This window comes from Suncus etruscus, chromosome 6 (genome assembly GCF_024139225.1).
Source record: "Suncus etruscus isolate mSunEtr1 chromosome 6, mSunEtr1.pri.cur, whole genome shotgun sequence".
Lineage (NCBI taxonomy): Eukaryota > Metazoa > Chordata > Mammalia > Eulipotyphla > Soricidae > Suncus > Suncus etruscus.
This window is the reverse complement of record NC_064853.1, coordinates 44,468,552-44,539,840: the sequence shown is the minus strand read 5'-3', so window position 1 is coordinate 44,539,840 and position 71,289 is coordinate 44,468,552. Positions and strand designations below refer to the sequence as shown.

The 71,289-nt window shown below is 45.8% G+C and overlaps 1 protein-coding gene and 2 non-coding genes across 5 annotated transcripts; all 3 read right to left on the bottom strand.

Moving 5' to 3' along the window:
• Positions 1-21,322: 21,322 nt before the first annotated feature.
• LOC126012408 (U6 spliceosomal RNA) lies at positions 21,323-21,429 on the bottom strand. The gene has a single exon (XR_007496892.1). It is a non-coding gene; the product is annotated as a U6 spliceosomal RNA (small nuclear RNA).
• Positions 21,430-40,488: 19,059 nt separating this feature from the next.
• On the bottom strand, positions 40,489-67,343 carry AK2 (adenylate kinase 2). 3 transcript variants are annotated; one of them, XM_049775022.1, is made up of 7 exons: positions 67,117-67,343; positions 54,803-54,928; positions 50,649-50,759; positions 50,449-50,543; positions 45,356-45,428; positions 43,678-43,873; positions 40,489-41,372 (listed from the first exon to the last, which is right to left on the bottom strand). In XM_049775022.1, exons 1-7 carry the CDS (start codon positions 67,213-67,215, stop codon positions 41,368-41,370), a joined length of 705 nt encoding a protein of 234 aa, XP_049630979.1. In that variant the 5' UTR covers positions 67,216-67,343; the 3' UTR covers positions 40,489-41,367. The 3 variants fall into 3 exon arrangements, with proteins under 3 accessions (XP_049630979.1, XP_049630978.1, XP_049630980.1); XM_049775021.1 differs by lacking the exon at positions 40,489-41,372 and having other exon boundaries at positions 43,509-43,873; XM_049775023.1 differs by lacking the exons at positions 40,489-41,372; positions 50,449-50,543 and having other exon boundaries at positions 43,736-43,873.
• LOC126012488 (small nucleolar RNA SNORA42/SNORA80 family) lies at positions 44,489-44,621 on the bottom strand. The gene has a single exon (XR_007496951.1). It is a non-coding gene; the product is annotated as a small nucleolar RNA SNORA42/SNORA80 family (small nucleolar RNA).
• Positions 67,344-71,289: the final 3,946 nt, after the last annotated feature.

Sequence of the window (71,289 nt, the reverse complement as noted above, 5' to 3'; positions counted from 1 at the left end):
GTGCTCAGGGCTTACTACTGATTGACTCTGTCTCAAGGATCAGTCCTGGCTGGGTTTAGAGTATCACAAGTTGTACCTGGGATCAAACCTGGGTTGGCTACATACAAGGCAAGTGCTCTAGCCATTGTACTATCTGGTCCCATAATTTTATTTTATTACTTAAAAAATATTTTGGAGTCACACCTAGTAGTGCTCATGGTTTACTTTTGGCTCTGCACTCAGGAAATATTTCTGAATAATAATAGTGCTGAAGGACTATCTGGGATATCAGAGATTAGACTGGGGTTGACTGTGAGCAATGCATGCACCCTACCCCACTGTATGATCACTCTGGTCCCTGACCTCTGACTCTTTTTTTGCCACAAAGCTGACTTTTGTCCCCAGTATCTATCCAAGGGCTGTGATCTTCCCATTGCATATACAGGCTCCTAGGGACAGCGGTACTGTCCTTAATTCCTGTTAACTATCTTTTTCTTTTTCTTTTTTTTTTTTGTTAATCTTTTTTTTAAATTAATATCTTTATTTAAGCACCATGATTACAAACATGTTTGTAGTTGGATTTCAGTTATGGAAATGAACACTCCCCTTCATGAAGAGGAAAACGGGGAGCATTAGTGGTGGGAATATTGCACTGGCAGCCTCTGACTCTTAAACCTCCACCCACACCCCCAAATGCAACACACAGACACACACATACAAACTCCACACACACCACACTCACATGTCTTTCTTGTCCACCTCTCCTGGGGTTCTGTGTTGTCCAACTCCTGCTTTGCTTAGGACAAAGCTCTTTCTGAAATGGTTTCTCCCACGTCTGTGGGGTCACACATAATTATTCAAATAGAAGTCAATTGTATTTATAGTTTTGCTAATTAGAAAAGTAGTGAGTTGGTGGTAGAAAAAAATTTAAGTAAGTAAAAAGAAAATAGAAATTACACAAACTTCGCCATGCAGAGATAATCACTGTTGACAGTAGATGACTTTCCTTCTGGATTTTTCCTTAATGCCTGTTTCACAGGATGATAAGTCCAAGTTTCCTGTTAGTATGGCTTTGGGGCAAGGTACTGAATGCCAAGGACCACCCTGGCAGAAAAAGGATGGAGAAACCGGTTCTACTAGTTGTAGCCCAAGGCCTAACATTGGTTGTAGAGAGTGGTTTTAGGAGCAGAATTGGGGGGGGGGGCAGAAGAGAGGAGGAGCTTATTGGCTTGGGGTAGTCTCATCCTTGGTGCGCCAGCTCTATATATTGAGGGATGGTGAGGGAGTGGGAGTCCTTCATACACCACTTAATACAGTTCATGAATTACTCCTGGCAGGCTCAGGGAACCCATAGGATGCTGGGGACTATTACCCAGTTAGCTGTGTGCAAGGCAAACAGCAGATCTACTGTACTATCACTCCAGCCCCATTTTTCTTTTTCTTTTGTCAGATCTTATTCTTGGCTTTAGGCTCAGAAAAACACTTGGTGGTACTCAGGGGAATATATGGACTGATAGAGGGACTCTAACTTGGGTCAACTGTATGCAAGAGAAATGCCCTACCTGCTGTACAATTTTTCAGCCCCCCCCACTCCATTTCCACCTTTTATTCCACAGCTTTTGTTTTCCCTTCATTTACCAGAATATTCATAAAAGCTTTTTATAGGGAGAGTACATACATGACCCAAGCTGTGTAAAAGATGTTTCTAGTCAATAGGGAGAGAAAGGTATCTCAGTGTTGCTCATGTGCAATTTAGCATGGTAAGATCTCTGAGGGAGTGTGAGTAGGGGGTGACAGGAAAATGGAATATTATTCTTACATTTGCCCTTCTTGGTCCTTGAATCCTTGAGGCACTTGGAAAACTCCCTTTTTTGTTTGTTTTGGGGCCACACCTAGTGGTGCTCAGGGGTTACTCCTGGCTCTGTGCTCAGAAATAGTTCTTGGTATACTCAGGGGACCATATAGAATGCCCCGGATTAAAGTCATTGTCTTGGGTTGGTCACATGCAAGGTATGTGGCCCTACCCGCTGTGCTATTGCTTCAGCCCAAGATTTTTTTTTTTATGGTGGAAAACTCTCTAAGCAGTTCTTTTTCAAGCCCCACACCCCAAATTAAGGAACACATACACCCACAGTGGTATATTAAAGACTAAACCCTCCCCCCTCTGCCACTTTCTGTTAATCCTTTCCCTGTGGAAGTCATATCATCTCTCTAATCTGTATCTATTCTACAAAATTTTGAAACTTTATTGATTGATTGATTGGTTTCTGGGCCACACCCCGTGGCTCTCAGGGGTTACTCCTGGCTCTGTACTCAGAAATCACTCCTTAGGGGGCCGACGAGGTGGCGCTAGAGGTAAGGTGTTTGCCTTGCAAGCGTTAGCCAAGGAAAAATCACGACCGCGGTACAATCCCCCGGTGTCCTGTATGGTCCCACCAAGCCAGGGGCAATTTCTGAGCACTTAGCCAGGAGTAACCCCTGAGCACCAAATGGGTGTGGTCCGAAAAACAAAACAAAACAAAAAAAAAAAAAAGAAAGAAATCTCTCCTGGTAGGCTGGGGGACCATATGGGATGCTGGGAACTGAATTGGGTCCCTCCCGAGTCAGCTGCTTGCCAGGCAAATGCCCTACTGCTGTGCTAACTTTATCTATTTTTAAAATTTAAGTTAATAGTGCTTGGGAACTGCTCCTGGTTCTGTGCTTAGGGGTTACTCTAGGTGTTCTTCAGGTTATCATATGGGCAGGTGCCAGATTGAACCTGGGATGACTATATGCAAAGCTAATGCTTTAACTTCTGTATTATTTCTCTGGCTCCTGTTCAAAAATTTTTTCTTTTTGGGGGAGGTTTTGGAGCCATACCCAGCAGCACTCTGGCTACTTCTGGCTCTGCACTCAGAAATCGCCCCTGGTAGACTGGGGGACCATATGGGATGCTGGGAACCAAACTGGGTCCCTCCCAGGTTGGCTGCATACAAGGCAAATGCCCTACTGCTTTACTATCTCTCCGGCCCCAGTTCTACAAAGTTTTTAATTAAATGAGATCAGGCACTAGCTCATAACTATTCCAGTAGTACATGAATGAAGACTTAAATTACACACAGTCTCAACTCAGATAGGGAATTCTCAGAGGTCCAGTCATTTTGCAGTTTCCAGGTCCTGGTTTTCTTCTCTACTCCTTTCTCAGTCCTTATTATCATCATTGAAAGGTGGCTGAATGGTGGCAGAATAGAAGATGAAGAGGCAGAGATAGTTTTGACTAACTGATGTCTATTTTGAGTGTGTGGGGTGCACTTTAAAATGAGGTCTGACAGGGGCCGGGCGGTGGCGCTAAAGGTAAGGTGCCTGCCTTGCCTGAGCTAGCCTTGGACGGACCGAGGTTCGATCCCCCGGTGTCCCATATGGTCCCCCAAGCCAGGAGCAACTTCTGAGCACATAGCCAGGAGTAACCCCTGAGCGTTACTGGGTGTGGCCCAAAAACCAAAAAAAAAAAAATGAGGTCTGACAGTCTCTTCAGAGTAGGGTTATATGGCTTATATCTGGTGGGGGAAAAAGCAAGTCAAGAAGTATATGATGACACATTCTTAATTAATTTAAAATTTTATATCTTGGGGCTGGAGAGATAGCACAGTGGTGGGGTGTTTGCCTTGCATGCGGCCAACCCAGGAGATGGTGGTTCAATTCCTGGCATCCCATATGGTCCCCTGAGCCTGCCAGCCCCTAAGCACAGAGCCAGGAGTAACCCCTGAGAGCCACTGAGTGTAATCCAAAAACCAAATTCAATCAATAAAATTTTGTATCGTCCCTACAAGCAGGTCAGGTGGGTTTCATGGCACTTATTGTATTACTTATGGTAGGAGCTGACATTCTGTTTTTCCCTTGCAGTCTATCCTCATGACTTATGATACGCATTGGCATCTGATGTCTTCAGATCTATCCAGCCCTTCTCCTGGTAGGGGTAGGGGCTGCCTAATATTTTTCTTCAGCAAACCTTACAGTCATCATCATTACCATCATGATCAAATAGATGACTCAAAGAGATAGATGATGTACATGTTTTTCATGTGGGAGCCACAATTTTGATCCCCAATACCATGCTAGGAGTGGTTCCTGAGCACTGCCATGTGTGCCTCCCAAATAAAGAAAGAAAAAAAATCCTCATCATTATAACAGAAACATCAATTTCTGAAATTTACACATATTTTATGATCTTGACTTATTAAAGGTGATTTTTTTCCTTGCAGGTGACTTACATGAAGTGGAGATCAAAAGAGATAGTACCCTGGAGGTGGGAGTTGTTAACCATTTTCCTCCCGCTCAATCCACTTTACTTGGGTCATCTGGGAGAGCCAGGAAAATCTGAAATATCCTTTTTTTTTTTTTTTTTGGTTTTTAGGTCACACCTGGCTCAGGGGTTACTCGTGGCTCTACACTCAGAAATTGCTCCTGGCAGGCTCGGGGGACCATATAGGATGCTGGGATTCGAACCACCATCCTTCTGCATACAAGGTCATGGTTCTGCAAGCATGGTCACACCTCCATGCTATCTCTCCAGCCCCATACTGAAAGATCCTATATAGCATAAACACTAATGTTTCACCAGCTAGACTGGACAGTCATCAGATAGTTTCTGTCATTCACCTCATCTACATGGCGAGGGAACTTGTCCCACCCCACCACTCATTTCTTGGGGAGCCAGGAAACTCAGGTTGAAGTGAGGATTTGTTCTTTGCATGAAAGAACATGTCACTCCTGACCTCTGTCCAGGCTTTTCAGGTCCATTATTTACTCATGTAGGAAAGAATTCCAGTTAGTAAAGTAAGATAAACATCTGCTGGAGGAATCTGAGGGGAGGGAAAGAATGAGGAATATGTTGAGAAGAGAGAGAGAGTGTAGAGTATGCTTCCCAGAGATGTGGGCAAATCCCCAAGATGAAACATGTGTCCACCTTGTCTCTATAAAGTTACTTTTAGAGGGTTTGCCAAGCTAGCCCTCAAAATCTGTTGCTAGGGTATTGTCTAGGGAAAGAGCTTGGAACTCTTGATGGTCTTTGATATTCTTGCCTTAGTATCAATCTTCTGATATTCTTGCCTTTGTTCCTTGCAGTAGACTCTCCTCCCACAGAGCCTGGCAAATCTCTGGACCTGGAATTCTTCCTCTCAGAGGGTCTCACGTTTTCTTTGCGTTTCTTTTTTTTTTTCTTCCTTTTTTTCTTTTTGGGCCACACCCGGCACTGCTCAGGGGTTACTCCTGGCTCTCTGCTCAGAAATAGCTCCTGGCAGGCACGGGGGACCATATGGGACACCGGGATTTGAACCAACCACCTTTTGGTCCTGGATCGGCTGCTTGCAAGGCAAACGCCGCTGTGCTATCTCTCCGGGCCCTTCTTTGCGTTTCTGTACTTGAAAGGCTTCCATGACTTTGGGATGGATTGATTTTTAGACATGGTGATTATTTTCTCATCCACATCCCCAGGAATTTACTTGACTACTAACACAGTCTTACTGAAACCTCATAATAATCTCATGAGGCTTATAATCTCTTGCTATAAGATAGGGAAACTGAGGTCTAGGGAAGATAAATGACTGTCCAAGGGCACAAAGATCTGAGATTTGAAGATACCACATTTGGTCCTCCTGAAATGAACTGATTTAATATGTGCTTAGCACCCAGTATGTGCCAAGCACTAGAAATTAGTGACCCAGCTCTGACCTCCAAGCTGTAAATATACAGTACATGCCATTCCAGAAAAACCCAGACCGTATGATAACTTCTTCTGGTGGAGCAGTCGGGTGGAGAAAAGGTCCAGTTCATATCTCAGTGGCTTGGAGGCAAGCCAGTTCCTCTCTCTGGGCCATAATTTCTTCATCTGTAGAGTGGGGATTATGACAAAAGTAGCTCTTCTTGTATAATTACTGTGGGGATAACCAAGCAAATAAATATCCACAATATCTGGCACAAGCAAGCACTTAGTAAATTGCAACTAGCTCTTCATTATTATAACCTAGAAGTCAGCCAGGGGCCTCCTGATCCCTTGAGAGCTTTATGGAATGAGGGGTAATCAAACCATATGGGATGCTGGGAATCAAACCTAGACTGACTTCATGCAAGGTAAGCATCTTACTCACATACTATCACTCTGCTCCTCCTCATGTGTTTTTTTCCTTTGTTTTTGTTTGTGGACCACACCTGGAGGTTGGCTTCCAGAAAATCACTGGTCCATGATGCCATATCTGTGCCAGATTCAAGTAGTTGAAAGCCTCAGGGATTCTCCTGTAGCAGCATCAGGGGCTGTTGGTACTGGTTGGCCAGTCAGGTAGACTGATTAACTACCCTTTTCTAATGGACTGTGGCTGTTCAAAGGCTGCTGATGGTCCCAGATCTTCATCCTGCTTCTGTACCTGGGCCCAGACATTATTTCATGTGCTTCATCCTCAGGCCTGGGACAGGCACTATTAAGCCCATGTTTTAGGCCAGGGAATCAGCACAGAAGGTGAAGTGAATTGAAGTTCACATAGTCATTTAGTGGCAGAGCTAGGGTTGGTTCAGTTGTGACTCCATTGTTTCTCAGGTGCTTCCCTATGAAGAGTAGAAGGCCCTGCAGGATTTCCCCCCTTTTTTCCTTGCTGTTGGAGAGAAGAAATCCTGGAGCAGCACCCCAAGGCAGAGAGACACCCTTGGACTGCCTGGAAGTGAGTCTGGGGCTGTGGAAGGGACAGCATGTACTTTTCCCTGTTCAGTGCAGACACAGAAGTCTTCCTCGTCCGCTCTAGTCCATCTCCTCCTCCTCACCAGCCCTCCATCCAGACACATTTTCTCTCTGAGGTCTGAGCCTGAGGTTGAGTGCTTGGGTGGCCTGGTTCCCATGGAATTGTGCAGATAGGAAACATCTGGGGTTGCTGCCGTTGCCAGGCAACATACAGCTCTTCACTCCACACCACTAAGCAGGCTGATACTGACTGAGATTCTTGGATTGGGAGACTCCACTCTGGTTCTGCTGTGCTGTGTGATATTGTGCACGTCTCCAGTCACAAGCTCTAAGACTCAGTTTCTCATGCCTTGTGTGACAAGTTTTTAGACTCTCTAAAGTGCACTAAGAGAAGGAACCAGATGGCCGCAATCAGAGTGATAATGGGGGCCAATCAGAGCCCAGCAGCTGGCCATGGTGCGAAAGATTCATAACTACCCCTGTGTTTCCTGCCCTAGCCTGTCCTGAACTCCCCCCACTCACGTCTCCAGCTGAGGGTAAGGGGTTGTTTCCTTTCCTGCCCTGAGCTAATTCAGGCCACCCAGATTCCATCCTGAGCCCACTATTGCCTTCTGTCTGGGAATCTTCTCCCACAGCCACAAGTTAGTGCAGCCGCCACCCACCCAGCAGACTTTTCCCCAAAGGGAGTTTCCTCAGCTTCTGCCAAAATGAAGCTCCCAGTTCTGGGTGTTTTCCTGAACACCCATGCAAGGACCTTCTGACGCTGTTTACAGAGAATGCACTGCCGGTAAAGCCTGAGGGTGGTATATTCTGCAGCAATCAGCAGACTTGACATGTTTAATTTCATCACCAGGACAAAACAGTGACAGCAGATGCCATTTACCAGCTTGGCACACAACCAATATTTTATCCCTGAGATCATTTAAGATCATTTAAGCCTCATTCAATCCAGAGGGATGGGAACAAAGGTCCTATTTTAAAGATGAGGAAATAGAGCCTCAGAAAGGTGAAATGCCTTGCCTAAGGTCCCAGTAAATGGGATTGTGTGTTTGAAAGCAATATAAGGCATTAATTTTTCACCATTCCCTGGGAAGACTAGTTTTATTAAGATCTCAGATTAAGACCCAGAGAGTCACATAGCAAGGTGTCAGAGCAGATTGTAGGCCCACCATATTATGAGTGTGGTGAGCCAGATTAAAAGCCTCAGCACATCATTTTAGAAAATAAAATGTGTCCTCTAGAAATGTGAAATCTCATTCCTAGGAATTCACTGTGTCCTCACTCCTAGTAGATGGCTCAGGGGTTAATAATCCTCCTGCCTTAGTGCCAGACTGATTTTGACCCTCACTGCTGCCCACCCACATGTACTGAATGAGATATTAGCAGCTCTTCTCTTAGAGCCTACCTGTACAGGTAACTTTGGTTCATGGCAGGGAAAAGGATGGACACTTTATTTAGCACCTAGAAAGGAGGGACTAGGGGTTTAATAGAATAGAGTTTATGCTTGGGGGACCATGTGGTACAGAATATGAGCTCCAGGGGCCAGATCAATAGTACAAGGCCAGCTGGGTTAAATCTTCAGCACTCCATAAAGTCTTCCAAGCCCTGCCAGGAGTGACCCTTGAGCTCAGAGCCAGGAACAAGCCCTGAGCTCATATTCTGTACTTCATGATCCCCCAAACACCATCAGTTGTAATCCCTGAGGACTGGATTGGGAGTAGCCTCTAGAACTGCTGGGTGTGGCCCAAACAAAAAATATTCCACCCCCTCTAAAATTCCAAGAAATAAAAAGAGGTGTATGGATCACAGAGATGGCTCAAAGTGCTGGACTATAGACTTTGCATACTGGAGCCTTGGATTGGATCCCCTCTACCACACGAGGAACAACCTCCAAGTCATGAGCTGAAAAGTATTTCCTGAGCACTTTCCCCAATCAAGAAGTAAAAGAAAACAAGATGTGTTGTCATAACCAAGAGAGTGACCCCGGGTGAGTATTGCTTTGTGAGCCCCACAACAATAGTGTGGAACTCCTGGTGAGTATCAGGACCAGTGTGTGAGCAGGCAACTGTTGGTGTATAACCCATTCATCACAGCATCAACAGAGGGAAGAAAAATGGGGAAGAGAAATCCCACAGCATTTCTGAGGAAAGACCATTTCTGGGTGTCTACTGTCATAAACTAGAAACTCTGAGGGGTGAAGGGCCCAGAGAGGAGGCCTCAGTTTCTGTCATTTGTGAGAGTGGTTTGTGTCTAGAAGTTTCTCCCTTCACCTTCCCCTGGTCCCTTAGTCACCTTGCCTGGTCAATGTCCACCTGGTCTTCAGGTGTTGGTTCAGTGGAATGTCCCTTGTGAAAGTTTCTGGGAGCCCTGTGTTCTCCCACCCATTTGATTCCCATGAATCTGTCTTTTTTTGGGAGGGTCACACCCAGCAGCGCTCAGGGGTTACTCCTGGCTCCACACTCAGAAATTGCTTCTGGCAGGCTTGGGGGACCATATGGGATACCAGGGTTCGAACCACAGTCCTTCTGCATGAAAGGCATGCTCCATGCTATCTCTCCAGCCCTGAATCTGTCTTTTCCATAGCAGAACTGAAGGAAACATACTCTATGGACACAACAGCTGAGGAACGATTTAACTCATATCAACTCCATTTCTTAATTGTTTTTTTAATGGCCACACCCAGCAGTGCGCAGGGACCAGGCAATGCCAGGGGAACTAAGACCTCCCACATGTGAAGCATGTGCTCCAGTCCTTTGAGACAGCTCCTCAGCCCTTAATATTAGATGTTAGAACTTCTCCTCCCACTGATTTCCAAAGCTGTAACTCCAGAGTCCTCACAAAAAAACAAACATATATTCACGGGTTTTGTGTGCTAATATAAAGGAAAATGGAATCGCTCCTGTAGCAGCAATATGCCCACCCTCTCTATATTCCTCTCTAGAGAGTCTTTATTTTTTTTTTAAAGAAGTGGAGTACAACAAAACAAAACAACAAAAAAGGGCCCAAGTGGTAGCACAGCTGTAAAGCGTTTGCCTTGCACACAGCTGACTCAAGACAGACTAGGGTTCGATCTATCCCTGGTATCCCATATGGTTCCTCAAGCCAGGAGTGATATCTGAGCACAGAGCCAACAGTAACCACTGAGCACTGCTGGGTGTGGCTCAAAAACCCCCAAACCAAAAACCAAACAAACAAAAAAAGAAGTGGAGTAGGGATTGGGCTTTACCAGCAGTGCTCAGGACCTTACTCCTGGCTCTGTGTTCAGGGATCACTCCTGGCAGGACCAGGAAACTGTGCGTGACTCTAGGGTTCAAAATGGGGTCAGCCTCATGCTAGGCAAATGCCTTAACTCTGTACTGTTTCTCCAACCAAGAAATGGGTGTTGTTTTTTGTTTTTTTTTTTTTTTTTTAAGAGAAAGAGTGACTTCAGTGTCTAGGTAAAGAAAAGCAGCCTTGCCTTTAGTTAAGACTCAGAACTAAGAGGTCAGAGCAATATTACAGTAGCTAGGGGGCTTTCCTTGCTCTCAGCTGACTTGGATTTAATTCCTTGCATCCCATATGTTTCCCCAAATATCTCTAATACTTGAGTTCACAACCAGGAGTAACCCCTGAGTGCTGCTGAGTGTGGTGTAAACAATTAAAAACAAAACAAAACAAAAAAAAGACTAAGGATACCCAAGGACACAAAAGCACTCTTGAGCATTCTAGGTAATCTAAAGGCTTTCAGATGTAATTTCAAGTGATTGCCCTTTTTGCCTAAATGCTGATTGTAGAGCAGAAGCCCTTTCCTTGCTCCAATGATGTGTGTGAAAGCATACTTTCTTCCACACCCTTCCTTCCTTCACCAGAAGCCTCACAAGGATATCTTTGACTCATCTCTGCTACACCAGCCTGTGCTGGTCAAGCAAATCACACTTGTAAGCTTACCTGTGGAAACAAGACTGCCAGTGGTCTGGGTGACTATGGGTGCTCTTCAATTGCCAGGTGGAAGTCACCTATGTCTCTGGAAACCTGCTCTCTGCATGTACAAAGACAACACTGCATGAATGTATGAATGTGTATTTCTCTCCTCACACACTTGGGTGGAAACCAGAGGTAGTTTCATATTTTTCCCAATTCAAATCAAATTACCATCAAAATAGTGGCTTTATAAAGAACTTTTTGTTTTGTTTTGTTTTTATTTTTGGGTCATACTCGGCAGAGCTGCCAGGGGCTACTCCTGGCTCTGCACTCAGAAATCCCTCCTGGCAGGCACCGGGGACAATATGGGATGCCGGGATTCAAACCACCGTCTGTCCTAGATTAGCTGCATGCAAGGCAAATGACCTAACGCTGTGCTATCTCTCTGACCCCTATAAAGAACAATTTTAAGAGACTGGAGAGATAGTACAGGAAAGGCACTGTCCTGAGTTTAATCCTTGACATCTCATATGGTCCCCTGAGCTCTAGCAGGGAGTGACCTCTGAGTGCAGATCCAGGAGTAAGCCCTGAGCACTGCTATGTGTAGTCCAAATACAATAAAACAAAGGACAGTTTAAATTTTTATTATTTTACAATTGGAGGACAAGAGTTCAGAATGAGTCTTTTGGGTTTAAAATCAAGGTGTGGCAGGTGTTAGCACATCTCTGAGAGCATCCTCCAGAGATTCAAATTCTATCTTAAAAAGACAATTTGCAAAATGTGCTACCAAACCTAATTTTGGATTATATCCAGTAACTCCTAAATGTTTTTGGTTTGGGCCACACCTGACTATGCTCAGGACTTACTCCTGGCTTTACATATTTAAATCACTTTAAGTAATGCTTTGGGGGGATCATTCATGGTGGCAAGGAGCAAACTAAAGTTAGCTGTGTACAAGACAAGGACCTACCTCTCTGACCTAATATATCCAGTAATTTAAAAAAAGAATCGATTGTTTGGAGTAGGCATGTATTCAGGGTCCATGGCCATAGTGAAGAAGATATGGCATTTGCCTTATACATAGCCAATTAGAGTTCAAGTTTACCTGTGAGGAGCCTGCTCAGGTAAGGGATTATATTCTATGTAGTTTAAATCTATAAAACAGGGAGCCAAAGATAGCCTCTATAATAAGATGGTTGTGACAAATAGGATAGTGTAGTGGTTCTCAGATTTCCAGATCTGTCCTATTTATATCTGTAAACTTGGCTGGAATGATAGTATAGAGGACTGAGTGCAGACTTTGCATTCAAGAGATGTAGATTCAAGCCCTAGACCAAATGTTTCCTGAGTATAGCTGGGTGTGACCCACAAATACAGAACCAGGAATAGCCACTGACCACAGCCTGATGTGGCCCCAAATTAACCCCCACCCTACAAGAAACACACAAAAGTAGCCCACCTCTGATTTAGTGAATCTGAGAAGCTTACTCGGAATCCAGAAGTCTACTCTGGAACAAGGATGCTAATGTAGTTTTAATTTGAAAACTTTATGCCTATATGTTTTCTATCTATTTCCAATGTAATATATAACGTATTAGGCATAGGGGCCAGTGAGGTGGCGCTAGAGGTAAGGTGTCTGTCTGCCTTGCAAGCGCTAGCCAAGGAAAGATCGCGACCACGTCCCATATGGTCCCCCCAAGCCAGGGGCAATTTCTGAGTGCTTAGCCAGGAGTAACCCCTGAGCATCAAACGGGTGTGGCTGAAAAAACAAAAAAAAATGTATTAGGCATAAAAAGACAGAATAAGCACTCTACAAATAGATCCTCATTATTATCACTCTTGCCATAGAAAGTTCTAGCATGGGGAGGGAAAAAAAAAAGAAAAGAAAGTTCTAGCACATTCTTTGTGAGATGCTGTGTACATTGGGGATTTCCTAATTCAGTGTGTCTTCCTTGACTCGAGGTGATCTCAGCCTCTCCTCACTCATTGTTTCCCCAATTGGGTCATGATCCCTGGTTCAGCCCTGCCCATCCCTGTGTGCCCACTGGAGCTGTTTTGTACAAACCTTTATTTTGTACAGTCTTTATCTAAAGAGTCCTCAGTGGCAGAACCTCTGAGTTTGTCAGGCATCCCAGGCTTTTGTGACATTTGACTAGCCTTGGAGGTACAGGAGGTTTCCTTCTCTCTGAGACCCTGTTTCTACTTGTCTGCTGGCACATTGGCAGCACCCTCACCCAGTTGACTCATTCTGGTCTGAGCTCAACCAAAAGCCTCAGATCTTTTTCTCAGGAACTGTCTAAGCTCTAGTTGATGGGCTCACCCCAGTCCATGACGTGGATGATCATTTTTTAAAAATAACACTTTCGAATTACAAAAGTAATGCAATGCTTGATGCAATCAGGGGGGAAAATCACAGCTAATTATTTTTAAAATGGTCTGATTTCCATAAAAGGATTCTCTATTTTTATGAGCAAGAAGAAAAAAAAATCTCATACTTAAGCACTTTTCATTTCTAGAAAAAGGAAAAAATGGGAAGAAAACAAAACTGGGCTGAAGATATATAGTATAGCAGGCAAGGTTGTTTGCCTTGCACATGGCTGACCAGTGTTCAATCCCTAACACCCCAGTATGGTCCCCCTGAGACCTACCAGCGGTGGTTCCTGAGTCAGGAAGAGCCAGGAGTAAACCCCGAGAACTGCTGAGTATGACTTCAATTGCCTCCCCGAAAGAGAAAAACAAAATTAATGTGTCATAAGTTTGACTGTGAATTTTAACACATGTAGATATTTTTGTCTCATAATCAAATAATGTCACTGTATAATAGTGTAAAATGTTTCCTAGAAACTACTATGGCTGATATTTTTGGTATAACTCAGGTCTTTATCATTAACATCTTAATTTTTTTTAATTATTTTGTTTTTGAGCCACACCAATAGAGCTATGGGGCCACTCCAGGCTTCTATTTCACTCCTGATTGTGTTGAGAATCAGGCAAGCACTCTACCTGCTGTACTATCATTCTGGCTCCGCATGCTGGATTACAAAACTTACCACATTGATACTGCACTGTAATTTGTATTAATTCACATTCTAGAGTGAGCTCCTGATAACACAAGTGACTGTCAACATGTTAACAATGGGGTTAGACATAGCAATGGCTCACACGTATCTATACTTAGTTTCCTCATCTGTAAAATGGGGCTGATAAATGTCTATTTCCTAGGATTATAATGAAAATGATGAATAAAAGTATATGGGCCGGAGAGATAGCATGGAGGTAAAACATTTGCCTTGCATGCAGAAGTTAAGTGGTTCTAACCCCAGCATCCCATATGGTCCCCCGAGCCTGTCAGGAGCAATTTCTGAGCATAGAGCCAGGAGTAACCCCTGAGCGCTGCTGGGTGTGATCCCCGCCCCTCCCCCAAATAAATATAACAAGTGCCTGAAGACTTTATATTGGGGTTACTCGGAACATTTATTTGCTCTGTTTTATTTTTTATTTATTTTTTTTGGGGGGGTCACACCCGGCGATGCTCAGGGGTTACTCCTGGCTCTACTCTCAGAAATTGCTCCTGACAGGCTCGGGGGACCATATGGGATGCCGGGATTCGAGCCACAGTTCTTCAGCAAGCAAGGTAAATGCCTTACTTCCATGCTATCTCTCCGGCCCCTGCTCTGTTTTATTTTTGTGGTCACATCTCAGATGCATCTCAGTGATGCTCAGGCATCACTCCTGGCTCTGTGTTCAGGGATCACTCCTGGGGGACACACAAGACCATATACTGTTCCGGGGATCAAACACAGGTTGGCTATGTACTATACTAGCTCTCAGGCCCAGTTCTTATCAGCCCAATTCTTCACCTGGTCAGCTGCTGCTCCCTTTTTGATTCTGGTGAGAAGTTCACTTCCCTTGAAGCAATTTCTGGCGAACCCCACATTCCATTCCGTCTGCCTCACTGCTCTCCTGGATTCATTCTTCCATGTACCGCTTGGAATGAGTGAGTAGGTGTGTCCCTGGGTGTTCAGGATGTGTCCCTGAGAGAATTTAAAAGTGCTATTGGAATGAGTGTGTGCACACTGGAGACATGCAGGACATGGGAGAGGAGGACCCGCCCGTAGAGGCTGTGCCTGCGGGCGGGGCCTCAGATGACCTGTGAGTCCTGGGCGTGTCGGGAGGGGCTGGCACTCAGGTTGGGGAGCTGCCGGTGCCAGCGGAAACCCATCGGAAGCGATGCCTCCTCTCAGCCAAACTGGTTTCCCCTGGAAGCTGCGTCAACACCGATCTCGCAGTCTGTAGCCCCACCCAGAGATGTGGGCCTTGGCTGGGACCCAGGCCCGGGATAAAGAAAGGATGCCTGCAGGGCAGGAGGAGGAAGAAGCCGGTTGTGGGTTTGCAAACACTTTCTTTCGGGTGCTTTCTGCCCATCGGACCCCAGCCAGTCGGTTCCCTTGCTCAGCTGGGCCTAATGTCCTCCCGGTGTCACGCACTTTTCCCCCTGGAGTTCGCAGAATGGAATGTGGGTGCACCCTGAGGCCCACCCAAGTACTGAACCTGAAAGAGGGCTCCCTCCCCGCCTTTGCTGGGGAGCCAGGCTGTCCACTGCCAGCTTGGGAACTCAGAACCTCCCTCCAGACTCCAGAGGCTGTACCCACCAGCTAAGCTAAGGGGTCTGCTCTGAGATTGCAGGAGTTGCCTGAGTCCCTGAAGGGAGGCCTCTCTCTTTTTTTCTTTTGTGGGGCACACCCAACCCTTTACACTTGGCTCTGAGCCCCTGGCGGTGCTCTGGGAACTTTAGGGGATGCTGGAGATGGAATTTTAGTGGCCACAGGCAAGACAGGCTTCCATACCTGCTCTACTATGGCTCTGACCCCAAGGGGCTACCCTCTTTGGCAAGATGGAAAGTTTTAAGTCTTTCTCAGGTAACCTTCAAAGCAAAAACAAAACCTGAGACTCCACCCTTTCCTGGAGACAAAGAGGAATGTGCTCAGAGCCAAACCAGCCATTACCCCACTCCTTTTTAGCCTTCACTTTCTATTCCAGGCCCGGACGCTGCCCATTCCCGCCAATCCGGGCACAGGGCCAGCGTGGAGTGGAGGCCTGTATGTCTCCACACTGATTCCCAGCCCCGCAAGCCTCTTGTCTGGTGAAAAAAAAAAAGGAGGGGGGGGCCCCGGAGAGATAGCACAGCAGTGTTTGCCTTGCAAGCAGCTGATCCAGGACCAAAGGTGGTTGGTTCGAATCCCGGTGTCCCATATGGTCCCCCGTGCCTACCAGGAGCTATTTCTGAGCAGACAGCCAGGAGTAACCTCTGAGCACCGCCAGGTGTGGCCCCAAAACTAAAAAAGAACCTGGCCACCCCCAGCGTGTGTGTGTCCAGAAAACTGTGTATCGGGGCCAGGGGCCCTCAGAAAGGGAGTTTTTAGAGAAGGAAATGGTTGTGGTGAGACAGAATGACGGAGCAACTTCTGGGGATCTGTGGAATGCCCCGCTTCCTCCCCCCCCACCATTGTCCTCATGGTGGTGGGTGTCCTGAGCCCTCTTGCTGGCGAAACTAGAGCTTGGTGTGGGTGGTGGGATGGAGGATGACGACACTCAGAAACTGCTCCCATCAGCCCAGGGGAGCCTGGTGGGGATTAGCTCCTGAGCTTTGGGTGGCATGTGACACTCTTTCTGGATTGCAGTAGGAGTGTGTGTGTGTGTGTGTGTGTGTGTGTGTGTGTGTGTGTCTGTCTGTCTGTCTGTCTGTCTGTCTGTCTGTCTGTGTAAGGCTAACAGGCCCTCATAGATAATCTGGTTTTTGCCAACTCTGCACATGGGGGCTATAGAACCCATGCCTGGTTTGAGATATAAAAGCAAACCAGGGCAAGACTACGCTTCCACTTCCTGGGAGCAGTGTGGGATTTCCCCTTTGAACCTCCCTTTCCTTCTCTGTCATACAGATGCTGCAGGAAGCCTGGGAGTCCAAGATGCTGTTTGGTGTCACCTTTGGAGTTGTCTCTTCATCATTGCTCCAGCAGGCTCAGAGATGAAGTTTGCATTTATTGAGACTCTTATCAGGATGAGGGATATGGCTCAGTTGCAGAGTTCATGCCTGGGTTAGATCCCTGGCTCTGCAAATATACATTAATAAGAGGCTGGAGCAATAGTATGGAGGGTAGGGTGACTGCCTTTCATGTGGCCTACCTGGGTTCAATCCCTGGCATTCTGTATGGCCCCATGGAGCCCGGCCAGAAGTGATCTCTGAGCACAGGGCCAGGAGTTAAGTCCTGAACACTACTGCATGTGGCCCAAAAACAAACAAAAGATTAATGAATGGGCCGGAGAGATAGCATGGAGGTAAGGCGTTTACCTTGCATGCAGGAGGCCGGTGGTTCGAATCCCAGCATCCCATATGGTCCCCTGAGCATAGAGCCAGGAGTAACCCCTGAGAGCAACCAAGTGTAACCCAAAATCAAAAACAAAAACAAAAAAATTAACGAATAAACAAAATAATCCTCTGTCAGTTTTTCCAAACTCTACTCTCCCAGGCATAGCAATGACTGTCCTCAAACAAGCTTTGTGACTTTCCTCCTCAGGAGGAAAAGTGTCATATCCCAAGGTGCTCAGGGCTTACTTCTGGCAGGGATGGGGTTCATGAGTTCCAAGTCGTGATGGCTCTGTTCCCTTAAAATATAACCTCTATGCCCTAATATGGCCCCCAGCACCTTACAGAACATGTGGTGATGTTGCCGAGGGATTACATCCCTACGTGAGGCCATGAGTTGACCATTGGAGACTCAAATCTGGGTCCGTTCCTGTGGGGCCCCAGACTGATGTGGACAAGTTTACAAAAGTGACTAAAAGCTAGGAAGAATAGTACCAGGGAAGGTGCTTTTTGCCTTGCATGCGACTAATTCAGGTTTGCTCAAGGAGCAAACTACTAGGGACACTGTTGGAAGTGGTTTGCCACCTCCCCAAACAAACAAATAAAACCATGCTAAATAACAGTAAAAAGCTCTCTTACGGGGCCGGGCGGTGGCGCTGGAGCTAAGGTGCCTGCCTTGCCTGCGCTAGCCTAGGACGGACCGCAGTTCGATCCCCTGGCGTCCCATATGGTCCCCCAAGAAGCCAGGAGCAACTTCTGAGCGCATAGCCAGGAGTAACCCCTGAGCGTCACAGGGTGTGGCCCAAAAACCAAAAAAAAAAAAAAAAAAAGCTCTCTTACTCTGCTTTGTTTTCTGTGTCATGATGTGGAATCAATTTCTTTTTTTTTTTGGTTTTTGGGCCACACCCGGTGACGCTCAGGGGTTACTCCTGCTTATGCGCTCAGAAGTCGCTCCTGGCTTGGGGGACCATATGGGACGCCGGGGGATCGAACCGTGGTCCGTCCTAGGGTAGCGCAGGTAAGGCAGGCACCTTACCTTTAGCGCCACCGCCCGGCCCCCTGGAATCAATTTCAAGAAGGGAAGTCAGGCCTATTCCAATTGCAAGCATTCTGGAAGCAGTGACCCTCCAGGGAGAGAAGGGAGAGGCAGGCTATTTGGCCTGAAGAGGAGGTGCCATTTCTGCTGACCCACTGGACCAGTTGGTTCCCTTGAGAGTCCAACAGCCTTGCCCTGGCCCCAGGAGAGGTGTAAAGCCACTTGCAAAGCTCTCCTGAAACTGAGAGGACAGCCTGCTGGCTCACTCCTTCCCAGCCCTGCTGTTTATCTTACTGTCCTGCTGCCACCTGGTTGGTGACTGGCTGCTGCTTCCCAGCTGCCAGAGTGTTGAATCCGGGTAGGAAAGAGGAGCCCTGGAGCTCTGCCCACTGACTGCAGTACTAAGGATTCTCTGGATTCAGAGAAGCCTGGGCATGAACACCAGTTCTGCCACTTTTTAAAGGTAAGCCTCTGATAGTTTTGTGTCTATGTCACTGACCCTAGGGGGTTCAGATACCTTTGCTTCTGGATCAGAACTAACCCATTGGCTCTCCTGGGTCTGCAACTTGCATTTTCCCTCTTTCAATATTAAAACTTACTGAGTCAACTTCATTTTTTTTTTTTTTGAGGGTTGGGTCATACCTAGCAGTGCTCACTCCTGGTGATGCTTAGGGGACCATATGTGGTGCCAGAATTTGAACTTGATTTGGTTATATGAAGGCAAGTGCCTTAACCTCTGTACTGTCTCTCTTATCCTTAAATTAATTAGTTAATTAATCAATTTCTTAAATTATTATTATTTTTTTGGTTTATGGGTCAACCGGTGGCACTCAGGGGTTACTCCTGGCTCTACACTCAGAAATTGCTCCTGGCAAGCATGGGGGACCATATGGATGCCAGAATTTGAACCACCATCGGTCCTAGGTTGGCCGCTTGCAAGACAAATGCCCTACCGCTATTATCTCTCCAGCCTCTTAAATGAATTTCTTACATATATTAGGTATACAGCAGTTTAGGCGATTTGCTTGCTCACTCTGAGTATCCATGTAGAAATTGATTAAAATAAAATAGATAGGGGCCGGAGCAGAGGTGCTAGCCATAAGGTGTCTGCCTTGCGTGTGCTAGCCTAGGGAAAGATTGTGATTCCATCCCCCCTCCACGTTCCGTATGGTCCCCCAAGCCAGGAGCAATTTCTGAGTGCATAGTCAGGAGTAACCCTTAAACATCACCAGGTGTGGCCCAAAACCCAAAACCCCAAAATAAATAAAAATAGATAAAACAAAGGAAACAATAATCCTTGAACAAGTACTATTTTCTTTCTTTAGGACTTCCATTGTTGGTGCTAGAGAAGTTGTAGTATAATGAGCAAAGCGCTTGCCTTTCATACAATTGACCAGGGTTCAATCCCCAGCACCCCATATGTTAACTGTATTATGCCCCCTCCAGAACTAACTAGTTTCCATTGTTTATGGAAATGAAATGTGAATCTTCTTTGCAAGAATTTCATGACTCTCCCCAATTTTAAACTGTATTACAAAGCAATTGTTATCAAAACAGCATGGGTATTGGAATAAAGGCAGACTCTTAGATTAGTGGAATAGGCTTGAGTACTCAGAGAATGTTCTCTAGACATACAATCACCTAGTTTTTGATAAAGGAGCAAGAAATTCTAAATGGAGCAAGAAAAGCCTCTTCAACAAGTGGTGTTGGCACAACTGGGGTAGGAGTAATAGAACAGTAATAGTACAGTAGGCAAGGGGTTTGCCTGGTTTTGATACCTAGGTTTGATCTCAGGAATCCCATATGGTCCACTAAGCTCTGCTAAGAATAATGCCTGAAAGCAGAATCAGGAGTAATCCCTTAACACCACCAGGTATGATCCCAAAACCACAAAAACAAACAAACAACAACTAAAAACAATTGAAGGGAAGAAATCAACCTAGGAGTCAAGTACCACCCCCCTGCCACAACTTTGTTTATCCAACTCCCTTGATAGGACTTTTCCAGAAAGGGCATACAGTGGGTTCTTTGACCGTAAAGGCCTGCAGATAAGCAGAAACTAGAAATCAAAACCAGATTGGGTCAGGGAGGCAGGCCCAGGATGATAAGGGTACAAGGGCAATGAGAGACTACATTGGGGGATCAGGTCTGATTTAAAAGGTGCCTCTCTCTATGCATCTTGGGCTGTTCTCTTGATTTCTCTCCATCCTTGACTTTTCAACTCAACAAGGGAAAGGTCTTTTTTTTTGTTTTTTGTTTTTGGGCCACAACCGGCAACACTCAGGAGTTACTCCTGGCTCTATGCTCTGAAATAGCACCTGGCAGGCTCAGGGGACCATATGGGATGCCAGGATTTGAACCACAGTCCTTCTGCATGCAAGGCAAACTTCTTACTGCCATGCTATCTCTATGGCCTCATATAAGGGGAAGCTTTGAGGGACAGTGTGGAACTATTTTTTTGTTTTTGTTTTTTGGGCCACACCCAGAGGCACTCAGGGGTTATTCCTGGCTCTGTGCTCAAAAATAACTTCTGGCAGGCTCAGGGGACCATATGGGATACTGGGAATCAAACCCGGGTCCCTTCTGGGTTGGCCGTGTGCAAGGCAAACACCCTACTACTGTGCTATTTCTCTGGCCCTTGGAACTATTTTTTTTGGGGGGGGGTTTGGGTCACACCTGGTGGTGCTCAGGGGTTACTCCTGGCTGTCTGCTCAGAAATAGCTCCTGGCAGGCACGGGGGACCATATGGGACACCGGGATTTGAACCAACCACCTTTGGTCCTGGATCGGCTGCTTGCAAGGCAAATACCGCTGTGCTATCTCTCCGGGCCCATGAACTATTAATAATATAATCAAATTGGTTTGAGAGAAAGTACAGGGTTAGTAAATACCTCAAGTTACTAAGTACCTCAAGACCCTCTTAGTAGAACTTAGAGGCTTCTGAACAGAATCAAGACCTCAGTTAGGATTAAAAAGACCATCCTAAAATAGTTCTGAGTGGCCAGTAGTGTGGGACTTCCTCTAGTGTCCAGGTCTCTTTGTGACCCTGTCTCAAAATGAGTCCCTAGCCCTTTTGTGTTACTGAGGATCTATTTAATTTAATAATAATAATAATAGTTATTATTATTATTATTATTATTATTATTTTGATTTTTGGGCCACACCCGGCATTGCTCAAGGGTTTACTCCTGGCTGTCTGCTCAGAAATAGCTCTTGGCAGGCATGGGGGACCATATGGGATACCGGGATTCGAACCAACCACCTTTGGTCCTGGATCGTTTGCTTGTAAGGCAAACGCCACTGTGCTATCTCTCCGGGCCCCTAATAATTATTTTTTAAAATGACGGAAAACTTCGTGAATTTGCTTCACATTTTTGTGCTGGGGTCATGCTTATTTTCTCTGTATTTTTCCAGTTGAAGTATGCAAGCTTGGGAAGGAAATTTAATTTCACTTAAAAGCAGTCTAGTGCCAGAGTGACAGTGCTCAGGAATTATTCCTGGTGCAACTTGGGGAACCATATGATGTGCCTGGGATTGAACCCAGGTCAGCTGTATGCAAGGCACTTGAGCACTGACTGGTGTAAAAGAAAAATAAATCAAACAACCAACCAACCACCACCAACAACAAAGCCTAGCAACCTCAAAGGCAGGAAAAACCATAGTCCAGACATACTCTGGGCTGCCAAACCAAGAAGCTGCACTGAGTTCATGGGCTTGTCCCCAAGCAAAAAATATCCCTTGGCAGCTCTCATGTCCCTCCAGGAAGTTGTTTTCCAGGAAAGTCCCTTGGGTGTCTGTCATCCTAGGAATGACCTAGCCCAATGCAAAGCTGACATAGATAGTCTCTTTTCCTCTGTGACTCAGGGGGTCTTAGAACTCTGGGACACCAGTTCTTTTCCTAGTTCTAATTTGTTGTGTAGATATTGGTGAGCCATTTAAACAACCTTTTGTTTGTTTGATTGGTTTTTGGGTCACAACCGGCAGTGCTCAGGGGTTACTTCTAGCTCTATGCTCAGAAGACCATATGAGATGCCAGGATTCAAAACACCCTCCTTCTGCATGCAAGGTAAATGCCCTACCTCCATGCTATCTCTCCAGCCCCTAAACAACCTTGTTTTTTAACATATTGTGTGTATGTGTGTGTGTGTGTGTGTGTGTGTATGGTGTATGAGACAGAGAGAAAGTGTGTGTGTGTGTGAGAGAGAGACAGACAGAGACAGAGAGACAGAGAGAGACAGAGACAGAGAGAGAGAGAGAGAGAGAGAGAGAGAGAGAGAGAGAGAGAGAGAGAGAGAGAGAGAGAGAGAGAGAGAGAGAGAGTACACAGTGCTGGGGATCAAAACTAGTACAGTACTGGATCACTGAACTCCACCCCACCTTCATAAATGGGGAGCACGGGCTGTGCTGACAGGAGAATCCAGCCAGATGAGAGGAATGACAATCCTTTCCCTCCATTTGCATGAAGGGAGTGGACTCTGAGACATAGGCCTGGATCCTGCCACCCAGTGTGGCCAGCTGACCTGGCACAATTCACCCTCCACAAGCAACCTTCTTCCACTTCTGCTCCATTTAGTCACTGACTGTGTGGTCTTCATTATACTTGTAGAGTCACCTCCTCAGGTAACATATCTATCTACTCTGTCTGCTCAGAGGTCAGCATCAGGAGGTAAAGATCTCCAGCTACCTGCATTTTTCAAACAACCAAAACAATGGTAGGCGGTTATATACTGGCATGACCACATCCGTCTTCCCAGCCAGACCTGGGTCCCTGCAGGAATCCTGTCAGGCCTGTTCTCCAGGTAAATATTCAGTTACTTTTTCTTTTCCCTGGCATGTTCGCCAAGTCTCAGTGGTGTCACCCTTATGGGGCTGTTTGGAGAAACCAGGAGAGAGCATGGCCCAGTGTATGAGACACTTGTGATGACTGGTGCTCTGTGCAGGTTTTTTTTTTAAATATAAAGTTGTTTTTTCATTTGTTTTGGGGATACATTCAGCAGTGCTCAGGGGTTACTTCTTGCTCTGCACTCAGGGATCACTACTGACAGAACTGAGGGACCTTGTGTTGCTGAGGATTGTTCACGAGTTGGCAGCATGCAAAACAAATGCCCTATCCATTGTATGTAGTATCTCCAGCCCCAGACATTCATTTTTTTTGTTTTGTTTTTTTTTGTTTTTTGTTTTGGTTTTGGGCCACACCCGGTGGTGCTAAGGGTTACTCCTGGCTGTCTGCTCAGAAATAGCTCCTGGCAGGCATGGGGGACCATATGGGACACCGGGATTCGAACCAACCACCTTTGGTCCTGGATCGGCTGCTTGCAAGGCAAACGCCGCTGTGCTATTTCTCCGGGCCCCCAGACATTCATTTTAGGTTGGAGGAAGAGAGTGTGTCTTGAGCAGGAAGGCAGTATGGTCTTTGATAGGCTGATCTTTGGCCTGAGAAGGAGGGAAGAAGGAGTACAGCCAAGCTGGGACTTAGAGGCCTGTGCCTGGGGCCTGTTCTCCTAGTCTGGAGCATTCCCCAGTGGCTCTGCATTTCCAATGTCCTTGTATTAACATATATTCTCCAGCCTTGTGGCCCTCAGACCTCACCTTTCCTCCTACCCCCCTACTCTTCTTTACTCTGCCTAGAAAATGCCACATGGAACGCAGCTATATGTTGAGGCTGAGGCACTCATCAGGCCCTTGCAGGCAGGCAGCTACTCCTGCATGCTCCTAGCATCTTCCTGATGTCCTCTCAGTGTAATATGATTCTGAGCACTGAGCTATAATGGGTTTTTCTATTAGTGCTCTGACTTCCCAATTGATAGGTACAAGCTTGTTGTAGGGGTCAGCTTGTCTCTCCTCTGTGGTTTAAGTACATGCAATCAGGACTTTCCTGGCAGGAGAGACTGCTTTGTATGCACAGAGCCTCGCTTGCTATAGGCAGACTGTGCAAGGAAGGTCAAATACAAGGGTAAATCTTATTTATGCTCCAGGAAACTGAGGCTGGTAGGGTTTTGCCCAAGACCTTGGAGCAAGGGTCAGGAGGACAGTAGAATGGATAGGGTACTTGCCTTGCACAAAATCAATCACTGGCACCTCAGATAGAATCCTGAGCTCTGCCAGGAGTGACCCATGAGTGCAGTCAGGAGTTAGCTATAAGCTCTGCTGGATGTGGTTCAAAACAGAACAATTACAAAAACTCCCTAGAACATCAACACAAACCCTGAAGTTCTGATGCTTGGTCCCCAGCTCTGGGCTGGAACAATCTTGAATAGCAAACAAGCATTCAGTCAGGGGGCTTAGAGGCCCCAGGGGCCAGGTCTTAAACTTTCTCACTCCATATTGGCTCAGCCCTTCTGCCTGGGCTCTCAGCCAAATGCAGCACAAGGCTTAAACTGACACTGTCAAAGGTCACTGTCAGCAATTTGGGGAGGTGTCCAGGCCACTTCCCTCTGGTGGTTCAGGCATAACAAGGTCTGAAGAAGCATCTGCACTAGACTGTGGTCTCTGGGGCTGCTGGCCTCACCACCAGGCAGTGTCTTCCTTGCCTACTAATAGAACTTGGTGCAGCTCAAGTTGAAGGCCATGGGGTTGAGCCTGGTAGGGCACATACTCAGTGAATACTCTCCAGCACAGTGTCCTTGTTATGAGAGCCTAAAGCACACTAGCTATATGCAATGCACAGGCCCTCACATGTCCAGCCAGCATGTGCATCCAGGTTCAACCACACACCGCATCAAGCAAACCATTAAACTTCATGCCTCCATTAGAGAATTTTTTAAAATAAAATAATGGGAAAATTAAAGCTGTCTGTGTGTCTGTCACTCAAAGGGGTCTCCTACTTGAGGAATTACTAAGTGATGGCTGTTATTAAGAGGCATGAGCCTGGGGCCGAAGAGATAGCACAGCAGTGTTTGCCTTGCAAGCAGCTGATCTAGGACCTAAAGTGGTTGGTTCGAATCCCGGTGTCCCACATGGTCCCCCGTGCCTGCCAGGAGCTATTTCTGAGCAGATAGCCAGGAGTAACCCCTGAGCATAGTTGGGTGTGGCCCAAAAATCGAAAAAAAAAAAGAAAAAAAAAGAAAAAAAAAGAAGCATGTGCCCTGGGGTTCATAAAGCAGCCTCCCTCTCCCTGGCCTCTTTGTCCTCTCTTTCCTTAACATCCAAATACAAACTTAGCACATAAGCTCTTCCCTATTGGGAGGCATCAGTGACAGACATTGAGAGGGAGGTCCAAACTTCCCAGCAGGAAGGAAAGACCTGCCACTTTGCCACTCTCCACTCCCTACTCTCCCTAACTGCTTCCTTGGTCCATCTCCCAGTTTCTTCCCTGTGTCTCAGGGCTCAGCCCTAAAAAATGAGAGCTTTTCCTGAAGCCTGCTGAGCTCTCTACACCTCTGGGCCTTGTTCAAGCCAGAGTTTTTAGTCCTTTTACCACCTAGCACATTCTTGCTTGGCTCTCAAGACACATAAGCCTTCTCCAGGGAGCAGCAAACAGTAGCTGATCTCTCCTCCCCTCCTCGATTTAGCTAATGCTGTGGCATCATTCTGTTCCCTGTGAATTTCTCTAGGGCAGGAGTCTCAAACTCAATTTACCTGGGGGCCGCAGAAGGCAAACTCGGGGTGAGGCAGGGCTGCATAAGGGATTTCACAAAATAAAAGTCCTCAGATGTCATTATTAACAGTTTTTTTTTTTTTTTTTGGTTTTTGGGCCACACCCGTTTGACGCTCAGGGGTGACTCCTGGCTATGTGCTCAGAAATCGCCCCTGGCTTGGGGGGACCATATGGGATGCCGGGGGATCGAACCGCGGTCCTTCCTTGGCTAGCGCTTGCAAGGCAGACACCTTACCTCCAGCGCCACCTACCCGGCGATTTATTAACAGTTTTAATTATTTCTTTTGAACATGAATAGAACATTGAATGAAGATCATGAACAGTTCTTCTGAACATTGCATCTTTTGCCTATGCCTTGCTGCCAGAGACTTGACAGTGCTTCTCACAAATCTGAACCACATTTGGCTTTCGAGAGGAAGCAGTTGAGACCCTCAGTATGGCTTGAAGATGATCATCATTAAGTCTAGACCTGTACTTTGACTTATTGAAATTCAATGTGGAGGGGCTGGAGAGATAGCATGGAGGTAAGGTGTTTGCCTTTCATGCAGAAGGTCATCAGTTCAAATCCCGGCATCCCATATGGTCCCCTGTGCCTGCCAGGAGCAATTTCTGAGCCTGGAGCCAGGAATAACCCCTGAGCGCTGCCGGGTGTGACCCAAAAACCAAAAAAAAAAAAAAAAAAAAAAAAGAAATTCAATGTGGAGAATAACTTTTCACACAAATATGTGCTCCCAAAAAGGCAAATGGTGTGCTTGAACATTCGGGAAAGCTCAGGGAAGCTGGGGGGCAATTCTCTCAAAAATTGCCCATGCATGTCTGCTTTTCCACTAATCTCCCTGAACTTGGCTTTGAGATCAGAGTTGCATTCCAGGTCAATGAGCTCCATTTGAAGCACAGGAGGGGCATCTTGCACATCAAAGGAAAAGGGGTCCACAAAAATTTGGAAAGTGGCTCTGTGCTTTTTGAAGTCTGCAAATCTGTGATCAAATTCCTTCTCTAGCTTAAAAATAGCATCCACATATTTCTAACCACTGAATGGTATGCCTGCATCCATAAGTTCCTTGCATGCTGGGAAATGGCAAAGGTTTGTCTGAGAGAGCTGGGATTTCCATAGCACAAGTTTTGTGGAGAATGCTCTCACATTGTCATAGGCAACACTGATAAGCTGCCCCGGGCCTTGTAATATCTTGTTTAGTACATTCAGCTTATGTGTGATGTCAACAAGAAAAGCTAAGTTCATGAGCCATTTGTGATCACTCAACTCAGAAACCGCATTCCCATCCTTCTCCATGAAGGCTTTCACTTCTTCTCTCAACTCAAAAAATCTTTTCAGGACATTTCCCCTGCTGAGCCAACGTACCTCAGTGAAATAGAGCACATCACCATATTCTGACTCCATTTCCTCTAAAAAAAAAAAAAAAGCATGGAACCTCCTGTGCTTTAAGCCCCTGGATCTGATTTAGTTGATGCATTTCACAACAATAGACATCACATTGTTACACGGCAGGCATTTACTGCAAAGGGCCTGCTGCTGGATAATGCAGTGAAAAGCAATGGCCTTCTCTACACCTTCCTCTTCAAGTTTGTTTTGAACAAGTGCCAACAGTCCATTTTTCCTGTCATCGATGGCGCTCTATCGGTTATTATTTCAACAAACCTCTTCCATGGCAAACCTGCATTCTCAATGGCATCACACAGATGCCGAAATATCTCATTAGCGGTGGTCTGGGCATGCACTGGAATTATTGTGAGCAGCTCCTCTGTCAATTCAAAATTGCAATCAACACCACGGACATAAATTGTGAGCCGTGCAGTGTCTGTTATATCTGTGCCCTTGTCAAGAGCAACTGAGTATGCAAAACATTTGGCTTTCTCACACAGTTGATGATAAATGTCACTTGACATGTCAGAAATGCGCTCTGCCAGTGTTGGCAGAAAGGCTGATTTTGCTAAACTGACCTTTCTTTTCCGAACAGATAATACTTGTAGCCTGTAACATGCATTTTTTTTTTAACAAACTCTCCTTCTGTGAATGGTTTCCCTGCCTTAGCAATCATCTCACTAACCATGTAACTAGCTTTGACTGATGCAACATTCTCTTTGGTTGCTTTCTTTTTTTTTTTTTTTTTTTTTTTTTTTTTGTGGTTTTTGGGTCACACCCGGCAGTGCTCAGGGGTTACTCCTGGCTCCATGCTCAGAAATTGCTCCTGGCAGGCACAGGGGACCATATGGGACGCTGGGATTCGAACCGATGACCTCTTGCATGAAAGGCAAATGCTTTACCTCCATGCTATCTCTCCAGCCCCTTTGGTTGCTTTCTTGAAGAAATCTTGTTGCCTCATTAGACATGCTTTAAGACTGGCAACCCGCTTGGTTCTCTCATTTCCTTGATATTTTGCACATTCCTCAGCATGTTTAGTTGAATAATGGCGTTTCAAGTTGTATTCCTTGTGCACTGCAACTTTCTCTGAGCAAATAAGACATGTGGGGATGCCCCTGTGCTCAACAAAGAAATACTGCATCTCCCACTTTTCCTGAAATTGTCTGTGCTCGTCATCAATCTATCTCTTCACTGCAGGCTTTGATGAAGTCATGATGAAGGTATGACAAAAATCTAATTCTGTAATAAACTTCTCTCCCTTAGGCCTCCGATAATGCAAGGGACAGCGGGCAGGAGCAGCGGAGATGACGTTGGCGCTAGGCGCAAAGTATTCGCAATTATTTGCTTACTGAATATTCACAATAAAAGTCTCATTTGTAAGAAAAAAATTGCAAAAAATCGCATTAAACATTTGCATACCCTGAATGGAACTGCTGGGGTATGCGAATGTTTAATGTGATTTTTTTCTTACTAATACGATTTTTATTGCGATTATTCGATAAGCGAATAATCGCGAATACTGCGATATTTGAAGGCCAGCCGCGGGCCACAAAATGTTGTACGTAGGGCCGCAAACGGCCCACGGGCTGCGAGTTTGAGACTCCTGCTCTAGGGGAAGTGCCTCTTCCATTCCCGGACACTGCCCTGAGTAAGGCACCCTGCTGGACACTGGGAGAGCAAAGGAGACTCAGCTACATTCTACATCCCCGAATGCACCAGCCCTACATATAGGATGAGCCCATATATTTACTAGTAAAAATGTACCCCAGTCACTTGAGGTCGGGTGTGAAGCCAATCACATTTCTAGGAAATGACTGGGAGGTTTTGAGTAGGAGAAATGGAAGTGGGCTGCTTCCAGAAAACTTTGCATGCTCCTTCTCCCCCAGAGCGCAAGAATGGAAGATAAAGTTTTTGCACAATAGAACTCTCTTGTTTTGCTTGTTTGTTTGTTTTCGTTTTTGGCCACAGCTGGTGACGCTTAGGGGTTACTCCTGGCTATATGCTCAGAAATCGCTCCTGGCTTAGGGAGACCATATGGGACGCCGGGGTTCTTGAACCGTGGTCCGTCCTAGGTTGGCACTTGCAAAGCAAGACGCCTTAACTCTAGAGCCACCACTCCGGCCCCTTGTTTTTTGTTTTTGGTTTTTTGTGTCACACCTGGCAGCATTCAGGGGTTACTCCTGGCTTTGTGCACAGAAGTCGCTCCTGGCAGGCTCGGGGGACCATATGGGATGCCGGGATTTGAACTACCGTCTGTTCGAATGAGCTGCGTGCAAGGCAAACGCCTTACTCCTGTGGTTTCTCTCCGGCCCCCAATAGAACTCTCTTGGCCAGGGAGGGCTCTTAGGGCATTTCTTTGCTTTCCATGTTGTAACATGAGCCTGTACAGGAGAGGCAGCCCAACCATATAGTACATTTGAATGAAAAAAAAAATCTCTTCTAGGGGCGGAGAGATAGCACGGAGGCAAGGCATTTGCCTTGCATGCAGAAGTACAGTAGTTCAAATCCTGCATCCCATATGGTCCCCCGAGCCTGCCAGGAGCGATTTCTGAGCATAAAGCCAGGAGTAAGCCCTGAGCAGCGCTGGGTGTGACCCAAAAACAAAAACAAAACAAACAAACAAAAAAAAAACTCTTCTCTGTAGATCCCTGGCAAACTCCTACTCATTCATTAATATGGGGTACAGAAGTCCTATCTTAGCTGATGATGCCCTGTTTTACACTTATCTTGTTCCTCACAAGTGATCCTTGTCTGACATCTGTCTCCCCCTATTACCTCTCTCCTCTGGATCATCCTTGAGGATTTTTGGGTTTCCAGGGCACAAGACAGGCCAGGGCAGGGCCAGTTGAATCCATACATTTTTTAAAAAATTTTATTGATTGATTGTTCCCTGAGTAAACCCAGCAGCACTCAGGGGTCACTCCTGGCTCTTTACTCAGAAACTGCCCCTGGCAGGCTGGTGGACCACATGGGATGCCAGGAATCAAACCAGGTCCCTTCTGAGTCAGCCCCATGCAAGGCAAAAGCCCCACGGCTGCGCCATCTCTCTAGCCCCTATCAATGGTTTATTATTGCCTGGATTCTGTGATTGAGGACACTGAGGTTTACAGAGTTTATAAAAGATCACTCTGTAAGGCCAGGTTTTTGGGAATCCATCAACGGGGACTAAAGGGCAGCAGATGGCTAAGACTGGAACTTAGCCAACCTTCAAGGGCACATACCCCAGCTTTGGAGCCTGTGGCCCTGGCAATGTGTTGGGAGCAGTTCCTGTGTGGAGCCCTGGCATGGGGCCCTCTCACACAGCATTGTGGGGTGGCAAGGTTATCCCAACTGCACAGGGGAGGAAGCTGGGGCACAGAGGAGCAACCTGATCAGCACTCCTGGTCAGGAACTAGAGGCAGGATCTGAACTGCAGACTGAGGCCACCATACCTGGGAGTCTGAAATTCCTATAAGGAAGAGAGGGGGCTGGACAAGAATTCTCAAAAGTGGAGGGCTGAAGAGGTTGTACACTGGGTTGGGTGCTTGCTTTGCAAGCAGCTGGCCCTAGTTCAATTCCCAGTACCATGTATGGTTCCCTGAGCTCTGCCAGGAGTGATCCCTGAGCACAGAACCAGAAACAACCCTTGGACACTGAAGAGTGTGACTCCCCTAAAAGAAAAACAAACGGGGCCGGGAAGGTGGCGCTAGAGGTAAAGTATCTGCCTTGCAAGCAGATTGCGACCGTGGTTCGATCCCCCCGGCGTCCCATATGGTCCCCCCAAGCCAGGGGCGATTTCTGAGCGCTTAGCCAGGAGTAACCCCTGAGCGTCAAACAGGTGTGGCCCAAAAACCAAAACCAAAAAAACAAAAACAAAAACAAAAACAAAGAAAGGAGGCAATCTGAGTTAGAGAAGTGATTCAGGGAGAGCACTTGTTTTACATGTGTGAGACCTGTACTCCATCACCAGCACTACATATGATGGTCCTCCAAGCAGCACATGGAATGATTACTGAGCACCAAGCAGGAATAACTTCAAAGTACCCCTGGGTGTGAGAGAAAATAAAGATAACCTGGTATGGGTTCTGAGTGAAACTAGGGGCCTGTTCTGGGATTGTCCTTTACCTGAGGACATAGACAGACCTGGAACTGTGGGCATGTGCCAGAGGTGTTCTGATCTTTCTTCTATTTCCTGCACTGGCCTGGGGCCTGGGAGGAATAGTGGGCTGTTATTCTGGCAGGCTGCAGTTACAGCTTTCTCCACCTCGGCCTGGCTGATGATGATGACACAGGGAAGGCTGAAGGCCAGTTCGACTGAGTGGATAAAGAGGGGGCTAAGCCAATCCCAAGGGAGGGAACTCTGGCCCACTCCACATCAAGGTCAGTGATTTCTTTCTTATCTTGTAGTGGTTAGGAAGGAAAAACAAATGGACTGACATGGGAGAAGCCTGAAGGCCCTATGATGGAACCAGCATGACCATGTTTCACAAGTCACACTGATAACAAAGCCCCTGATTTCTGTAACAGCTCATGGCCGGGGTGGTGACAGCAGCTCTGTCCAGACTAAGCCTGATGCCTCACAACTGCCCTGTGAGAGAAATGATGTCTGGAGAGGATCAGTGCCTTGCTTATGTCACAGCACTGAGACAGATGCTAGGTTGGAGCTCCATCTGATTTCAGAGCAAACACCATTCAAGTCCTTTGGAAGTACAAGCTCCTGGACTCTAGACTCAGTTGGTGCTGTGGGCAAGCTTAAACCTCTCTGGGTCTCAGTTTCTATTCCTGGAATGTGAGAGGACAGTGCCAAGTGCCATAATGTGTGTGTGTGTGTGTGTGTGTGTGTGTGTGTGTGTGTGTGTGAGGGGCTTTCTATTCCTGGAATGTGAGAGGACAGTGCCAAGTGCCATAATGTGTGTGTGTGTGTGTGTGTGTGTGTGTGTGTGTGTGTGTGTGTGTGTGTGAGGGGCTTTGGGGAAGGAAGTGAAACTCCAGGGAGAGGAGACAGTATGAACCCAGTTGACTCTGCAACCTGACCAGGTGCTTCATGACCTTTGAGGCTCCCTGAGTCAAACTTCCCTGGGAACCTGGGGGCTCTTCATTCACTAGTGTCATGACTTTAGGGCTAGGCAAGAGGGGTCAAGACCCAAATCCAATAGTTACCTTGTGACTTCTGGGTTTCAGCATTTCATCTCTGAACAATAGAGATACTGAACATAATGTGGAATAAGAGGGTCAGAGACAGGTCAGAAAAGCATGTTCTGGGCACTGAGGCAATACTATAGCAGATAGGGTGTTTACATTGCACACAACTGACCCAGGTTCAATCCCTGGCATCCCATAGTCTCCTGAGCCCCACCAAGAGTGACCCCTGAGCATAAAGCCATGAGTAAGTCCATATGGTGTGGCCCCCAAAAAACAACAAAACCAAAAGCATGCTCCACATATCACAGTACCTCTCAAACATCACTGGGAGGGTCTGTGAGCACTGAGTTAGGTAGCCCATGAGCACTATTGAGCATGGTCCCCAAGACAAAAAATAAACAAAAACATAAAGGTAGCAAAGAGGCTGGCTCAAAGGCCTAGAGTGCTGTCCTCCCTAAAGGAGCCCTGTCTTCCATATCTGGGACCACATCTCCCCAAACATGTGCAAGGCAAACGCCCTACTGCTGTGCCCCTCAGAGTTTATTTCTGGCTCTGTACTTAGTAACTAGTAGGGCTTGATGAACCATATGATGTCCCATATAATGTCCCAGAGATTGAACCCAGGTTGGCCAAATGCCTTCTCCTCTATACTACCTCTCTGATTCCCCCCCCCCAATTTTTAAATACATGTAAAAATACATGTAAAAATACATGTAAAATACATGTAAAATACATGTAAAAATAACACCCTCATAACCAAATTTTCTTTAACTCTATTAAGCTATAATCATAGTTAAAATTTCTGCCTATATTACTCAGAAAAATAAACAAAATAAACGCAAGTAGCATTTTGAGTGTTCCGAAATGGGGCACAACAAAAGTTGTGATCCTAAGTGGAAGAACTAGTGAAAACCAAAAATAATTGAAGTTTTGTAATGTGTTAATCTTAGTTTTGGCAAATGTACCATATTTATATAAAATGTTAAATTTTAGAAGTTAGGTGAAGTACAGAAATTCTCTACTATCTTTGGAACTACTAGAGAAGGGGCCAGAGTGATAGCACAGCAGGAGGGGATTCGATTCCTGGCATCCCATATGGTCCCCCAAACTTGTCAGGAGTGATTTCTGAGTGTAGAGCCAGGAGTAACCCTTAAGCACCACCGGGTATGGCCCCCAAACAAACAAACAAAACAAAAACACACACACAAACCTACTAGAGAATAAAAAGTTTACTTTAGGCCGGAGAGATAGGACAGTGGCAGGGCGTTTACCTTGCATGTAGCCGACCCAGGATGGATGGTGGTTCGAATTCTGGCATCTCATATGGTCCCGAGCCTGCCAGGAGCGATTTCTGAGCATAGAGCCAGGAGTAACCCCTGAGCACTGCCAGGTGTGACCCCCCAAAAAAGTTTACTTTAAAGGCTGGAATGATATAGCACAGCAGGTGGGGCATTTGCCTTGCACGTGGCTGCTCTAGGTTTAATCCTCAGCATCCCAGATGGTTACCAAACCAGCTAGGAGTAATTTCTGGGCATAGACTCAGGAGTAACCTGAGTGCTGCTGGGTGTGGCCCAAACAATAAACAAACAAAAAAATGTAGTTTAAAATATGACACATGGGGCTAAAGTGATACTATTTATCTTAAACATGACCAACCTGGGTTTGAGCCTCAGCATCCCATATGGTCCCCTGTGAGTTTAGAGATAGGAGTAACCTCTGAGCACTGACCACTGTACCCCTCCCCCCAAAAAAAAGATGCAAGGGGCCAGAGAGATAGTACAGTAGGTAGGACTCTTGCCTTGTATATAGCCCATCCAGGTTTGATTGCCAGCATATTGATAAGGTTTCTGAGCCATGCCAGGAGTGATCCCTGAGTGCAGAGCCAGGTTCGTAGGCTCTGAGAACCCCCAACAAATGACCCCAATGGCCAGAGAAAGAACTCAAAGGGCTAGAGCATGTCTTCCACCACCCCTCCCTCAGTTTTCCTTTTGGTATTTGGGTCATATCTAGTGGAGCTCAGAGAATACTTTTGGAGCTGAAGCTACTCCCAATGATGCTTGAGGAATCATATGGTATCTGGATTGAACCTGAACCTCCACATGAAAATCAAGTTCACTCGTCCTATTGAGCTATATTCCTCCCCTGGTCTGGAGCACACTTGTATGAAGTAGCCTAGGGTTCAAATCCTGGCACTGAATGGTCTCCTGAGCATTGTGTTAGGATTAGCCCCTGAGTACTGTTAGGTAATGACCACCCTCCCCTTTCCCAAATAAAATGACTCTTTCTCTACTATTTTATAACTTGTTTGTTCACTCAATCATTTACCACAAAATTCTCTTGTCTTGAAATGATTTCATATCATTATCACATACTATTCTATCCGTGAATGAATCATAACTTATCTCTCTGTTGTTGGAAATTTAGGTTGTTTCCAGATCTTAGTCCGTCCTGTATACACTTAGTCATTTCCTTAGGACATACTGAGGTGGAACCCCAAAGCAAAGCAGCCAGCATGGGAGCATTTGCTGAGCATGTGGCCTTGCTGTGGTCAAGTTCTGACTCTCTCCAGCCCATTCAAGTCTCCTCACCAGCCTCGGGCAGCCACTCCTCACTTCTTGACTAACTGGCAGTTTCTCAAACTCTCTCCACAGGCTTAGTTTCCTGGTACACAGGACTGTCTCGTTTGCTTTTGGGAGCTCCACCCTGGCTCCTTAAAATAGCAGTTGCTGGAGCAGGGCTGTGATGCAAGGGCAGGGACCAGGGGTTGAAGAGATAGTACAGTGGGTAAGGCTGCACTTGCCTTGCACATTGCTGACCTAGGCTTGATTCCTGGCAACACCTATGGTCACTGAGTAATTACCAGGTATAATTCTTTCTTTTTTCTTTTTTTTTTTTGATAGTGAAGGAGAGGGAGAGAGTGGAGAGAGAGAGACAGAGAGAGAGAGAGAGAGAGAGAGAGAGAGAGACAGAGAGACAGACAGAGAGACAAAGAGATAGAGTGAGAGGGAGAGGGGGGAGAGGGAGAAGGGGAAGAAGAAAGGAGTAAGAGGGAGAGAGAGGGAGGAAGAGGGAAGAGAGAGAGGAAAGAAGAGAGGAGGAGGGAGAGGTATGGAGAGGGAGAGAGAGAAAAGAGTGACAGGGAGAGGGAGAGAGAGGGAGAGAGAGAGGGAAGGAGAGAGAGAGGAGGAGAGGGACAGGGAGGGAGAAAGAGGGAGAGAGAGAGAAATGACAGGGAGAGGAAGAGAGGGAGAAGGGGGAGAGAGAGAGAGGGACGGAGGGAGAAAGAGAGAGGAAGAGAAGGATAGGGAGGGGGAGAGCCAGGTATAATTCTTGAGTGCAGACCCATGTATCAAGCAAAAATTAAAAAAAAGGACAAGGACTGGCAGGCCCAGAGTTGTTTTCCTCTTCAACTACCAAATTCTCTGAATTTGGGGCACCATAGATGCCCTTCCTCACTACCAGTAGGCTGCCTTGTGGAGACAGTTATTGGGGAGTTGGGATCCATGGGGACAAGGACATGAACCCACCCTATAAGGAGCACACCTGGCAGCTCAAGAAAGGAGTCCCTGAAAAGCTCTTATCTGGGCTGTATTCAGAGCCTGGAGCAGGGGTCCTCAAACTTTTTAAACAAGGGGCCAGTTCACTGTCCTTCAGACTGTTGGAGGGCCAGATTATAGTAAAAACAAAAATTATGAACAAATTTCTATGCACACTGCATATATCTTATTTAGAAGTGAAGAAACAAAATGGGAATAAATTCAATATGTGGCCCGCGGGCTGTAGTTTGAAGACCCCTGGCCTGGAGAATGGGAATGGGTGGAGTTACATAGTGAGAGCTGGGAGAAAAAAAAGAGATAGAAAGGCCCTGTTATTGAGCATCAGGGTTTCCAGTTCCTACCAACTATGGGGGTTGTGGGTCTCGTTTTACAGATGAATTCACTGTGTCTCAGAGATAAAGTATCTTCCCAGTCACAGAACTATGAGCACCAAGATCCAACCAATGGGTCATTTATGTTATCCCTTGGATCCGTCCACATCACTGAGCATGTAACAACAAATGATAACAAAGCTAAGTGAAACCACCCCCTCTCCAGTCCTCCGGCAGACCACCATCCACGCTCACAGTGGAAGCAATGATGTAGAGCTGGGAAGAGGGAAAGAATAGCACAATAGTGGGGCCGGCGAGGTGGTGCTAGTGGTAAGGTGTCTGCCTGGCAAGCGCTAGCCAAGGAAGGACCACGGTTCGATCCCCCAGCGTCCCATATGGTCCCCCCAAGCCAGGGGCGATTTCTGAGTGCTTAGCCAGGAGTAACCCCTGAGCATCAAATGGGTGTGGCCCGAAAAAACAAAAAAACAAATAAACAAAAAAATAGCACAAGAGCTAGGCTGACGTGACACCTCTCAGTCCCAACTATGTGTTCGTCTCTTTGCATCCTGCTCTCAAAGGAGCTCCACTTTTTTCCTAAGTAGAAATTTCCCTCAGTTTTGTCTAAAAAAATAATTTGGTTTCCAACCAGATGTGGATTTCCCAGACTTTAGAGCTCATCAGACAAAAGTAGCCTCACTCAGCCTCTGATGCTTCTCAGTCCCAGCCTTTGGGCTCCAATGGCTCCAAAACTCCAGCAGGCTTCCCTCCTGTCTGCATTCGGAGCTTCTCTAGCACATAATTAGCCCTTTCTTTATGCCCTGCTTCTTTTCAAAAATAGACTCAAGCCGTTTATGGCACACAAGCATAAAAACACTAAACAGAAAAAAACAACTGAGATTGGGTGAAGTGGGCTAGGAATTTTATTAGAAACCCTGGCAGAGGAAAAGCCTAGCAACTGAACAGAAGGGGAGTTTCCTCAAGGCAAATGAGAACACCCAGTAGAAAATAAAGTGCTTCTTACCAGAAGAATACAGTATAAACAGGAAGCAAAATTGTCTCCCAGATCAGAGACATGTAGTCTTTGCCCAAAACATCAAATCATGGAACGATTTTCTTCAGGGCAAATTTACATGAGGGCAACAGCTCTTTTGGACTAGGGTTCCCTCCAAGTGAGGGTGTATTGAGATTTGGACCAGGGCTTTGCATTTTGGACACCTTGTCTTTTTGCTCCCTTCTGCTCACTGCTTTTGTCACGAGCACTGGGCCTCGGGCAGGAATCCTGCTGGGTGTACTGCAGTTGCAGTGTCCCATTACTCACTTAGAGCTGCTGTCCCTAGTATATAAATAATGCAGTGGAGAGTAAAGACACACCCTCCCTGTTATCCTATCCACTCCAAAACCAAGAGGAACATCTCTTTCCACATTAACTCACTCCAGTTAGGCCCTTTGGGGACTGGGGTGGATCTGAGAACATATGGGGATTTTTAGGATCCACAGTAAGGAAGCAAAAGGGTAAGAAGCCAGCAAAAGGCCTTGAGGCAGCCCTCTCCTCTCTGTTTTTCATGGCAATGCAAATCTGTGCCTAATCCCTTTTCCCTTTAGGTCCTCTCTTCCAGGAAAGTGTCAAAGTAGCTGGAACAGTAGTGAGAGGCTGGGTATGGGGCCAGGTATAGTCTGGTGCTGCTGTACAGTGAGTGCAGACTTCATATAGGGAGACACTAGGACTTGTTCTCTCCCATAGGACAACTGAGGACAGGTGAGATCCTGTCTATGGAAGGTGCCATGTGCAGAATAGTAAGGATGTTCACCGACTATGACAATACAAAAATAAAGATCAGGGTTGGAGCAATAGTACAGTAGGTAGGGCACTTGACCTGCATGCAGCTGACCCGGGTTTGACCCTCGACATTCCAAATGGCCCCCTGAGACTGCCAGGTGTGATTCCTGAGTAAAAATTTCCAGGAGTAAAGCCTAAACCCTCGATGGTGAACTATGCCACTCATGTCAGTGGTGGCACGTGAAGGCCTTGCGGCTGGCACTCAGGAAGGCCTGCAATTAAGATACGCTGCGCAGCGGGATGCGAATGTGCCGGGTGTCTGCTTTGCAGCTCACCTGGCAACAGGGCTGGACTGGCCATTGGGAGGACTGGGCATTGTGCGGCAGTTTGGGCACGCGGGCTCAAAACACTTAGCCATCATTGGCCTAAGCACTGCTGGGTCACCCTCACTCAAACAACAATTCAACCTCCTTCCCCAAAGGATATCTGTGTATACCTGCATAATTTCCTGAATTTCTGGTGTGTGTGTGTGTGTGTGTGTGTGTGTGTGTGTGTATATATATATATATATATTCATAATCTGACCTGGACTGTTAGCTTAGAGTGGCAGAGCACTAACTTAGCTTGTGCAAGGTTTGGTCCCTGGCACAAAATCCCCTGTGCTCTGGAAAGCAATAACTCCCTGTTCCGAGGGGATACCCCAAATAAAAACAAAAGGATTCCCAGCTTGGTTTCTGAAAGCCAGGAGGAGCATAATAGCTCTCAATAGTGCCTGTTTCCTTCTGCTCCATCAGCAAGTAGTGAGCAGCTGCTGTGTACTGGGATCCTGGCTGCTGAGCACCTGAAGAACAGGGAGCACCACCCTGCTAAGGTGAGGGAACTTGCCATCTGTGCAATAGAGTTGTTGCTACAATCTCTTGGCTCATTTATCTGTCTTCCAAGACTGGCACCTGCTCTGAGAATGGGGAGGTTTTTCATTCCACTCTCTGTGATACTTGTGTACCTAAGAGATCCTAAAACATACTCTGGAGCCTCAGATAGGCAGCGACATCACCATGGTCAGCTCTGACTGTGTTAAGTGTCCATGGAAAAAGAACTCCTAGCCACAGAACTAATACTGTGGGGCCTGTGAACAGCTGAGCCTGGTCTACTTCCTTGATGCTTTGCCAAGCACCAGTGATCCAGGAGTTATGTCTAGACTCAGGAGTAATCCCTAAGCATAGAGGGTGTTCTTCCCCTAAAAAAACAAAAAGGATCTATCATCAAGGAAGTACAGAAATCACCCTACCCCTTTAGCAACAGGTCTCCCAGGTCAGAAGCAAACCTTCCTACTGCCTGGAGGGCTTTGTGAAGGTTGAGAGAATCATAGGTGTGAAGCCATTGTATCTTATCTGATCTCAGCTTTTAGGGAAGGAAAGTAAGTCCAGGGAGGTTGTAAGAGCTTACTAGGGAGTCTTCCAGTTTGCTTTTTTCATGAATACTAAGTGAACCAACCCTCAGATGTCTGAGAAGTCCCTCAGTTTGCTGCAGATAATGAGAGAAAGTTTTCCAGAGGGCACGTTAATAGCTAGGCAAGGAAAGCATCAGAACAAAGTTAGTCCAGAAGCCGCCTGGAATGACAGAGGTGGGAGGATTGGCTGGGAGAGAGAGTTACCATGCAGGGAATGACGCTGCTGGCTCTCTCTGGAATCAGAATGCCTCGTGTCTCCTCCTCTGGTTTCGGGAACACTAGTCATTTCTCAGAAACCTCACTGGCACAGTAGCCCTTTAGAAGGGAATGAGAGCTTTGGTTTGCACAAACAATTTAAGCTCATTTTTGCTGAGGAAGAAAATGGCTTTGCAAAAAAGCAGTGGTGCAAACAGGAAGCTGCAATGACAGCCAAAGCTCTGGCCCAGGCATCAGCAATACAGCTCGGTGGGCTGTAGACCACTGCCCACTCCACAATGGTACCGCCTGGCAGGAGGCAGATCTTTTTCCGTGTATAATCAGAACTAACTAGAATTTATCCAATATCTGCTGTGTGCTAGGCACCAAGCAAAGGCCTACCTGTAAATTTTTATTTAGTGCCAAAATATGTGTGGTGCAGGTGATATCCCTAATCATTTGGGGGGGGGGGGGTTGGGTTTTTGGGTCACATCCAGCAGCACTCAGGAGTTACTCCTGGCCATACGCTCAGAAATCGCTCCTGGCAGACTTGGGGGACCATACAGGATGCCAGGATTCGAACCACCATCCTTCTGCATGCAAGGCAAATGCCCTACCTCCATGCTATCTCTCCGGCCACCCTAATAATTTTTTGGTGGTGAGGATTGGGCCATATTTGAGCCAGTGCTCAGGGGATCCTGGCAGAGTTCAGGGGACCATACAAGGTTCTGGGGATCAAACCTAAGTCAACCACATGCAAGACAGGTTCCCTATACTATTGATCCACCCACTCTAATATTGGTCCATTCCCATCACTGACCTTTTTGTTCCTGTGAGGGAACAGATCCAGAATCAATGAGTAGCTGGCATTCATGGCATATCCCCTGAATGCCAAGGACCACATGACCAAGATTCTTTGCCCTTGGGTTTAAGAGAAACTTGGCTGTAAGCTCAAGGTCAGAGAGTGAAGGTGCCTCTTATGATGATCTATGGACTTTCTGTGCTTCCTCCTGGCTTCCAGTGACTGCAGAAAAGGACTTCCAAGCCAGATGCAGAGCACGATGCCATTTTAGCTCAGAACCCCTAAGAGAAAAATACCACCACAGGGGATACAAATTTTTAATAAACTTTATTGATTTAAGGGCCAAAACAAGGCAGCATTTGGTCCATTAAGAAAGGCACCTCATTGAAAATACATCACAGTGCTGTCGAGTGATCCCAGTCGAGGGTGGAAAAGACAATCTTTGGATGATGTTGTTTTGCACATCTGCTGACTAACTGAAAGGAGTCTTTTCATACACCATGGACAGAGGCAAGAGTAGAGGATTATGGCAGATGCTGGGGGCTCATTAGAGCTCCCTCACAAGAACAGGTAGATTGGTCAATCAATGTTTAGTTGGAAAGCAGTGAGACCAGCCTGCACTTCAGCCCCACCCGACTCCAGTAAACTTGATTGGGTGACTCACTGCCCCCTGAGAACACACCCATAGATCACTTTCCAATGTGGAGATGATTTTTTTGATCTCAGAGCATGGGGAACCTAGGTGGGGCAGCAAACTCTCCCTGTTCCGAGCTACAGGGGAGACAGGACAACTTGCTTGCCTGCATTCCCAAGCTGGCAGCCCATGAGACTGTGAGATCAAAGCTGAGGTCATAGGGTATTGCTTTAAAACATACAGTCACCAGTCCAGAGGAAATGAAACCATGATTTCTTAAAAGTAATACTGTGGTCTCCCTATTTCTACTTATACACGCCAATTGATTTTCCAGAAAATTAATTTTTCCCAGTGGTTGGTACTTGACAAGATTCCTACTGTGGTCTGTAAAAGGCTCATTACAACACTGCTGCTCTCTTCTCCTCCTCCTGGCCCCTCACCACTCCTCCCTCCCCAGCCTTACCCTGACCGCCCCTGCCCTCCGCCCAGCACCTAAGAGCAGGGGGTCACGAAGCAGGGTGATGAGCAGTGAAGCGGTCTCGCCTGGCCTTCTGTTACTAGGCTGAAATAGAGGAAACAAGAGAGAACAAAATGGGTTTGTAAACACCAGTATCAGAGGAGGCAGGCATGCGTGTCCCAGCAATCAAAGGCATTCAACACTGGACACATCTCTGCCAACTGAGGTTAAGGCTCTAGAATTAAATGAAGCAAAACACAAATCCAACCTCCACCCCTACCCCCAAAGGCCACGTATAACTCTGCAGAACCTGCTACTTCTTAATAGCAGTCCAGGTGCCCCATGCACATGCGTGTGTGCCTTTGCACACATGTGAACGTATATAAGAGGGTGGACGATTAGGATCATAGGGATGAAGGATGCACCTTCAATTAGCAAACACCAAGGACTTAAACTTTGAGGCCAAGAGCCTGTCATGATCCCCCAAAGGAAGTCAGCAACAAATGTGACCTTCCTCACTTAGAGAAGGATCCCAGATCCCTGCAGATTGGGCTGATGGTTTTGGTTTCATTCTTTCCCTTGCCCATTCCCAGAAGTCATGTGCTTCCCCAGGCACCCCTCGCCAGACTGGTTTACCGTTAAGAAGGAGTGGAGTTAAATTTACAATCAGACAAACAGGCAGAGCAGAGCAGCACTCACTCACTCAACCAGACAGAAGGAAGCAAGATGGCCACATACCCGCACCCAACTTCCAGACGGTCAGAGGATCAGACCCCTGGAGTCTCCCGGACAGTATGAGGGTCAGGTCAGATGGGAACTGGGCACTGCATTGCGACAGCAAGCAGAATTAGTTAACAGATCTGCCTCTGACTGACTCTCTAATGGCTTTTCCAGAAGCTGCTGTTTCTGTGGGCCCTCACAGCAATTTATTGATTCATGTTTGCCACAAACCACACCTGAGAACAATAGGCACAACATGGACCCCAAGAAATACTTAGTACTTGGGGAAATGTAAGGGCTGAAATCTGACACTGTGGTGGAAATTTTACTTTTTGGATAGGGAGGGGATGGATAGTTTCTTGGTGAGTTTGGCCACTACCATCTGTCAGAGGTGAATCTGGAAAAAAGGGTGTGTTTAGAAAGAAAAAAAAAAAATCACCTCTACTCACTTTTCTGCTCCACTTGGAAACAAAAACAAACATTAAAAATAAAAGCATACAAAAAAAAGTGAAAAAATAAGTGCATACCTAATATCTGAGGGATGGCTGGACTCAGTTACCCTATCTAAATGTGCAGAAGACAGGCTGAATTCAAAAGGATCTTGCACCTTTTATTTCTGGGACAAAAACTCACTTTTAAAACACAGGTCACAAACAAATGATACTTTATAATAACACAATGATTCAGCTCACAAAAATATTTCAATGGGCTAGACTTTTTCTACAGTCATTCTCTTCCCAGAAATTTCTGAAATCTGTAACATAGTACCCTTTTCCTCCATCTGGGGGAAAAAATAATGATTCCTGTCCACATACTGACTCATGTGGCTTCTCACTGTGAATTTGAAAGCAAGTGGAACTCTCTGCCAACAATCCGCCATCAGAAATTCTAGCCCTAGTGCTGGAGATAATAGTACAGCAGGTAGGGTGTTTGCCTTGTAGGCAGCTAACCTAGGCTTAATCCCAGTAACTTGTAGGGTCCCCTGAGCCCGTATCAGGTGATCCCTGAGCAGAGAGTCAGAATTGCTAGGTGTGGCCCAAACAAACAAAAAAAGAAATTCTGGGGCCTGGAGAGATAGCACAGCGGCGTTTGCCTTGCAAGCAGCCGATGCAGGACCAAAGGTGGTTGGTTCGAATCCCGGTGTCCTATATGGTCCCCCGTGCCTGCCAGGAGCTATTTCTGAGCAGACAGCCAGGAGTAACCCCTGAGCATCGCCAGGTGTGGCCCAAAAAACCAAAAAAAAAAAAAAAAAAAATTCTGGCCAGCTTAGGCTGACATCACCCTAATCTTCTAATCATCTAGTGCAGTGTACATATTGTGGAATTGGGGTGACTGGCAGAGATCAGAGTTTGTTTTGGTAAAAAGTAAAAGAGCCTGGAAAAAACAGCAGAGAAAGCTACCTTACCTGTCACTTAGGAAGCAGGAAAATGTCTAGGCACTTTTATGCATGTGTGCACACATGTGCACACACGCACGCACACACACACACACACATGATGAGAGTTGCACACACACCAAAGGTACACGAAGCAAGTGCTTTTAATCAGTACATATAAAGTGACATTCTTGCTGGCTTAAGGAAGCCTCCCTCTGCCTGCTCTGCCGTCCCCACCCACTCCCTCAGTAGAGACAGGAAGAGGAAAGAAACTCTCTTGAACCCCACGTTAGATAAACATAACTAAGTCTTTACATGTGGCTTTGGAGAAGGCTGCTAGGATGCTTGCGAAGACAACGTCAGGGGTCTGGGAGGCGTCGACAGCAGAGTGGATTCCCCGTTTGCGGTAGTACTCCACAAGGGGGGTGGTCTGAGTGTGGTAGGCTTCCAGCCGAATTTTCAAGGCTTTCTCATTATCGTCTGACCGGCGGACCAGGGGATCCCCTGTGATCTGTGAACAGGAAGAGGGTAATGAGAGGCCAAGACGGTAAGCATGGTCTCCTAACCAGGTGCAGATCTGAGATGCTGTCAGATCCCAAGTAGAAAACCAGTGGTCTAAACCCTTTCTACCAGAACTGCGTCTCCTAGAAAGTCAGTCTCAGAAGTTGATCTTGAGTTCTTGGGGGCACCTAAAATAGCAACCATAAACAAGAGGGTGCAGGGAAGAACAGACAATGCCTGTCCCCAAAAGCTTTTATCCCAGCTGTTCCACTTTCAATCACTTCTAGGATCAGATGCAACAAAGATAGAAGTTCTCACAGGAGAATACAGGAGAGTACTGAGCAATGGTAACACTACTTGTTTACTTCTTTTTTTTTTTTTTTTTTTTGGCTTCCCAAGTTGTGTTCTGGGGGTCTGAAGTCACTCCTGATGAAACTTGCAAATGGGTAGGATGGGTGGATGCTAAGATTTGAAGCCAACCCAGCAGTGCTTGTGCCTCCAGGGTTAGATCTAGTTACATTTGGCTGAGGTCATGCAATGCCATGGCTTGGTTCTGGATAATCCAAATATCTATGAAATTTTAGAGGCCTTAATGATTTTTTTTTCTCTCTTTTTTTTTCTTCTTCACTGTGTGACCCGCTTCAGTGCACAAAGCCCACTGATAGAGCCAGGCAATGGTTCGGGGCCACAGCTTGCTATGGCATGGAACACTATGAGAGGCCCAGGGGGACGGACCTGCCATAAATCCAAACCCATGCAAGCCTTAATGATTTTTAATAGGGTCAATGGCATTCAATATTCTGAAAAATGCAAGTACAAAACCACCACCACCACTACACCGTCTGAGTTGACAATTCAGCAAAAAGTAGCTAAGATGACAGGATGGTTTTGGAGTATGTTGGACCTAATGGACTTGACTCACATGCCAAAGGTAAATGCAGAAAATTCCCACGGTTGCCTGCAAGTTTACATTTAGATAAAATGGACAGTATACAGGAAATGCTAGAATACACATATATGAGACCTTCCCTTTTTACCACTGTAGAAGATTAAAGGTGTTTTAAGAACATGGCAATGTTCACCCACCAGAAAGAGCAGGAATCTCGGTATAAGACAGCACTTCAGAGAGGACTTTTGTTTGAGAGAACTAGTCAACAAACTTCTCTGCAGCACCATCTACCCTACTCTGTCCTAAGTCTGGGTTTCCCACCAGCTGCCTTCTGATTAGATTTTACTGACGCTGCCTAGCTGCCAGGAAAGGGCTGATCAGGAAAATTGGTACAAAATAGAAATGGGAAGAGGCTGGCATGTTAGTCACTCTGGGTAACTCTATGAAATACCAACAGGTACACCATGGGCAACCCACGGCAGGTTACTGGGAAGTGATGTCTCTTACAGCAAAGTCAGCAGTATTAGGCAGAACAAAAGGAAGAGGGAGAGCAAAGCCAAGGAAGAGGAAAGAAAGAAAATGTCTTGTTCTGAGGTGACATACATCATCCTTCATGGGTTCCTTTGGGGGATTGAATTCCTCGTGGTAGGAACGGCCACTCGCGGGATGAATCAGCCTGCAAGACGCAAAAGGACACCAGTCAGGGTGCATGAACGCTTCTCTACACTCCTGGAGTCTCCCAGACAATGAGCAGCTGGATAAAACACTGAATGTGTAGACTGCCCCCTAGCAGAGTATCCAGTTCAGGCATCTATCTCTTAAGAAAATAACTAGACTTGGGCTGAAGTACTAGTACAGTGAGTAGGGCACTTGCCTTGCATGTGGCACATCTGGCACCATTTATGATCTCCCAAACACCACTAGAGTGATCTCTAAGCACAGCAACACCAGGATAAACCCTGAGTACTTCTGGATATGCCACTCAGCACCTTCCACCAAAAGGAAGAAAAAAAGAAAAGACAAAAGAACTGGTATTTCATGCAAACTTATGGTGGGGGAATGCAAGCCTGGAGGTATCTACAGATCATGTGGTACTGGGGACTAAACCAAAGAGCCTGTAAACAAATTATTTATTCTAGTCATATGAACTGCAGCATATTTAAAAAAAATTTTTTTGAGGGGTGTCACACCTGGTGGTACTCAGGGGTTACTCCTGGTTCCACACTCAGGAATTATTCTCTCTGTCTCTGCCTTACCTGCTGTACTATCGTTCCAGCTCACTGTGTTTCAAATTTTGATCCAACTTTCTAAGTATCTGCTGAAGAAAACAGTCCCTCACCCTTGGCCTACAGGAAGGGTCTCTGGTCTGGTTTCAGAGTCAATCATCCTAGTCATCTTTTCAACAAACCTTGGCGACACTATGATCCATCCCATTCAGGGGCTGCGGAGCAATCCTAGCAGAGCTCCATTTAATGAGAGAAAAAAAATGGGGAAACAAGCAACCATGAAAGTCAATTCAGGGGTCAGAGCAGTGGCACAGCGGTAGGGCATTTGCCTTGTACGTGGCTGACCTAGGACGAACCGTGGCTCAATCACCTGGCGTCCCATATAGTCCCCAAGCCAGAAGCGATTTCTGGGCGCATAGCCAGGAATAACCTGAGTATCATCGGGTGTGGCCCAAAAACCAGAAAAAAAGTCAATTCAGAGATGTATACAAAGTGAATGGGGCCAAAAGACAGAGAAAACATCCCTAATTTAGGGGAGGGGACAGAGCTACTGTTGGCTCTGTGCTCAGGGAACCATGTGGTATTGGGGACAAAACCTGGGCTCCTGGTTGCAAAGCCAATGCTCAGCCTCTAAACCTATTTCCTACTCTAGTTTGATGATTAAAAATTAGAAAGATTGGACCGGAGAGATAGCACAGTGGTAGGATGCCTTGCATGCAGCAGATTCAAACAGACGGTGGTTCGAGTCCTGGCATCCTATGATCCCCCATGCCTGCCAGGAGTGACTTCTGAGCACAAAGCCAGGAGTAATCCCTGAGTGCTGCTGGGGTTTAGGTAACCCAGAAACAAAAACAAACAAAAAAAGTACAAAAGATTGAGGGCCAGAGTGATAGCACAGTGGTAAGGCGCTTGTCTTGCAAGTGGCCAACACAGGATGGAACCTGGTTGGATTCCCGGCATCCCATATGGTCCCCAAAACCTGCCAGGAGTGATTTCTGAGAGCAGGGCCATGAGTAACCCGAGCACAGCCAGGTGTGACCTTACCTCCCCACCAAAATTAGAAAGATGCTATAGGAAAAGAGGGGCCGGAGAGATAGCACAGTGGCAGGGCATTTGCCTTGCGTGCAGCTGATCCTAGATGGATGGTAGTTCGAATCCCAGTGTCCCATATGGTCCCCTGTGCCTGCCAGGAGACTTCTGAGTGCAAAGCCAGGAGTAGCCCCTGAGCGCTGCCGGGTGTGACCCCAAAACAAAAAAGATGCTATAGGAAAAGAAAGGTCTGAACACAGACCCCAGCACACAATGCAGCACCACTCTGCGACCACAGAGTGGAATTCAGCCCACGTGTTAGAGGGTAATGCTAAAGACCCTGGAGGAAATACATACTATAAAGAGCAGTGATGGTGAACCTATGGCATGTGTGCCAGTTGTGGCACGCGAAGGCCTTGCAGTTGGCACGTGGGAAGGTCCACAATTAATAACTTTATAAAATTTATAAAGTGTTTTTAGATACTAAAATCTTGTTATTAAGGTTTAATTGACGTGCTGGCACTTTGAGGAAATTATTTGGTTTTGTGCGGCAGTTTGGGCACTCGGGCTCAAGAAGGTTAGCCATTACTGATATAGAGCATGGATCAAAGTATACAAGAAGCATTTCTGGGAGTAGGAAGAGAGCGCCCTAAGTTCAATTCGTAGCACTGCCTGCTCCCCTGAGCACTGCGGGGTAGTCCTAGAGGTCCCAAGCTTGGCTGGGCCCCAACAGCATGAGACTAAGTATCACAAAAAATAGAGAGGCTAAAGAGTCCCTGTGCACAGCTTGAGAGTTCTGTTCTCACCCCCCGAAAAAAAGAAAAGATTATTTCTTGTACGGGGTGCACCACACAAACATCTGGTGGTGCTCAGGGATCACTCCTGACAGGTTCAGTGGGCCATTTATGGTACTAAGGATAGAAAATAGATCTGTTGTGTACAAGGCAGAAGTCATACTGTACTATCACTCTGGCTCCTTTTAGTCATCTTTTTGTTTTGTTTTAGGGCCATTCTTGGCAGTGCTCGGGGGTTACTCCTGGCTCTGCACTCAGGGATCACTCCTGGCACACTAACGGAACTCTATGGGATGCGGGGGACTGAACCTAGGTTGGCTGCATGCAAGGCAAATACTCCACCCATTATGCTATTGTTCTGGCCCCAAGAACATTTCTCTGCCATTGCAATGTAGGTTTCTTGCTGTGTCCCTGAGACAATAAACCCATTCTTCTGTGTAGAATGGTCATGGCATAGACCCTTAGAAATGCAAGAAGCAGGCCAGAGTGCCCAGGGGTCAGTCCTGGCAGTGCTTGGGGCACAATAAATGGTGCTGGGGATTGAACTGGGGTCAGCTGCGTGTAAGACAAGTGCCTTACGCACTTAACTATCTCTCTCTGACTTATATTACTGTTTTATTTATAAATACTTTTTTGGGGGCTTTTGGGCCACACCTGGCATTGCTCAGGGGACAACATGGGGTGTCACGGGGACTGAACCCAGATTGGCTGCTTACAAGTCAAAACCCCTACCCACTGAACTGTCCTTCTGCCCCATGCTGTTTATTAATGAGATCATTTTTGGAGGCCACTTCTAGCACTGGTGGTGGTGGGGTACCGCATGCTGAAAGAGGGGTACAGTTATAGGAGACCCAGGGGAGTGAAGTATCAGTCACAATTTTCCCTGTGGGCAGGCTGGGCATAAGATAGTACAGGAGTAAGGTACTTGCTTTGCATGCAGCTGACTCCAGTTCGATCTCTAGCATATCTAGTCCCTAAGCACAGAGCCAGGAGTAAGCACCGAGCACAATGACTAGAAGTAACCCCAAAATCAGAAGAAAAAAGAGGCAGAGACCCAGATGAGCTAGGCTACCTTCTTCCTCTCTTGTTTCCTCCCAGGCGTGTGGTGTCTCCCATCACACTTCTCCTTCACCCCATCCCCTCCCACGTGGACAAGCAGAGCACTGACGAACAAAGCTTGTTTCCAGGAAGGGAAAGAAAAAAAAAAAAAAAAAACTAAAGCTCAATGTCTAAGTTCTAAAAATGGGGACCAGAGTACAGTAGGTAAAGCATTTGCCCTGCACATGGCCAACCACATGGTTTGCTCCTTGGCACCCACTTGCCCCCACTCAGTACTGTGAGGTTAGGGTTAGGGTTAGGGTGTTCCCCCCTGAGGATGGAGCCGGAGTAAATTGAGTACCAGTGGGTGTGCTCCTCTACCCCCACCCTGCTGAAACTAAATAAAAACTAAAATGGGATTTCAAGTACCAAGCCTGGCCTAGACAGAGGTGGGAGGAATGATGTGTCAGCATCTGGGCGGGAACTGTCAGCACTCCCCTCCCTGGGACATTCCAGATGCATCAGACAACCAAGGCCGAATTCATGCAAGCCTCAAACCACTAGTCACACACACCGTCAAGAAAGAAAACAAGGACCCAAAAATTATGGGCAGTGAGAGACAAGCTAAGGGCCTGTGTCTTACACTGAAATAAGATCCAACACAGACTGACCAGGTCCTGCCTTGCTTTCAAAGCTCAGAGTGGCAGGCTGTGAGGGTTTTGTTGTGCTCTGTGAAGAGCAAAAGATTCCTAATATGCATAACAGTTTCTCAGAACAGGGATCTCCATGGGTAAGAATAATTTTGGAGAGGTTAAGAAACTGGTCAAGGGTTAGAATTAAAAGGTGACAGTGGGACCAAAATGATAGGTATTACAGTTGGTAGGCTATGTACTGGACTGGCTGGCCCAGGTTCAATACTGGCATCCCATATGTTCCTCTGAGCCCACCAGGAATAACTCTTAAGTGCAAGCCAGGAATAACCCTGAGCTCCAACAAAAGTGTGGTCTAAAAAATCCTTAAAAAAAAAAAGGGGGGACCGGAGAGATAGCACAGCGGCGTTTGCCTTGCAAGCAGCCGAACCAGGACCTAAGGTGGTTGGTTCGAATCCTGGCATCCCATATGATCCCCCATGCCTGCCAGGAGCTATTTCTGAGCAGATAGCCAGGAGTAACCCGAGCGCCGCCAGATGTGGCCCAAAAACCAAAACAAAAAAAAAAAAAGGAGGGGCTAGAGCAATAGTACATCAGGTAGGGCATTTGTCTTGCAAGCACTGATCAGGGTTTGATCCCCAACATCCCACAGGGTTCCCCCAAGCTCACTAGGAGTGATTCTTAAGCACAGAGCCAGAAAGTAACCTCTGAGAACCTCCAGGTGTGGCCCAAAAATAAAACAACAACAACAAAGTGACAGATCTGAGGAATTGTGTGACTTCAAAAAAAAAAAAAAAAAAACCAGCCTGTTACCACTCTAGGGATTGTTGCCAAATAAGAAAAATGAGAACAATCTATACTGAAATGGTACCAAAGTCTCCTGAGAACAAGCACATGTAGTCTCAAAGTCCAACACAGATGAGGAAGCATGAAGAGAAGGGCTTTCAGGGGACAAATACCTTCCGGTGATTCTCCGGATCAACAGAGAGTCAGGGATGTTAAACTCAATCACAGAATCCAGCTTCTCTTTCCTCTTCTTCATGAGGGTATCAAGCTGAAACAGAGTGTGTAGTCCAGCTCAGCCTCCAGGTAAGTTCACACCCCTTTCCCTCACAGGAACTGGGCATCAAGGACTGATGCTGGCTTTCAAGTCACCTACCATTTCTGCCTGTTTCACCGTCCGAGGGAAGCCATCTAGGAGAAAACCGTTTTTGCATGGTGGGGTCTCCAAATTCTTCTCAATGAGCTCTACAACCATTTCATCACTAACCTGGATGTGAAAAACAAAGTAACCTTGGTTTAACGCCTGGATTCAATCCCAGCATCAGACACAGTCTCCTGAGCACTGCAGAGTATAACCCAAGCCCCCTACTACCCTGAAAATAACCAACCAAGCAAACATGAAAAGGCCAAAAAAACTTTTGAGTTTAAACCTGTTAATTAGGGCTGGGGAGACATACACTTTGCATACATGAAGCCTGGATTTAGCACCACATGGTTCCCCAAGCACCTCCAGAAACTATCCCTCAGCTCTACTTGGTGTGGCCCCCAAACAAAAAAGCTACCATATGCGAAATGAGGTAAACAGTACAGTGGGTCTTGTTTTGCACATGGCTGATCCTTGTTTGATTCTAGCACCATATGGTCTCTGAACACTGAACACAGACCCAGGAGTAAGCCTTAAGCACCACTGGATGTGACCAAAAAACAAGGGCAGGGACTGGCAGGCCCAGGGAATTTTCTTCCTCTTCTACTTGGTTCGTGATTTTGTTTTGGTTAGTAGTAAAGTGGCCCAAGATAGCCAAAATACGAGGCCACACAAGTCAAGTAAATTGGAAAGTTGGATCAGAATCAAGGAATTGAAGATTCAACCCAACACATTTGTGGGTCTCTTAAAAAACCCCTAATGAAGACTCCTGCTGGCTGTCAGACACTGGTTTCTGGCAGGGCCTTCTTCTCTATCAGCATCACAGAAAAGCTGCCTGTCTTGGAAGCTTGGTTAACTCTTATCTCCTGGGCCAGCTGTGAAGTTAGGGACAAAGTATAAGTTCTGTGACTAAGTGAAGGCCCAAGATAAGCAATCTCATTGCCACATTCAATTTTTTTTTTTCCAGCACAGGCTCTTTTGCCAAAAACCAAAGTTCAAAATATTTGGCATTTAGCTCAATTCAAGGCCTCACTAACAGGAAGTGAAAGCCAGGAGCAGAAGGGCAGCTAGGTAGACAGGCCAGGGTTCCATCTGATAGAGCTACAGAATCTCAAAGCCAAACAGGAGTTAATGGGGATGGAGGCAAAATAGCTTTCCTAAACTACAGACAAAATGGCTTCCCTAATGCCCAGACAAGTCCCGTCTCTTTTACAAGTCCTAGCTACAATTAAGTTCTGGCTCTAATCAAAGATTTTGTAGATCAACAGACTGTGTTTATCTAATAAGACCAACTGGCTTAAAATTAAGACAAAAAACACATTATATCCCACAAATAGGAAGGATTACTCAGCAAGTGCCTTCTCTGGGAGTTGGAGCCATAGAATTAAGTTAAACACCCTCAATGGCTTTCTGAGGCCTCACAAATACACTCTTGAGTTTTGGCATTGAAATGGTGGTTCTATTTCTGGCTCTGAAAATTGCTTATAGTACCAAAAGCATCAGCAACATAGACTTATGAGAAAACTATGAGTAAAGTAAGTACCATAAAATCAGAATAAGCAAATAACTTGCTAGTTGAAAAGTCTATATTATATAGCCTATCAGTTTGTTAAAATATTTGAAAGCTGGGGCCAAAGAGCACAGCAGTAGGGCATTTGCCTTGCACGTGTCTGACCCGGATGGACAAGAGTTCAATTCCCGGCATCCCATATGGTCCCTTGAGCCTACTTGGAGCGATTTCTGAGCACAGAGCCAGGAGTAACCCCTGAATGCTGCCAAGTGTAGTTCAACCACCTCCACAAAAAAAATCTTATACATTTGCCCAGTGGGATTTTCTGTGATGATGAAATGTCCCATAGCAGAGACTCTTTTTTTTTTTTTTTTTTTCCGGTTTTTGGGCTACACCCGGCGGTGCTCAGGGGTTACTCCTGGCTGTCTGCTCAGAAATAGCTCCTGGCAGGCACGGGGGACCATATGGGACACCGGGATTTGAACCAACCACCTTAGGTCCTGGATTGGCTGCTTGCAAGGCAAACACCGCTGTGCTATCTCTCCGGCCCAGCAGAGACTCTTGAACTGTTTTTGCCTAGGATTCTCAAGTACTGCCAGGAGTGATTCCTGCGCATAGAGCCAGGAGTGGCCGAACCTCCCTCCCCAATACCTAAGATTCAATACATAGTTAATTTTGTCCCCTTTTTCTGAGGGGGGCGGGCACACTCAGCCATGTTTGGGAGTTCCTATCAGTTCTTTGCTTGAGGACTCGGAAGTAGCTGGAATTGAATCTGGCCCTCCTGCATGCAAAACATATATTTAGCAACTACCTATATCTCTACAATTAGTTCTGAATTAATTTCTGGTTGTTGCACATTTAGAAATCTTTTAAAGGTTTTTCTAATATTTATTTTTGGAGGGGAGAGGGATCACTGTGCTCTGTGCTCAGAGATCACTCCTGGAAGGTTCAAGGGACCAAATGGGAGTGCCAGGGATAGAACCTGGGTCAGCTGTGTGTAAGGCAAGTACCCTGCCCACTGTACTATTGCACCAGCCCACAGTATTACCATTTTTTTATTTTTTGGGCGATCCACCCACATTCAGTTATGTGGTATATATAGGGTCATGATTCAATTTAAGAAGCTACGTGCTGGCTAATGAAAACTGAAATGTGGCAAGTGACACTTGAAAAATGAGTAGCTTAGGGGCTACTCCTGGCTCTATGCTAGGAGGTTGCACTCAAAGGTATTGGGACAACCTCACAATACTCTGGGGCTATTTCTTGGCTCTGTGCTCATGAGTGACCCCTGCTGGTGCTTGGGAGAGGATATTCATCTCAATAAGAGGAATATGCCTTAGTGTGTGTGTGTGTGTGTGTGTTCATCTCATGTGTGTGTGTGTGTATTCATCTCAATAAGAGGAATGTGCCTTAGTGTGTGTGTGTGTGTGTGTGTGTGTATTCATCTCATGTGTGTGTGTGTGTGTGTGTGTATTCATCTCAATAAGAGGAATGTGCCTTAGTGTGTGTGTGTGTGTGTGTATTCATCTCAATAAGAGGAATGTGCCTTAGTGTGTGTGTGTGTGTGTGTGTGTATGCCTTAGTGTGTGTGTGTGTGTGTATTCATCTCAATAAGAGGAATGTGTGTGTGTGTGTGTGCCTTTCTGTGTGTGTGTGTGCCTTTCTGTGTGTGTGTGTATTCATCTCAATAAGAGGAATATGCCTTACTGTGTGTGTGTATGTGTGTGTGTGTATTCATCTCAATAAGAGGAATATGCCTTACTGTGTGTATGTGTGTATGTGTGTGTGTGTATGCCTTACTGTGTGTGTGTGTGTGTGTGTGTGTGTGCGCGCGCGCGCTTGGGAGAGGATATATTCATCTCAATAAGAGGAATATGCCTTACTCTGTGTGTGTGTGTGTGTGTGTGTGTGTGTGTGTGTGTGTGTGTGTGTGTGTGTGCTTGGGAGAGGATATTCATCTCAATAAGAGGAACATGCCTTACCATGTGTGTGTGTGTGTGTGTGTGTGTGCTTGGGAGAGGATATTCATCTCAATAAGAGGAATATGCCTTACCGTGTGTGTGTGTGTGTGTGTGTGTGTGTGTGTGTGTGTGTGTGTAAGGGACAGGTGGGATGGGGTAGGACATATTGTGCTCTGTGCCCAGGGATTACTTCTGCTGGGCTCTGGGGACCAACAATATTGGATGCCAGGAATTGAACCTGGGTTGTGCATAGCAAATGCTCTACCTGCTATACATTTGCTCAAAGTTTTCACCTTACTCTGTGCTTAGGGGAACCATATGGTGCTAAGGAAGTGATTGGGGATGGTCATGTGTATGGGTAACACCTTTGCTCTCTCTCTCTCCAGCCCAAAAACTGAATTTTCTTTTGTTTTTGGACCACACCCAGCAGTGCTTAGGGATTATTCCTGGCTCTGCACTCAGAAATTACTCCTGGTGGTGCTCAGAGGACTAGACAGTATGTCAAGAGATTGAACTAAGGTCAGCTATGTGCAAGGTAAGTGCCCTAATGGCTGTATTATTATTGATCTACCACCCAAAACAGAACTTTAAATTAAATTAAATTTATGCTAATTTCAATAGCAATAAGTTGCTACCATATTACTGCCAATTTAGACTATGAGAAAATATCAATATTCATTGGCACCCAAACCTACCAGTTTACCAGCGTCCATAGTGGCTTTCAGTTTTTTTCCCAGCTCTGAGCCAGAGGCTACCATTGCCCTTAGCATGTCACCAGTAGCTAAATGGCAGACACAGAAGTTTTTGGCCAGTTTGGGTGCCTGTAGGAGAGAAGACAAAAAACAAGATTCGGTTAACACTGCAGGCCCAGCAGGAATGTCAAGTATGAACCCAACCATGTTCCAACTGTCTGCATGAACCTCACCAACAACTTCTCTCTTTATCTGCCACAAGGACCTTAGGTTATATTAGAAAGATCCAGCAGTTACAGAATCACAAGAAAATACAAGAGCTACAAAAAGCAAACCTACACTGCAGGCAGCTGTCATAAGTATTAGCCAGGACCCCTAATTCCATTAGACACATGACTGCCAGATAAGCACATCTCCCGATTATGGATGAGAAAGGTCAAAACAGCAGAAGCAACAGTGAAATAAATGAATACTTTTGTTTTCTGGGCTACATCAAAGCGACGCTTGGGGGCCACTCCTAGCTCTGTGCTAGGAGGTTGTGCCCAAGAGTATCAGGGGTGATGGGATGGAACCCAGGCTTCATGCATGCAAATGCATGTGCTCAGTCCTCTGAGCTGTCTCTCTGACTCCTGCTGTGAGGTTTAAATTAGATCATGCATCTAAAGCCTTTAGTACAATATGAGGCACAGAATGAATAGAATGATTATCTGCGAAATAAGACAATGTGTCATGGTGCATAACCACAGCTACTGGGCCTGGGTGGCAGAAGGGACAGGGGAAGTATGAGTATTTCTGCTCCTTCCCTCACTAGGCAGCTACATTATCTCAAGCAAATCTCTTCATCTCTCAGAGGCTCTGATTCAAAAGGCAGAAGGAAGTCTCAGATGAGATGGACATGAAGAACACCTGGCAAACAGCGAGCAATTATTTTTAATTAGGATCAATTAGTTTCAGCAGTCTGGGGGACAGACAGCTGTTCTGGTGCTGGGGGTCAATGTGGTGCCAGGGATCAAACTCAGGCCTCCTACATATAAGCACTCACTAAGCGCACTGCGCTGTCACTTGGGTCTGAGAACATGGTCATGAGAGTCAAGCAGCCTGGATTTCACCAGTGACTAGATGTGTGGCTTAAGGAAAGTTACTGTACCTGAATTTCAGGTAAGTGAAAGTGGAAAAAGTAATAGCAAGGACATCCCTTGGATGATGGAACTATATAGAACACAGCATATGCAGGACCTCACACATAGGAAGGGCCCAGGGAGCTTCGGTTACTCCTGCCCTAATTCCATATTCACTCATACAAAATGGAAACATAGCTAATGTCTCCTCCAGAACTCTGGTGGGATGAGGGAAATAGGACCGAGAGCCAAAGACCCTCTTCCTCTAAAAATTTCAGTCTGGAGACTACCCAACTCAGGAACTCTTAGACTGCTCAACAGTGGCAAAGAACGTAATCCACAGGAGTAGAAACACTCAATGAACTGCAGTTTTCTCATTCTATTTATTTTATTAAAAAAGCAAAAGAGGAATCTTGTTCACCACGAGGTCTCTTAAGATGTACACAACAGGGCCAAAGAAATAGCACAGAGGGTAGGGCACTTGCCTTGCACACAGTTGACCCAGATTCGATCCCTGGCATCTCATATGATCTCTTAAGCCCTGCCAGGAGTGATTCCTGAGCACTGAACCAGAAGTAACCCGAGCACCACCAGATGTGGTCCAAAAACCAAAAAGATTTTGTACATAACAAAGCTAAACAGGGCCGGAGAGATAGCATGGAGGTAGGGCACTTGCCTTGCATGCAGAAGGATGGTGGTTTGAATCCCAGCATCCCATATGGTTCACCGAGCCTGCCAGGAGCGATTTCTGAGCATAGAGCCAGGAGTAAGCCCTGAGTGCTGCTGGGTGTGACCCAAAAACCAAAAACCCCAAAGCTAAACAGAGGAAGATCAATGCCCAATACAGTAAATTCTGGTTGATCAATGAGTACAGATTCAGTCCAAATCATGAATGAATTCAGAGCCGGAGAGATAGGGCGTTTGCCTTGCACAGAGCCAATTCGGGGGGGGGTTGGACAGTGGTTCGAATCCCAGCATCCCATATGGTCCCCCGAGCCTGCCAGGATCGATTTCTGAGTACAGAACCATGAGTAACCCCTGAGTGCTGCCGAATGTGACCCAAAAACCTATTCTACCCTGAATGCCTGGAGGTGTGGCCAAAATGCACATTCTGACTCTGGGATGTGTGGCCTGCACATTTGTAATTTCCATGCTGCTCACTGCTGACCAATCACCAGTTGGCACTGATGATATCCTGAGCTGCCTGGTCCCACTAGGCAAGGGTTAGCTTTGAGCCCCAGAAAGAAGTTTGTGATTTCTGAAGAAGCCCGAGGTTGGGAAAAACTTTTAACTGAAAAAAAAAGAATTTGGGGCCGGAGAGATAGCATGGAGGTAATGCGTTTGCCTTGCATGCAGAAGGTCAGTGGTTCGAATCCTGGCATCCCATATGGTCCCCCATGCCTGCCAGAGGTGATTTCTGAGCATAAAGCCAGGAGTAATCCCTAAGCACCGCTGGGTGTGACCCCCCAAAAAAAACAAAAACAAAAAAACAAAAAACAAACAAACAAAAAAAAGAATTTGGTGTGGGGGGCAGAACAATAGCAAAGCCGGTGGGGCATTTGCCTTGAGTGTGGCCAATCTAGGTTCGATCTCCTGCATCCCAAATTGTTCCCTGAGACTGCCAGGAGTAAATCCCTAACTGCCACTGGGTATAGTCCAAAAACAAACAAAACAAAAAATCATGGGAAGCAGGAGTAATAATAGTACAGCAGGTAAGGCACTTACTTGCCTTGCATATGGTCAATCCAGGTTCAAGCCCTAGCAGTGCATGTGACCTCCTGAGCCCTGCTAGGAGTGATCCCTGAGTGAGGAACCAGGAGTAAGTGCTGAGCATTGCCAGGTATAACCCAAAACAAAATTTTATTTTTGGGTCACATCTGGCATTGGTCAGAAGCTACTCCTGGTGGTACATGAGGCACTATATAGTGCCAAGGATAGAACCCAGGCCTCCTGCATACAAAGCATGTACTCCAGCCCTTTGTGCCATACCTCTAGCCCCAAGGAGCAAGCTTAGAGGGTTAACACTAGCTGTTAAAAACTACTAGAGATGCAGCATGGTGAATTTAGTGTCATACCCAGTGATGTTCAGGGTCCAGTTCCAGCAGTTTGTGGGGGGACGGAACATGCAGTACCTTGAAGTGAACTTAAGCGTCCTGCATGCTATTACCCTGTGAAGCTGTCTCCCCAGCCGAACTTGTGTCTTACTGTAGTCTTTTAGAATACTTGCCAAAATGCAAATCCAGGCACAATGACTGATTTAAGAGCTAGAATGAGTTGTTTTCAGTTGGACCTTGGGGTTCTCCCCTTGCTACCTCTTTCCCGTTACTGCTGCAATCATCAGGGTTGTATACTTTGGTTGTAAGGCAGTGGAGGTCACACAGCTCAGTGTGATGATTCCAAATGGCAGTACTGCTGGGAGCATGCTCACAGGGAGAGCAGTAACCACACCTCCCATCTGAAATTCTGATGCTCACACTCTTCTTTGTGGTTTTAAGGCTACACCTGACATTATCAGGGACCACTCCTAGTGGGTCTAAGGGGACCATATGCAGTGCCAGTGCCAGTGCCAAACGCACCAAACATGAGTCTGCTATGTGCAAAGCAAGTATCCTATCCTCTAAATTTCTCCAGTCCCTGATGCCCACATACCATCAAGTCCTGAGGGAGTGACACATACTGTTTTGCTCTTTTTAGGGGGGGTAGTGGGGAATGCCAGGAATCAACCCTCCAATTGACACTTATAAAGCAAGGACTCCACTGAACTATTTCCCTAACCCTCAAACTGGGTTTTAGGACAGAGATATGGAAGAGAAACCAGGAACATACAGACTTATGGTGTCACATTGAACAAGTTATATAGCTTTCCCTTTTTCTTTTTGGATCACACCTGGCGATGCTCAGGACTCCTGGTTCCATTCTTCGAGATCCCTCCTGGAGATGCGGAGGTCTCAGGGAACTATAGTGATTCCAGGGACGGAATCAGTTGTGTGCAAGGCAAGTACTTTAACATAGCTTCTCTCTTCTCTCCTCTTCTTCTCCCTTCCCTTACCCCACTCTCTTCCTCTCTCATTTTTGAACCACTCAGCAGTGCTCAAGGCTTACCCCTAGCTCTGTGTTAAGGGGTTACTCTTGGAGAGGCTTGGGGGACCATCTGAGGTGTCCAGGACTGAACCCGGTAGGCCACATTCAGGGCAAGTGCCCTACCTGTTACACTATAGTTCCAGTTCCCTACACAGTTTCTTTTTTTTTTTTTTTTTTTTCAGGAAGCATCAACTTTATTCATGCCCTATCCACCACATGTGTGGCCTATATCATAACCTTTTAAGCATTCAGTCATTCTTAGCTAGCCCTGCATCTTAACTCCTTTCAGCCATCTTCCCTTTGACCTCCATGCTGGCAAAAGACCAAAAGAGCCCTACACAGTTTCTTAAGGCCTGCTTCTTCATTCTTAGAATAGAAAGCAGCTACAAAAGTATGCAGTAAAGGAACCAGGGAGAGAATTCAAAGGAATGGAGTACATGTTTTGCATGTCAGAGACTTGGGTTCAATCCCTGGCACAGCATGAAAACAGTGAGAATGACCCCCAAATACTGAACCTGGAGTACCCCCTGAACAATGCTGGATATGACCCAAAATAAGATATAAAAGTATCTAGCAAAATGCCTGGCACTTACATAAATAAAAAAACCAATCAGTTACTGAGATTTGACTTAAATTTAGATTCACTAAATATCTCGCCTTGGTGTCTACCCTAAGTCTTTCCCATTGCCATCTCCAAAGCTTCTGCATGTGCAATGGAAATTATCTACTAAAATACTAGGACTTATCAGGCACCCCCAACACAGAGACACTGACACACATAGACACATTCCCTAACCTTTCAAGTCTCCACAGTGCAATGGTGAAACTCAAAATTCTTAACCTGATTATGTCCTCCACAACCAGCTTTGCAAGGTCTCCAAAATTACCTCCAAAGTCACCATCTCAATACTCTCCTTCACTGCAGACAAACAGCTCTGTGGAGTTTTCCAGTACAGAGGCCAAGTTTCTTCATGGCCTTTGTTTTGTGCTCCTTTCTACGAAAGGGACATTGCTTCCCTACCCCCTACTGGGTCCTTCTCTGTATTTGAATTCTGAGCATCTCTACTACCAAAAACCTCCCCACTATCCCTTCTCTTCTGAGGAGGAATCACATCAGCATTAGCTATATTTGCAACCTATCAAGCAGTTTATTCATTATTTTATATTATTTGTTATGCATAGCATATAGCAAACACAGGGCAGAAATCACTGTTATATGCTGGGGCAGGGTACCTACCTGGCAGGTAGCTGATCTGACCCATATGATCCCCCGAGCTTACCAGGAATAATCCTGGTACAGAGCCAAAGACTAAACCCTGATCGGGTACCTCTGGGGATGGCCACAAAACTAAAAACAAAACAAAACAAAAACCACCCCAAATTGTTATCATCTGCATTTTACAAACTTAGAAACAAAAATAAAAACCCTTATGGGGGGGGGGCGGACACTCACCAGAAGCTATCTTCAGGCTTAAAGGTTGTTCCTATGCTAAGGAGATTATGCAGTGCCATGCAGACAATGCATGATTCCCTCATGCAAAGCAGGTGCTCAGCACAATGAACTATTTCTCTGGCACTCACAAAGAGAATTTAGATGTGAAGTTATCCAAGATCACAAAGTCAGGAATCTACACCAAGACTGTTAGACTCAGGCCAGAATGATAGCGCAGTGGGTAGGGCACTTGCATTACATGATGTTGACCAAAATTCAATCCCCAACATCCCATATGGTCCCCCAAACACTACCAGGAGTGATTTTTGAGCATAAAGCCATGCCATGAGTTCTACCGGATATGACCCATAAACAAAAACAAAACAAACAAAAAACAAAAAGAATGTGATCACTCCAGGCTGGAGTGATGGTACAGCAGACAGGGTGCTTGTCTTGCATAGGATTGACACAGGATTGATCCCAGCATTCCATATGGTATTGGAGCACTACCAGGAGTGATCTCTGAATGCAGTCAGGAGAAAGCCCTGAACACTGCTGAATGTGACTGAAACAAATGAAAAAATACCAAGAGATTGTCAGGGAATGACTTGTACAGGAGACTGGATGGTTTAAAAGGGTCACCATCCACAGGTATCTAGGTGGAGAAAAAAGTGTATGATGTATGTCACAAAAGCTTCAGAGGTGTGTTCACAACATGAAAATTTATGAAGCCACTTTCTTATGATACCTACACCTTTCTCTAAATGCATTTTAGCACTTCAATTAAAATATTTGTTTGTTTGTTTATTTGCAGTGTCAGGGATTGAAACCAGGGCCTCACACACACAAGGCACGCATTTTACTGTTGAGTCATCCCTAGTCCTTAAAAGAAAAACAACTGGGGATGGAAGGGATTAGGGCATGCTGGAAAGAATAGAGGGGGGTAAAGGGCTTGTATTGCAAAGCAGCCAAACTAATGGTTTTATTCCCAGCATCATGGGGTCTCCTGAGCCCTGCCAAGAGTCACTCCTGAGAAAAGCCTGGAATAGTTCCTAGGCACCACAGGGTGTGATCCAAACCCAGTGAGTCCTCATGGACTAATTCTGTCAGTCCTTAGGGGACTATATAAAGTACCAGAAATTCCACCTGGGCTAGTTACAGGCAAGGTAAGCTACTTAACCTCTAAATAGGATAACAGGTAAGGCACTTGATTTGCATGCAACCAACTCATATTCAACACCCAATATGGCACTGCCAGGAGTCATCCTTGAGAACAGAATTAGGAGTAACCCTGATCACAGCTAAATGTTGTCCCAATCCTCAAATAAAAAGGATAATCATGAGTTCAGATCTTGCCTTGCTACTATATATATGTTCCAAACAAGGTAAGCATCTCTGGGAAGTCAGATAGCTAGCAAAGGGGATAAGATACAAGCCTTGCATGCATGTGGCAGACCCTGGACTGGTCCTGATACTATATATTGTCCCTTACACACAGTGCCAGGAAAAGCCCATAAGCATGATAAGCATATGGCCCCAAAATAAATGAAACAGAGATAGCCCCTGTGTCTTAGTTCATCAATGAAATGGAATGGACAATGGGGAACAGTGGACGGGCCTTGCTTTTTGTGCTGCTAACCCAGTGCCACATATGGTCCTCAGAGCACTGCTGGCTATGGCCCCAAACCTAAAATTAAATAAAAATAATCCTAAGGACAATCTCTGTATGTCTAGCCCTGAACTTATTCAAGACAATACAAAGATAGGTAACTCAGTGCAGATGATAGCAGTGGAAAGAGCAAGAGTATTGGTTGGCATCATGAAGCTGCTAGATTGGCCAATGATCTGTGGAATAAACCAGAGATCAAGCCCTTTGAACTTGAGTTTCCGAGTGCCAAAGGGGAAGGAGGATAGTAGATGTCATAGAGTTGTGTCATTCTCCCAGCTTAAAGTTAATTTAACTCCTAACTGGCAAAACAATGGCTGACTGCAAGAGTGCTGGGCTTGGGGCCGGGCGGTGGCGCTAAAGGTAAGGTGCCTGCCTTGCCTGCGCTAGCCTTGGACGGACCGCGGTTCGATCCCCCGGTGTCCCATATGGTCCCCCAAGCCAGGAGCAACTTCTGAGCACATAGCCAGGAGTAACCCCTGAGCGTTACTGGGTGTGGCCCAAAAAACCAAAAACCAAAAAAAAAAAAAAAAAAAAAAAAAAAAAGAGTGCTGGGCTATAAAGAACTGGGTTCAGCTGGAGAGTAAAGGAATTGAAAAACATACCTCCATTTGGGCCACTCTGTAGAAATATATAATCCCAAAAAGATACATAGGAAAGGTTGTTTACACACACACACACAGTAAAGTTATTTAAATACACACATGTTATCTTTAGTACAGAACCTGAAGTAACCCTTGAGCATACCTAACACTAGTGGTTTTAAAGTACCTAAGCATTTTATTTTAAAATAAGGAAGCTTTGAGGGTTGGAGAGATAGATCAAATGCCAGAGAACATGTTTTATGTTACAAATCCCTAGGTTTGATCTGAGGCATCTTCCCCAAACATCACTGGGAGTGGCCGGAAAAGACAAACTGTTTTCTCCCAGGGCCAGACAATAGCACAGGCGTATGCCATTTGCCTTGCACAATATAGCTGACCCAGGTTCTACTCTTAGCATTCCATATATATGGTCCTCTGAAACTGCCAGGAATAATTCCTGAATACAGTCAGAAGTAATCCCTGCACATCACAGAGTATGGCTCAAAAACAAAAGCAAAACAACAAAAACCAACCCATCCCAAATTCTCCCTATTTGGGAGACACACATGCAGTGGTCAGAGATCACTCCAGACAGTACTCATGGATGAAACCTAGGTTAGCTGTATGTAAGTCAAGCACCTTAACCCCAGTTACTATTTCTCTGGGCCCATAAGAAAGAAGTTTTTTTTTTTTTTTATGGAAACAGATTTCAATTGTAGCAATATAAAATGAACAAAATACTATTATGCTGCATTAAATAGATTTTATTAGAAAGAAAATAAAAAAACCCATTTTGAGTAGGCACAAGGCCCAGGTCCCAGGTTAGGCAATTTGTAAGATTACAAATATCTACCAATGGGGGAGAGGCAGGCAATGGCAGGAACTGGATCAAACCTATGCCATGAGCAGAGAAGCAGGATATGCAGGAGAGGCTAGAGAGTTCAGCAACTGCTGAAAGCTATGACTCACTGCACACAGCGTGCCTGACAGAACAGAGGTCAGAGATCAGAAAACATAAGAACCCCTAATGGATGGATGGCAGAGCATCCCAGCAACACAGTTGTGCCCTAAAACTGAACCTGGCTCTGGGGAAGTGTATGATCAAGCTTACAGGAAACAAGAAAGAAAATAGTAAGCACAGCAAAGGAGTAAAAAATAAAAATCTTAAGACTCTGAGTGCCGGAGCAATAGCACAGTAGGTAGTGCACTTGCTTGCATGAGACTGAAATAGGTTTAATTCCCGGCATCCCATATGGTCCCCCGAGCTACCAGAAGTAACCTCTGAGCACTGCTAGGTGAGGCCCAAAATGCTTCCCCAAAAAGTTTGGGGAATGGGGGCCGGAGAGATAGCATTGAGGTAAGGTGTTGCCTTTCATGCAGAAGGACAGTAACCTCTGAGCGCTGCCGGGTGTGACCCAAAAACAAACAAACAAAAAGTTTGGGAGTGTTTCAGCAGGCTACATGCTGTTGTAGGCTGCCATATTGCAAGTTCTGTTTTATAAACTTTTTTTTTAACTCCATAAAACTATAGCCATCAGAATTCCTATTGTTCTAATTATGCAAAGAAAGGGTAGATCTAAGTGATTTAGTAAAACCTTTCCTCAAGTCCAGTTTTAATTACATTCCTTTTCCTTCCACAAAGGCTCTGTGGCCAATTGCCATTGACAAGGAAAAGAGATCCCTGCCCACATTTCAAGCAGGCTAACTCCAGAGAGCAGAAGCTGTCAAGTGGCAGCTGAGTCTGAGCAACATGACGTAACCTTGGAGTGAATTTAGGATGTCCTTGATGATTCTCGTCTCACTTTGTAACTTTGGTAACCTGGGAACATCTTCCCAATGTGCTCTTGTCCTTGGGGTAGTCTAGACCCTGCTTTGCAAAATATGCTCTGGAATTTCTGCTTCTGTACTGTACTTTCCTGTGAGCTGCCTACAAATGCTCCAGGCAGATATTCAGATATTCTGTAAAACAGAGATATTGCTTTTGTTCTGAGCCCAGTTCTGGAGAACCAGCTCAAGAGAGCCTGCTAGTGTAATCTAACTTCTCAAAGTGAGCTGCTTTGATGGCTTTTCACTGGCTTTTGATGGGAATTTCTGCAACACCACCACTCATTAAATTTTCTTCAAAACTTTCTGACTAGGGCTAGAGAGATAGTACTGTGGATATGGTGCTTGTCTTGCACACAGTCAACCTGGTTTCAATCTCTGGCACCCCACATGGTCACTCAAGCGCTGCCAGGAATGGTTCCTAGGCACAGAGACCGAAGTAAGCTTGTTTTTATTTTAAAAATAAACAAAACGTCTTGACTACATCACCCTTCACACTGAAATATATCTGAGTTGTGAGAAAAGGGTGGGGTGGTATTGAGATAAAAAGAACCTGTAAGTAATGAACCTCTACTCTGTGCCAGATTGCAGTCAAAGTACAGATAAATTCCACAGGTGATTTTTTAAATGTGATCTTTCCATACTCTCTTTTGATCTACATGATAGGACTTTTTCAGTCTTATCCTCTGTTGTATCTCAAGTAAAGAAGGTTTTAACCCTGCCTTTTAGGTGAAAACACTGAGACCTAAAAGTTAGAAAGTTTGGGGGCGGTGAGGTGGTGCTAGAGGTAAGGTGTCTGACTTGCAAGCGCTAGCCAAGGAAGGACCGCGGTTCGATCCCCCGGTGTCCCATATGGTCCCCCCAAGCCAGGGCCGATTTCTGAGCACTTAGCCAGGAGTAATTCCTGAGCATCAAATGGGTGTGGCCCCCAAAAAACAAACAAACAAAAAAAAGTTATAAAGTTTGCTTGATTATAAATCTGTGGGGGGAGGGAGGTAGGAGAAAGTGGAAATGAGGCAGCTCAGGAGACTGAGCAAAATCGTTGCATATAGGAGGCCAGACTTTGATCTGGTAACTTCACCCAAGCACACCAGGCTGGAAGGTCGCTAAACACCGTTGGGTGTGGCTTAAAAACTACTACAGTGATTGATTTCAATATAAATTAAGAAAAAAATGGGGCCAGAGAGCATGGAGGTAAAGCGTTCGCCTTGCATGCAGGACAGTGGTTCGAATCCCGGCATCCCATATGGTCCCCTGAGCCTGCCAGGAGCGATTTCTGAGCGTAGAGCCAGGAGTAACTCCTGAGGTGTTACCCCAAAACCAAAAACCAAAAAAAAAAAAAAAAAAATTGAAGAATTTAACTGTTCTGTTTATAGTTGGTCACTCAGGAAGTCTGCAGTCTGGGGTTAAACATCTCTCTAATGCAAATTATCTAATATTGACAGCACCAAGAGCAGGAAAAGGGCCAACACTGTTGGGATAAAGTGAGGAAATAAGTACAACTAGAGAGAAAAAAGGGAAAGTGGGTGTTCCTGACCTAGTGCCCAGAGGCAAAGAGCAAAGTCACAGGAATGAACCCAATCTCCCAGTCTTCCCTTCTTAACATCCATAATCTATACCGTTCACCAACTTCCAGTAACCCTCCCAGGGTCAGGTAATACTCAAAGTGCCATGGGGAGCCCAAGAAACAACAGATGGTCTGCTTGTTAAGAACATAATCTTTGCCTGTGTTAGGAAGAAAAGAGTGGGCACTGAGCAGTCAGCAGAATCCCAATCCCTGGGAGGTCAGATTTGCAAAAATTCTTGCTTTAGAATCCAACAGTAAGCAAAAACTCAGGGCTAGGGGAGGCAATGACATACATGCCCCAGGCAGAAGGGAGACTAATAATTAGACAACATATGGGACTGCTGAATCCTAAATATCCCAACTTTGTAAGTTCCTATGGTAGTGCTAGGGCAGAGGGTAACTTTACAAACTTCAGAATACCGGGAACTTCACTGTCTCTTGGAGCCACCAGGCTCCAGGAAGCCACTTTCGCTGACTTGGCAAAGTTCACCTGACTTATCCCAACCTGTTTTCTCACAGCAGCGGAGACTGCTTCTTCCCCTTGCAAATTAACTGGCTCCCGCAGATCAGACCGACTTCACTTGCCCTCCCTCCTCAGCACATGCCAGGTTCCCACTCGGTCCCCGTGTGCTGCAGTCATTCATCATTCTAACAAACGCCTCCCAAAGGTCCGACCCCGAATTCTGGAGCCGTAACCCTAACTCTAGACGTTTTATCGTCAAATTTAGCACATCCCTGCGCCCACTCACATTGCAATCTATACGACGCCTCTTTCTAGGGTCCACCGTACCCCCCTGCACCCCAAAAGCCCACTCGATCTCTGACTTCTTACGGGATCCGACGAGTCCCCTAAAACAATGCAACACCTCGAGAACTTTGGAATCCTAACTCCGATCTCCCCAGCCTCCGATCTGAGCCTTCCTCCAAAGGGCTCAGAGATCGCTAGAGGTGCCCAGGCCTCTCATGGGACAAGTGGGACCTATGGCCTGCCTGACCTTGGAGCTCCACAGGTCCCGCCGAGCACGGCCTCGCCCACCAGCTTTACCTGGGTGCCCTTGCCAGCCCCCGGAGGCCCCAGCAGCACGGCCCGGATGCCTTTGGGAGTCTCTTCAGCCGGTTCGGGGGCGGGCATGTTGGGAGCCATGGCCGCGGACTAACTCTGCTCGACCCGCCAGCACACCTCGCGGATTCCCCGCTTCCAGGCCCGGGCACCACGCACGCCACGCACTCCCCCGCTCGTCGCTCGCATTGGTCCTTCGCCGCGTCCATCACTTCGCCCCGCCTCTTTCTGCGAGCGATAGACACTTAGACGGATCAATCACGAGGCGGCATTGGGAAAATCTTACTTTTGATTGGGTAGAATTGGTGCGTAAGTAAGGAAGAGGCGGGACAGAGCAGAGTGGAGGAAGGAGGTGGGGCTGGACACCGACGGGCCGCGGAGTGGGCGGGAAAGAGGTCCCGAGCTCTAGTTGGGTTTTTTTTTGACAGTTGGGTAAAGTCCTCCGATATGACCTGTGGGCTTGTAAATCGGTAACATCTCTTAAGACTGGCGGTATTTTTTAAATGCCATTTGGTACAGCAATTCCATTTCTCAGGAATTCAAACAAAATAATTAAGGATATGGGTAAAAATCTAAAAATCTATGTAAGAAAAAAATATGTAAGAAATTATAATCAAAGGTAGAGATCAAAAATGTACGCTTTATTGCCTACAATATTTATTTATTTTCATCTAATCGCATATAAGCAGCCCCAAAGTGTCCAATTAAAAAAAAAAGTCAATACCCTAATGGTCAACAAGAAAAAGATTGGGGCTAAAGAGAGTATAGAGAGCAAGACACTTTCAGTGTTCAAAATAATCAAGGATATGGGTAAAAATCTATGTAAGAAATTTAAATCAAAGGTAGAGGTAAAAAAAAAAAGGTAGAGGTAAAAAAATGTATGCTTTGTCGCTCACAATATTTATTTATTTTTATCTAGTCGCATATAAACAGCCCCAAAGTCTCCAATAAAAAGAAGTCAATATCCTAAATGGTCCACAAGAAGAGATTGATTGGAGGCTGCAGAGAGAATAGAGAGTAAGACACTTTCAGTGTTCTGGACCAATCCATGGTCTCTCTCCAGTTGCCGGTAAGGTCACTTAAGTTCTTCTAGGAAGTCATCTCTGAGCATAGACCAGGAGTAAGCACTCAGCACAGCAGACTGTGGACACCCTCACTCCACCAAAGAAAGAAAAAGGAAAAAGAAAGGAATAAAGATTCAATAAATTAAATTCAATAAATTAAATTCAAGGAATAAAGGTTCAATAAATTGCAACAAGTTTGCATACTAGAATCTCTCCATTGTATAAAATTTGGTAGTGATAGACACTCAAGGAGATACAAAATTGCATTTACCACAGTTTTGTTTGATAGAGTGACAGTTTCGTACAGTGTTGTGATTTCAGGAACTTCTCTTTATTCTTTGTTCATTTTACATTTTTCAAAAACTTTCCATAATGCAATCAACAATAAACTATTTTTGTTTTAGTATTGATTTTGCTTAAGTAAAGTAGTTCTATTTAGGAAATATGAGAGAAAGAAGAGAGTGAGGCAGGAACTTCATAAGTATGCTTGGTGCCAGAGATGAAGCCCAGACTTCTATCTGCAAAGTCTGAGCTCCAGGCCATTGGGCCATAGACTCACCCACGAACTCTGTAAAAGTCAAAGAAAGGAATTACACTCAAGTTGGATGAGGGTGATTCCAGAGTAGAATGTACCAATAGACATTACTCTTTGAGGGAAGGGGTTGGTTTTGGGGCTACACCCAGTGATGCTCAGGGTTACTCAGAAATTATTCCTGGTGGTGTTTATGGAACCATATGGGATGCTGAGATCAACACAGGTTGGCCACATGCAAAGGAAACACCCTATACACTGTACTATATTGCTCCAGCCACAGTAGGCATTACTTTTAGAATAAGCAACAAGCTTTTTTTTAACCAAGAAAAGGTAATTTTTTTTAAAGGAAATGTGCTTTTATTGAACAGAAAAAGTAATTTCTATAGCATGTGTGTGAAAGTTTCATTTACACCCCTATGAAGCAACCCCTAAGGCCCTGGCCAGCGCAGCAGCCCCAAGGCCTTTCTTAGTCAAGATTATGATTATGTATGATTATGAAATAAATGTTTCCCACTTTCTTTTTCTTCTTCCTTTTTCTTACCCTTTCTCCTTTCTCTCTTTCTTCTTTTTTTCTTTCTGTTTTGGGGGCCACAACCTTTGGTGCTGGGGGCTATTACTGGCTTAGTGCTTAGGAGTCACTCCCTGCAGGGCTTGGTGCCAGAGATGAAAGCTAGGGCTTCTAAATGCTAACCCCAGCCTATTGGGCCATCACCCCAGTCATCCCCAAAGGTACTTGGCATTTAGTTTTCTATATCCTAGTACTGAATTTGTTCTTCTATCTATTTTATATCTCCTTTGTTACAGAAAAAAGTTATTTATTTCTTATTTCTGCTCCTCTGACTTCCTCTGACCTTCTGTTTGATCTTATTGGATCCTTTCAATAATCTTAAAAAGGCAAGAATTGTTCTGTCCATTTTTTAGTTGAGACCATAACCAGTCTAAAGTCAACATATGGTAACAACTGGGCATAACAAGCTGGTGCCCCAGAGAGCACAGCATTTGTGGAGGTTTCGAGCTATCCTATGACTGTTCTGAGCAGTGATATTTTTGTGGCCAAAATTCACTTCAAGTAGATCAGAGTTTACTGAGGGTGATTATGCCAAAGGCACTGGGCAAAGAGCCTAGAACAGTCTTTTCCTTCCTCTAATCCCTATAGCAATTCTTTCTACTTTGTGGAAGGTAGAGGAGAGCCTACCAAGATTGAGTGGAGACTATTCCTGGCTCTGTACTTGGGCGTCTCTCACAGTGGTACTCAGGATTTCATATAGTGTGAGGATTGAATCTGGGGCTCAAACACACAAAGCATACACTCAGTTCTTTGATCCATTACTCTGGCCCAGTCCTGATTGTGTGTGTGTGTGTGTGGGGGGGACTTCACTTAAGGAAAGCAAGGGCTTCCTCACTAAATTGTATTCCCAGCCCCTTACAGTAGTTCTTCATGAAGGAAAAACAACTAGGATTACACATAAAAACATAGATTATAAATTTTATTTATTCATTTGCTTTAAAACGCCAAGTTTTGGAGCATCTAATATTTGTAAAAGAGATATTGAGGTGCTAGGGAGATAGTAAGCAGATAGAGTTCTTGCCTTGCACATAGCTGATCCAGGTTTGATCCCCAACACCCTCTTATGGTCCTTGGAGCCTTCTGGAAGTAAACCCTGAGTGCAGAGCCAGGAGTCAGCACTGAGAACTGCCAGAATGCTCTCAAAACCAAATAGAGAGAAAGACTGACAACCAAAGAGAAAGAGGGGCTCCTTATTCCTTCATTCACATAACCATTAATGTTGGGAAGAATACACCTGGCAATGCTTGGGGGTTTCTTTGGCTTGGTGCTTGAGAGACAACATGGTGCTGAAGATCAAATATTGGGTTCTCTCATGTAAAGCATGTACTCTTTATGCTTTTTTATGCTTTGGGCCATCTCCCTAGACTCCTTAATTATTGATTTTAATAACAGCTGCTACCATCTCCCTGGGGCCCTGTGTACCAACATTGTGCTAAGCACTTAAATGGCATAGTATTATTTAGTTCTCAAAACACACCATGAGACAACTGCCTAATTAGTGTAGCGTGTGTGTGTGTGTGTGTGTGTGTGTGTGTGTGTGTGTGTGTGTGTGTGTGTTGCCAGGTATAGAACCCAGGGTATTATATATTCAAGATGTCTTACTGCTGCAGGGTTACTCCTGGCTTTGCACTCAGAAATGTCTTACTGCTGCAGGGTTACTCCTGGCTTTGCACTCAGAAATCCCTCCTGGCTTGGGGGACCATATGGGACACCGGGGAATTGAACCGCAGTCCATCCTAGGCTAGCGTTCGCAAGGCAGATGCCTTATGGCTTGTGCCACTGCTCCAGTCTCTCTGTTGGCATTTTTAAAAACTAGGATTGGAGGCTGGAGCGATAGCACAGTGGGTAGGGTGTTTGCTTTGCATGTGGCCAACCCAAGTTCCATCCCCGGCATCACATAATGTTTCCCAAGTGCGCCAGGAGCGATTTCTGAGCACAGAGCCAGGAGTAACCCCTGAGTGCCAATGGTGTGGCCCAAAAAACAAAAACAA

Excerpts from the sequence above, each read along its gene's own strand:
- AK2 (XM_049775021.1), bottom strand. The coding sequence starts at position 67,215 with ATGGCTCCCAACATGCCCGCCCCCGAACCGGCTGAAGAGACTCCCAAA. Across the intron at positions 54,929-67,116 it reads GGGCTGGCAAGGGCACCCAG|GCACCCAAACTGGCCAAAAA; the intron begins GTAAAGCTGGTG and ends TCTCTCCTACAG. Across the intron at positions 50,544-50,648 it reads CGGTGAAACAGGCAGAAATG|CTTGATACCCTCATGAAGAA; the intron begins GTAGGTGACTTG and ends ACTCTGTTTCAG.